At 32.5% G+C, this 72,089-nt stretch overlaps 3 protein-coding genes and 1 pseudogene across 12 annotated transcripts; all 4 read right to left on the reverse strand.

Annotated features, from left to right (window-relative positions):
* Window positions 1-28,536: 28,536 nt before the first annotated feature.
* LOC112706803 (UDP-xylose transporter 1) lies at window positions 28,537-31,699 on the reverse strand. 5 transcript variants are annotated; one of them, XM_025758287.3, is made up of 9 exons: window positions 31,426-31,588; window positions 31,263-31,343; window positions 30,940-31,066; window positions 30,461-30,645; window positions 30,291-30,358; window positions 30,058-30,190; window positions 29,777-29,938; window positions 29,217-29,489; window positions 28,537-28,917 (listed from the first exon to the last, which is right to left on the reverse strand). In XM_025758287.3, exons 3-9 carry the CDS (start codon window positions 31,058-31,060, stop codon window positions 28,807-28,809), a joined length of 1,053 nt encoding a protein of 350 aa, XP_025614072.1. In that variant the 5' UTR covers window positions 31,061-31,066; window positions 31,263-31,343; window positions 31,426-31,588; the 3' UTR covers window positions 28,537-28,806. The 5 variants fall into 5 exon arrangements, with proteins under 5 accessions (XP_025614072.1, XP_025614073.1, XP_072057090.1 ...); XM_025758288.3 differs by having other exon boundaries at window positions 30,940-31,060; window positions 31,426-31,586; XM_072200989.1 differs by having other exon boundaries at window positions 31,175-31,343; window positions 31,426-31,586.
* Window positions 31,700-32,910: 1,211 nt separating this feature from the next.
* On the reverse strand, window positions 32,911-37,325 carry LOC112706804 (uncharacterized). Of its 6 annotated transcripts, none has more exons than XM_025758292.3 (16): window positions 37,209-37,325; window positions 36,998-37,061; window positions 36,486-36,545; window positions 36,294-36,402; window positions 36,069-36,161; window positions 35,842-35,946; window positions 35,266-35,349; window positions 35,061-35,176; window positions 34,765-34,866; window positions 34,569-34,682; window positions 34,399-34,455; window positions 34,228-34,294; window positions 34,015-34,068; window positions 33,562-33,636; window positions 33,438-33,473; window positions 32,911-33,238 (listed from the first exon to the last, which is right to left on the reverse strand). In XM_025758292.3, the coding sequence occupies exons 3-16, from the start codon at window positions 36,503-36,505 to the stop codon at window positions 33,137-33,139; spliced, it is 1,134 nt and encodes a 377-aa protein (XP_025614077.1). In that variant the 5' UTR covers window positions 36,506-36,545; window positions 36,998-37,061; window positions 37,209-37,325; the 3' UTR covers window positions 32,911-33,136. The 6 variants fall into 6 exon arrangements, with proteins under 6 accessions (XP_025614077.1, XP_025614083.1, XP_025614076.1 ...); XM_025758298.2 differs by having other exon boundaries at window positions 36,326-36,402; window positions 36,998-37,047; window positions 37,209-37,319; XM_025758291.2 differs by having other exon boundaries at window positions 36,998-37,047; window positions 37,209-37,319.
* A 1,793-nt stretch (window positions 37,326-39,118) lies between these two features.
* On the reverse strand, window positions 39,119-45,901 carry LOC112706806 (cytokinin riboside 5'-monophosphate phosphoribohydrolase LOG1). Its single transcript, XM_025758300.3, has 7 exons — window positions 45,317-45,901; window positions 44,742-44,839; window positions 44,554-44,584; window positions 42,687-42,786; window positions 39,871-39,941; window positions 39,590-39,733; window positions 39,119-39,511 (listed from the first exon to the last, which is right to left on the reverse strand). The coding sequence occupies exons 1-7, from the start codon at window positions 45,446-45,448 to the stop codon at window positions 39,452-39,454; spliced, it is 636 nt and encodes a 211-aa protein (XP_025614085.1). The 5' UTR covers window positions 45,449-45,901; the 3' UTR covers window positions 39,119-39,451.
* A 10,183-nt stretch (window positions 45,902-56,084) lies between these two features.
* On the reverse strand, window positions 56,085-56,737 carry LOC112705189 (uncharacterized; annotated as a pseudogene).
* Window positions 56,738-72,089: the final 15,352 nt, after the last annotated feature.

Raw genomic sequence — 72,089 nt, forward strand, 5'->3', positions numbered from 1 at the left:
GTACTTCTTGTTCTTTTGTGATAAAAACAGTTTTCATTTAAGAAAGGTGATGGATTCATATAACTTTTTGGCATAGACACTAGGACACTAATGATCACAAGACACAAACATGGATAGCATAAAATTCGAAAAACAGAAGAATAAATAACAAGGAAATCAAGGAACGGGTCCACCTTAGTGATGGCGGCTCTTTCTTGCTCTTGAAGATCCTATGGAGTGCTTGAGCTCCTCAATGTCTCTTCCTTGCCTTTGTTGCTCCTCCCTCATGATTCTTTGATCTTCTCTTATCTCATGAAGGATGATGGAGTGTTCTTGATGCTCCACCCTTAGTTGTCCCATGTTGGAACTTAACTCTCCTAGGGAGGTGTTTAGTTGCTCCCAATAGTTTTGTGGAGGAAAATTCATCCCTTGAGGAATCTCAGGGATCTCATGATGAGTGGGATCTCTTGTGTACTCCATCCTTTTCTTGGTGATGGGTTTGTCCTCATCAATGGGGATGTCTCCCTCTATGTCAACTCCAACTGAATAACAGAGGTGACAAATGAGATGAGGGAAGGCAAACCTTGCCAAGGTGGAGGTCTTGTCCGCCACCTTATAGAGTTCTTGGGCTATAACCTCATGAACCTCTATTTCTTCTCCAATCATGATGCTATGGATCATGATAGCCCGGTCTATGGTAACTTCGGACCGGTTTTCCTCTTGAATCTTGCTTCCATTGTGCGCCCTCTTCACATATGACTGTGAGGACTTGGTCCAACCTTTGATCAAAGTTGACCCTTCTAGTGTAAGGATGTTCATCTCCTTGCATCATAGGCAAGTTGAACGCTACCCTCACACTCTCCGGACTAAAATCCAAGTATTTCCCCCGAACCATAGTGAGATAATTCTTTGGATTCGGGTTCACACTTTGGTCATGGTTCTTGGTGATCCATGCATTGGCATAGAACTCTTGAACCATCAAGATTCCGACTTGTTGAATGGGGTTGGTAAGAACTTCCCAACCTCTTCTTCGGATCTCATGTCGGATCTCCGGATATTCACCCTTTTTGAGTGAAAAAGGGACCTCGGGGATCACCTTCTTCAAGGCCACAACTTCATAGAAGTGGTCTTGATGCACCCTTGAGAGGAATCTATCCATCTCCCATGACTCGGAGGTAGAAGCCTTTGCCTTCCCTTTCCTCTTTCTAGAGGTTTCTCCGGCCTTGGATGCCATAATGGTTATGGAAAAACGAAAAAGCAACGCTTTTACCACACCAAACTTAAAATGTTTGCTCGTCCTCGAGCAAAAGAAGAAAGAGGAGAGTAAAAGAAGAAGAAATGAGGAAGAGGGAGATGGTGGTGTGTTCGGCCAAAGAGGGGGAGAAGAGGTGTTTAGGTTGTGTGAAAATGAAGGGTTGAAGAAGGGTATATATAGGAGAGAGGGGGTAAAGGGTTCGGCCATGATGGGTGGGTTTGGGAGGGAAAGTGGTTTGAATTTGAAGGGTGAGGTTGGTGGGGGTTTATGAAGGATGGATGTGAGTGGTGAAGAGAAAGATGGGATTTGATAGGTGAGGGGTTTTTGGGGAAGAGGTGTTAAGGTGATTGGTGAATGGGGGAAGAAGAGAGAGAGTGATGGTAGGGTCCTGTGGGGTCCACAGATCCTGTAGTGTCAAGGAAAAGGCATCCCTGCACCAAATGACATCAAAATCCACGTTTTGAGCCATTTCTGGCGTTAAACGCCGGGCTGGTGCCCATTCCTGGCGTTTAACGCCAGGTTCTTGCCCTTTACTGGCGTTTAACGCCAGTCTGGTGCCCCTTTCTGGCGTTAAACGCCCAGATGGGTGCCAGACTGGGCGTTAAACGCCCAACTGCTAGGCTGACTGGCGTTTAAACGCCAGCAGCATCTTCCTCCAGGGTGTGCTGTTTTTCTTTCTGTTTTTCATTCTGTTTTTGCTTTTTTCATTATTTTTGTGACTTCTTATGATCATCAACCTACAAAAAAGATAAAATAACAAAAGAAAATAATTAATTATAAAACATTGGGTTGCCTCCCAACAAGCGCTTCTTTAGTGTCACTAGCTTGACAGAGGACTCTCATGGAGCCTCAGAAGTGCTCAGAACCGTGTTGGACCCTCCCAACACCAAACTTAGAGTTTGAATGCGGGGGTTCAACACCAAACTTAGAGTTTGGTTGTGGCCTTCCAACACCAAACTTAGAGTTTGGTTGTGGGGGCTTTGTTTGGCTCTGTTTTGAGAGAAGCTCTTCATGCTTCCTCTCCATGATGACAGAGGGATATCCTTGAGCTTTAAACACCAAGGATTCTTCACTCACTTGAATGATCAACTCACCTCTATCAACATCAATCACAGCCTTTGCTGTGGCTAGGAAGGGTCTGCCAAGGATGATGGATTCATCCATGCATTTCCCAGTCTCTAGGACTATGAAATCAGTAGGAATGTAATGGTCTTCAACTTTAACCAGAACATCCTCTACAAGTCCATAGGCTTGTTTTCTTGAGTTGTCTGCCATCTCTAGTGAGATTTTTGCAGCTTGCACCTCAAAGATCCCTAATTTCTCTATTACAGAGAGGGGTATGAGGTTCACACTTGACCCTAAGTCACACAAGGCCTTCTTGAAGGTCATGGTACCTATGGTACAAGGTACAGAAAACTTCCCAGGATCCTGCCTCTTTTGAGGCAATTGCTGCCTAGACAAGTCATTCAGTTCTTTGGTGAGCAAAGGGGATTCATCCTCCCAAGTCTCATTTCCAAATAACTTGTCATTTAGCTTCATGATTGCTCCAAGGTATTTAGCAACTTGCTCTTCAGTGACATACTCATCCTCTTCAGAGGAAGAATACTCATCAGAGCTCATGAATGGCAGGAGTAAGTCCAATGGAATCTCTATAGTCTCAGTTTGAGCCTCAGATTCCCAAGGTTCCTCATTGGGGAACTCATTGGAGGTCAGTGGACGTTCAGTGAGGTCTTCCTCAGTGGCGTTTACTGCCTCTTCTTCCTCCCAGAATTCGGCCATGTTAATGGCTTTGCACTCTCCTTTTGGATTTTCTTCTGTATTGCTTGGAAGAGTACTTGGAGGGAGTTCAGTAATTTTCTTGCTCAGCTGACCCACTTGTCCTTCCAGATTTCTGATGGAGGACCTAGTTTCAGTCATGAAACTTTGAGTGGTTTTGATCAGATCAGAGACCATAGTTGCTAAGTCAGAGGTATTCTGCTTAGAACTCTCTGTCTGTTGCTGAGAAGATGATGGAAAAGGCTTGCTATTGCTAAACCTGTTCCTTCCACCATTATTATTGTTGAAACCTTGTTGAGGTCTCTGTTGATCCTTCCATGAAAGATTTGGATGATTCCTCCATGAAGGATTGTAGGTGTTTCCATAGGGTTCTCCCATGTAATTCACCTCTTCTATTGAAGGGTTCTCAGGATCATAAGCTTCTTCCTCAGATGAAGCTTCCTTAGTACTGCTTGGTGCATTTTGCATCCCAGACAGACTTTGAGAAATCATATTGACTTGTTGAGTCAATATTTTATTCTGAGCCAATATGGCATTCAGAGTGTCAATCTCAAGAACTCCTTTCTTCTGACTAGTCCCATTGTTCACAGGATTTCTTTCAGAAGTGTACATGAATTGGTTATTTGCAACCATTTCAATCAGTTCTTGAGCTTCAGTAGGCGTCTTCTTCAGATGAAGAGATCCTCTAGAAGAGCTATCCAAAGACATCTTGGACAGTTCAGAGAGACCATCATAGAAAATACCTATGATGCTCCATTCAGAAAGCATATCAGTGGGACACTTTCTGATCAATTGTTTGTATCTTTCCCAAGCTTCATAGAGGGATTCTCCTTCCTTTTGTCTGAAGGTTTGGACTTCCACTCTAAGCTTACTCAATTTTTGAGGTGGAAAGAACTTTTCCAAGAAGGCATTGACTAGCTTTTCCCAAGAGTCCAGGCTTTCTTTAGGTTGAGAATCCAACCATGTTCTAGCTCTGTCTCTTACAGCAAAAGGGAATAGCATCAGTCTGTAGACCTCAGGGTCAACCCCATTAGTCTTGACTGTGTCACAGATTTGCAAGAACTAAGCTAAAAACTGATGAGGATCTTCCATTGGAAGTCCATGGAACTTGCAATTCTGTTGCATTAGAGAAACTAATTGAGGCTTAAGCTCAAAGTTGTTTGCTCCAATGGCAGGGATAGAGATGCTTCTCCCATAGAAGTCGGGAGTAGGTGCAGTAAAGTCACCCAGCACCTTCCTTGCATTGTTGGTATTGTTGTTGTTTTCGGCTGCCATGTGTTCTTCTTCCTTGAAGAGTTCGTTCGGGTGCTCTAAAGAGAGTTGTGCTTTGGCTTCTCTTAGCTTTCTCTTCAAGGTCCTTTCAGGTTCAGGATCAGCCTCAACAAGAATGCCTTTGTCTTTGCTCCTGCTTATAAGAAAGAGAAGGAAACAAGAAAATATGGAATCCTCTATGTCACAGTATAGAGATTCCTTGAAGTGTCAGAGGAAAAGAAGAGTAGAAGACAGAAGTGGAAAATTCGAACTTAACAAAGAAGATAGAGTTCGAATTTTGCCTTAAGGGATAGTGTTAGTCCATAAATTGAAAGATGTGAGAAGGAGGGAAGTAATTTTTGAAAATTAAGTGGAAAATTTAAAAAAATATTTTTGAAAAACATTACTTAATTTTCGAAAATGAAAAGGGAAAAGAAATCAATTGATTTTTGAAAAAGATTTTGAAATTAGAAATCAGAAACATTTGATTGAAAACTATTTTGAAAAAGATGTGGTTAAGAAGATATGATTGGTTTTAAAAAGATGTGATTGAGAAGATATGATTTGAAAACAATTTGAAAAGATATGATTTTAAAAATTAATGACTTGCCTAACAAGAAAAGATATGAATCAAACATAAAACCTTCCTCAACAGAAAAGGCAAAAAATGTTCAATCAAATCATTAATTGTTAGTAAGTATCTTTGAAAAAGGAAAGAAATTGATTTTGAAAAAGATTTGATTGAAAAGATTTGATTTGAAAAAGATTTGATTTTGAAAAACTTTGAAAACTTAAAAAAAATTGATTTTGAAAACAAAATCTTCCCCCTTGTGCCATCCTGGCGTTAAACGCCCAGAATGGTATCCATTCTGGCGTTTAACGCCCAAAATGCTACCCTTTTGGGCGTTAAACGCCCAACCAGGTACCCTGGCTGGCGTTTAAACGCCAGTCTGTCCTTCTTCACTGGGCGTTTTGAACGCCCAGCTTTTTCTGTGCAATTCCTCTGCTGTATGTTCTGAATCTTCAATTCTCTGTATTATTGACTTGAAAAGACACAAATTAAAAATATTTTTGGATTTTTAATAATAAGGACAAACCAAAATGCAACAAGAATCAAATGACAATGCATGCAAGACACCAAACTTAGCAGTTTGTATACTACTGACACTAACAAAACGAAAATGCATATGAGACACACAAAACACTCAAGTCAATAGAATTCAAAGATCAGAACAAGGAAATCATCAAGAACAACTTGAAGATCAATGAGGACACATGCATGAATGCAATAAGAACAGAAACATGCAATTGACACTAAACTTAAGATGAGACTCTAGACTCAAAAAAGAAATATTTTTGGATTTTATGATTTTATAATTTTTTTTGGATTTTTCGAAAATTATGTAGAAAAAGAAAATAAAGGTATCAAAATTCTTAATGAGAATTCCAGGAATCATGCAATGTTAGTCTAAAGCTTTAGTCTAAAGAAATTAGACATGGCCGGCCAAGCTTCAGCAGGACATTGCATTCAAGAGCTAAATTGATGAAGATCAATCAGCTTTGGTGATGATAAGAACATCACCTTGAAACACTAGAATTCATTCTTAAGAACTCTGAAAAAAAATACCTAATCTAAGCAACAAGATGAACCGTCAGTTGTCCAGCCTAAACAATCCCGGGCAATAACACCAAAAACTTGATGTTGTTGCCGGATCTTGGCACTGATGTTACCAAAAGCTTGCTCAAAACTTGAACAATCCCCGGCAACGGCGCCAAAAACTTGGTGCGCGAAATTGTGAACAATACTTTTTCACAACTCTCATAATCCCCGGTCATGAACCCCAAAAACTTGGTAGTTCAATACCATGGCATTACACAACTTCGCACAACTAACCAGCAAGTGCACTGGGTCGTCCAAGTAATAAACCTTACGCGAGTAAGGGTCGATCCCACGGAGATTGTTAGTATTGAAGCAAGCTATGGTCATCTTGTAAATCTTAGTCAGGCAAACTCAAATGTATATGGTGATGAACGAAAATAACATAAAAGATAAAGATAGTGATACTTATGTAATTCATTGGTAGGAACTTCAGATAAGCGTATGAAGATGCCTTCCCTTCCGTCTCTCTGCTTTCCTACAGTCTTCATCCAATTCTTCTTACTCCTTTCCATGGCAAGCTCGTGTAGGGTTTCACTGTTGTCAGCAGCTACCTCCCATCCTCGCAGTGAAAGCTAATGCACACACTCTGTCACAGTGCTGCCAATCACCGGTGTGGTTCCCTCCCCTACCGGAATAGAATCCAGTGATTCTTTTGCGTCTGTCACTAACGCCCGGTAGGTTACAGGTTTGAAGCACGTCACAGTCATTCAGTCATTGAATCCTACTCAGAATACCACAGACAAGGTTAGACCTTCCGGATTCTCTTGAATGCTGCCATCAATTCTCGCCTATACCACGAAGACTCTGATCTCACGGAATGGTTGGCTCGTTTGTCAGGCGAGCACTCGGTTGTCAGGCGATCAACCATGCATCGTGCAATCAGGAATCCAAGAGATATTCACCAAGCCTCAAATGCTTGTAGAACAAGAGTGGTTGTCAGTCACTTTGTTCATGGGTGAGAATGGTGATGGGCGTCAATCATCACCTTCATCAAGTTGAAGAACAAGTGATATCTTGGATAAAGAACAAGCGGAATTGAATGGAAGAACAATAGTAATTGCATTAATACTCGAGGTACAGCAGAGCTCCACACCTTAATCTATGGTGTGTAGAAGCTCCACCGTTGAAAATACATAAGCATAAGGTCTAGGCATGGCCGAATGGCCAGCCTCCCAATGATCTAAGATCTAAAGTGATCAAAAGATATAAAGATCCAAAGATTTCTAATACAATAGTCAAAGGTCCTACTTATAGAAAACTAGTAACCTAAGGTGTACAGAAATGAGTAAATGACATAAAAATCCACTTCCGGGCCCACTTGGTGTGTGCTTGGGCTGAGCAATGAAGCAAATTTCGTGCAGAGACTCTTCTTGGAGTTAAACGCCAGCTTTAGTGCCAGTTTGGGCGTTTAACTCCCATTTGGGTGCCAGTTCCAGCGTTTAACGCTGGGATTTCCTGAGGTGACTTTGAACGCCGGTTTGGGCCATCAAATCTTGGGCAAAGTATGGACTATCATATATTGCTGGAAAGCCCAGGATGTCTACTTTCCAAAGCCGTTGAGAGCGCGCCAATTGGGCTTCTGTAGCTCCAGAAAATCCACTTCGAGTGCAGGGAGGTCAGAATCCAACAGCATCTGCAGTCCTTTTTGGTCTCAAAATCAGATTTTTGCTCAGGTCCCTCAATTTCAGCCAGAAAATACCTGAAATCACAGAAAAACACACAAACTCATAGTAAAGTCCAGAAAAGTGAATTTTAACTAAAAACTAATAAAAATATACCAAAAACTAACTATATCATATCAAAAACATACTAAAAACAATGCCAAAAAGTATACAAATTATCCGCTCATCACAGGAGCTATCCTCATGAGAGGATCGATTAGCTTTGGCCTTGAGATCGGCTTCGAGTTTTAGGAGTTTGTCCTCCAATTCCCGGCGTCGCTTTATCTCCCTTTGTAGGTATTTTCTCAGCCTCTCGTTGATGTTGGGCTTCTTCTTTCAGTTGTTTTAAACGGTCTTGAAGAGCCTCCATTGCAACTATGTTTGGAGAATCCTTTTTGTTGTTAAGTTGAGTAGTATCGTTTGGTGTAGTGTCCGCGTTTTTGTGCGGCGTTCTATCCTCTAGATCTCAATCGTAGTCGTTGTCATGGTCATCCGCCATGGTGATGGGATGACTTCCAGGTTCCCCGGCAACGGCGCCAATGTTTCGAGGGTTACCTGAAACTGGAGGTCGATCTCGGACGAGATCTTCCATACTGGTCGTAGCTGGTGTGTCCGGCAGGTGGATGACAGCTGGAGCTGGTACGTCCGACTTGTTGGACTGATGGTGCTGCTGATCCTCTGTCACCGAAGTGTCGGGGTACCTGCAAGGGACTCCGATGCTTAAGTTAACAAGGGTATTAAGCATGTATTGAGTATAATCAGAGTATGAGTTATACCTGGGTGCTCCAGTGTATTTATAATGGCGTAGAGTGACCTTTTTGGATAAGATAAGTTAGTTATCTTATCTTATCTTATCTTTTGAGTGAGGTCATCTTATCTTCCAGGGAACCGCCCTTCTCTCTGTAGGCTTGGGCTGCCTTAAGATTTGGGGCGTGTTCCTCTACTTGGGCCCTTATTTGGGCTTTCCTGTCGTCTTGGCCGAGCTCTTTGAAAAGAGGTCGGGTTGTCCCGACTAGAAGAAATCGGTCGCTTTATCCGTCGAACATCCCGGGTCGGACAGTTCGACCCAGGATATGAACAGATTCTAAATTATTATTATGTGAATGTTGCAATATTATGGAATAATTATTTTCCAAAATTTAGAGGTTCCAAAAATGTAGAATCTAATTTTTTGTGATGTCGTGATAAAGTTGATCAAGACCCGGGCTTCACCGGGTCTAGACCCGGCTTAAGTGTGGCCCGAAAGTAACACGATTTCATCGGGTCTAGGGTCTCATAAATATACCCGGTCATTATTTAGGGTTGGGTTCGGGTCACGACGAATCCGGCTTCACCCGACCCCATGTGCACCCCTAGCGCCAGCTTTGAGTTTTGGTGCTCGGGGCTGGGCGCGTTTGTCCTACTCGCCGAGACGGGAGTTCGTTGGTGGCGTTTCGTGTTTCTCACGCGTGGTCATCTCGTTCCTCGATGCTGCCTTATTGGCTTCTGCGCCAGGTATTAAATTTGAGTGAAATGGCGAATATGCCCCTGCCTTTTGGCGCTTTTCCTCGGCGGTTACGCTTTTTTTTCCCTTTTTGCTATGTAACCCCCTAATAACTCCATTTTCCTTCTTCTACGTCTTCTTGCTCTTTTGCACTGCTGCTGTTTCTGCTTCCCTCTCTTGTTGCCTCGTCGTGCTTTGTTGGGCTTCTTTCTCGGCTTCAGGGTCTTCGGGAGGGGGAGCGGGTGCGAGTGCGAGATCGGCTAGCGTCGCCGCGGGAATGGCTGACATCTCCGTGAGATTGGCTCCTCGCAGCCAGCTCCCGTTTAAGATTTTGTACCCTGTGTCTAAGTTCATGCATGATGTTGGCGCTATCGGCTCTCGTCCCCCCAAAAGGGCGTCTTTCAGGGGTCTTGGTGTAGATCTGGTTAGGCTGAACGGAGGACCGTGGGTGCTCGGCGGCTCGGCCCGTCAAACTCGCCCTACTCAGGCGGGCCCCTCCTCTTTCGCGAAGCTCCTCCGACGTGGGGAGTCGCTCCATGTCTACTCTAGGGTCCCCACAGACGGCGCCAATGTTCGTTACCTGACGATCTCGGGTGCTTGAAAGGTCGGGCGTTGATGGGAGAGAGCGATCGAGACCCTGAGTCGACCTGGAACTGAAGGAAGTGCGGATGGCAAGTTGGAGACTTCGGAGGTGATGTGATGAGGGGGTGGCCACCTGCAAAGACACTGCGATGGTCTAGTTAGCGTCCGTACGAAGTGATGGCCGAATTAGATAAGAATGTGACATACCTCGGGGGGAGAGCTGAGCTCTCCCTTTATATACTGTGCTGAGCGGGCTCATGGATGACCTAGCCCACTAGTCAAGGAGCTTGTGAGCTGTCCCATTCCACGTGGGAAGGGCAAGTCGTTCTGGACTTTGGGTCGGGACTTAGGGTGCTGCCCCGAGGTTACCGACCCGAATGGTGATATGGGCCGCATGGAGGGTAAGTCGGGCGTGCCCCGGGTCGGATGTTAAGAACCGACCTGGCATGTCCCTGTTGCGGGGGATAGTTTAGGTTTGGGTCAGGGACGATGCTCCGACCTGTCAACTGGTGGGACTGAACTCGACGGTCCGTAATAATTTATTTTTTAAAAAAATTTCACATTTATACAGACCAAATATCCACCAAAATATTGAAATTTACTAACTCCCAAGAATTTCTGTTCAAATAAATCATGTATTCGCCAATTTTGATTCCCAATTAGGGATAATACCTCAGACTTATGGAAGTTTTTATGTATAGTACTACTATTCAAAGAGAAATAATGGTCTAACCTATGCAATTCGGTGAACTATTATTATATTCCCCACTTTCAAACTTTTATTTTTCTTCTTATGGTTTCCTTTGTCTTCTCATAGTGTATGTTCAGAACAAAATGCTTTATAAAATCTATCGTTAATTTTATGTCGTGATGAAATTAATTTATCGGAACTGATTAATTTTAAAGGGGGCTTAGACCAATTCAAGAGCCTTGATCGTTGCAACTTGTTGGAAAGAGGCTAAAAAAGGTTTTAATTATTTCTCTTGGTCTTTTGGTGGCGGATAGAACTACCACACTAATAACACTCAATTTAATTATTATAAAATAATGATAAAATTAAAGAGTACCTGAAAGTAACATTTAATCAAAAAATAAGATTTAGCTATCTTATATTATAAAGACAAGTGTTAAGATTATAAATTAAAAAAATAAAAATTTAAAAATTTAAATTTTTAATATATTTATTTTATATTTATTTTAAAAAATTTAAAAATTTTATTAATAATAATTTTATCGTGTGTTGTTAGAATATATGTTAGCTAAATTTTTAAAAATAATACTAAAATTATATAAATATGGTGTTATTTTTTTTATTAGAGGGTTTAACTCACTCTAAAAATTAAAGATAAAATGGTGAGAGATGACTACTAATGCAAACATATAATAACTAAATACCAATTAAAAAACCAATTAAAAAAATAGACTGGCTGATATTTAATTATATACTAAGAGATTATAACTGCTTGATATTTAATTATAAACCAAGAGATTAATTATATGAGATGCGAAACTTATAATAATACTTCTCCTCTTAGGCTCTTACCAATTATATTGGTGTATTGGTCAAAATGCATTTCATTATATTATATATATTATTAGTACAAAATTAACTGGGTTAGGTTTGGATGGAATTGAAGGATGGAGGATGCTAGTGAAGGTAATAACTCGTGGCGTTAAGTTTGAACAAATGGAGTCAATATTACAATGAAGAACGTAATTTGAACGTCGGAATATTTTTGTAGATGATTGTCTTCGTCGTTTTTCTTAAAGTCGATGTATATATTTTTTATTTCAGATAAAAAAAATTAATTTTAAAACCAGATGAATTATACCTCAAATCTGACTTATTACAACAAAAATATTTGGTGTTTATTGTGGGATTGAGTTTACTTAATCCTACTATCATCTTTTTTTTTTGTCTAATTATCTACTCTCTTTTACCAGTTTTAATCAATGACAGAAAAAGCAAAATAATTAACCTCCTCAACTCTCTACTATAGCCAAACTATTAGTGATCAAGGAATCACTGAAAGCAGAAATTCAAAGGTTAATCAAATTTTTGAACCAAAACAAACAAGATGATGAGGAGGACCAAAAAAACTCTAGTAACAATGACAATGGTTATGACCACACCTCGAGAATAATGACCATAGTAATAGTCACTCTAAATACATCAACAAAGAAAATAAATTTTGCCAAATGCTCTAGTAATATTATCTAATGGGACACAATTCTAACTACATATAAAGCATTTTTGGTTCTCATGTTTTCATTAAAAACTTTGAATTAGTACAATTATGCAAACATTTGATTAAATAAATTAATTTTATTATTTCTGATGTATAACTAAAAGTCAAAGAATTATATATGATTCAAACTATCTAAGCCAATTTACAATGAATTTCTCTCATTGTCATTTACATTGTTATTGCTATAATTACTATTTTGCTTTTCAATCGCCTTTTGATTGCTCGGCGTTAGTCCATTCTATTTTATTCACAATTCTTTGTCTTCATTCTCTCCAATTATTTGTTCTTGGAATAACGGGATTTAGCTTTAGTTTTAACCGACAAATTCAAAACATGTGTTCGCAATTCTCTGTACTAAAAGGAAAATTCGAAATTAATTCAAAAAACAATCAAAAGACGAATAGCCGCAACAAATCAAATAAATAAGGCATTATACTACGGTAATACAATGCGTACGCATAACGTAACTTGCTTATATAATTCTTTTATTTTAATTTTTAATACGACATGACCTCTTATAAGATATACACTACTCTATATACTTGAACTGCTTCACTTTTATATATCTTACTATTTCATATACTAACATCGGACATGCTATATTTTGTTGTAAAATATTTAGTCTGTATTTTATTTTCGATTGACCCTCTTTAAGTATATCTGATACTATTGCTTCTACCATACATTTCTGCACTGAGTTTTATATACAGGATAATACAATCATGCCGACCAAAAAAAAGTCAGACAGTGCTATAGACCATCTCATCAAAACAACTCCAGCAACAGTACTGCCATACGAACTACAACTTGGACAATTTACACCTTCTAACATAGCTCAACTCCAAAATTAATGTATAAGACTAGCCTAAAGATGCATTACAGATAAGCTCATAAGTCGAAATACGGTAATGTTTGCTTCTTTTATTAATAATCTTTATTCTTTTACTTTCAATCTTTTCTATTAAAATTCATTTATCACTATTTCTGATTGATCTATAAGTTATCTCATACACGATCAAAATAAATCACTCTACCACGAATCTTCAAAATCACATACATTCAGCTCACCAGATCTCTAACTGAGATATATTTCCTTATAAAAAAATGCTCATGTTACCAAATTATCTGCAACTAATTTTTTTAGTACCAGAATGGACCTACAATCTAAATGGTAAAATCCTAAAAACAAATTACAAATTAGTCAATACTAAGTCAAACTACTCAAACTTATCAAATAGATACCCTGATCCAATATTCAAGCTCAGTTCTCCTTACCAAATTATGTAACACCCTAATTAGCCTAAGTTTTACCTCACGCCGTAAAGCAAAGGTTAATAAAAGATTACGACATCTCTAAGCTCATACATATATATATATATATATATATATATATATATATATATATAAGAAATAATATATTCTAGAAGCACGATGAAGGATATAGCACAAAAACAGGCTTTGAAAAGCCCAAATTGTAATAACGAAGCTTCTAACTTAAGACACAAGAAACAGGTATAAGATAATAAAAGATAAGTATATAATATCATAAGAAACTAGCCACGGCTCGCGGAGTTTTAGCCGGCTAGCCATATACAGACCATACATGAAACCAGATAGTAAAAACAGCTTATACAAATTTTGTTCTCTCAAATAGAAGCCTCTAGGCAAAACAAAATACAAAAGTGAGAGACATATACAAAATAAATCAAAAGACTAAAAAAGAAGTATCCGGATCCTCCGCTTCTGTCACCAACCAACCAACTCACCGAGGTGGATTGCGACCTGCATCTGAAAAACACAACAGAAATATGGTATGAGAACTGGAGGTTCTTAGTATGGTAACAGTGCCCAGTGATGTAGGATATAAAACCCCGGGACGCTAAAGGCAATCCTAGACTCCATACCCATCACAAGAATTCAAACTCAAGGTATTATAAAACAAATAAGCATAATTATATAAAACCTTAACATAACTTAAAACCCCAACATATGAAATGGGTAATCTAACTTAAAGGATTTCTATTTTAACCAAACACCGCTGTCCCACAACCTTCACCAACCAATCCTCCATGCAATCCCATCGCCACCGCCTTCCGAACCTCCTCAATCTAGTAGAAATCACAAATAATTACAATGCAAGTAAATCACAAGTAAAAGCATATAAGGCAAATAGATCAAGTAAGAAAATAGGCATGTTATTCAATTAGGCATACAATTGCAAGTCGGCAAAGCAAACAAACAGATAGAAAATGCACATGATGAATGCCTGTCCAACTGACTGTGATATCACATTGTCGATTCAACTGCCAACCCGACACATCTCCATGGAGATGTCACCCTTCGGAATCATCATATGGGAACCCCGAGATATAGTGCTCGGATCACTGTCCAGGATTTTGCGCCTGCACGCTCCATTGATCCGAAGGGATGCGAGCGGGATACTCTTGCCACGGACCTCACATCTCAACGCAAGCGGGATGAACCACCGCCCTTACGCCGCTGCTGCTACCTCGACAGGTGGGATCCAACCGCCGTCCCTACCCGGCGCATAGCATCTCATAATCTCAATATAAAACAGTAGTACAGTGGTTTTTCAGAAAACAGTTTAATACATCAGTAATTCCTCATCACACATTCGAGTTCTTGACTCATCTCAACCACTGTCAATTCACATTTTCATTCCGAACTAACAGTTCATCCATTCTCATCTCATACATCAACCATTCATCACATACCATCGAACCATCCTCAGAACGCCAGAAACACACTACAGCACAGGCGGAGGTTAGCGGCGCTTTTTTCCCTTTTAGCGGCGGTTTTAAACTGCCGCAAAATAGTTTTCCGGCGGCTATGGTGACCGCCCTGGTTATGAGCGCGGGGACTGAGTTCAGCGGCGGTTTCCAGCAACCGCTGGTATAACCGCCGCTAAATACGTATTTTGCGGCATCTGTTAAAATAACCGCCGCAAAATTAACGTTCAACGATTCACTACTCTGTTTATCAGCGGTTTAAAAACCGCCGCGAATCAATTCAGTTTCCTCTAATTTGAATGTATTTTGCGGCTATCGTACAACCGCCGCAGTATAGGTCCGGTTTGTCTCCATGTTTATAGGCGGTTGCCAACCGCCGCAATCCACCATACAAGTGCCATATTTTTTTAGTCTTTCTGGCGTTTTAAGAACCGCCGCCAAGTTAAGAAAAAAATAAAAAAAAAACGCAAAATTTGGGTTTTTATTTATGAAATCACGTAAAATTTACTTAAATATTATAATAAATTTGGTTCCCTGGATTTCTAATTATTTTAGGATTGACTGTATTGACGGATATAATCTAAACATGTGACAAAACCAGAAAAATATCCAAAAACCAAAATGTATTTATCAAAATATCAAAAAAATAAATCTCTTGCTAAGAGTTGCGTAGTCTACTTCAAAAAAAGTATGCATCCATCCAAAACAATTTCAATCCTAAACTACTATTTTCTACTGCATCAAAACCACTTAACACATCCCTGCAGCAATCTCTGGTGGCAGCTCCTTACCCTGCCGTTGAAAAAGATAAATCAAAGCACTCTCCATTACCTTTATCCTTTTCTTGTCTGCTGCTGCTTCATCTTCCATCGCCTTCCTTTTCAACTTCTCAGCTTCCAGTTCTGTCTGTAGTTCATTCAGCTTCCTTTGCGTCTCCTCTTCTAGGACTCGGTTTACTGATGGCCGCAAATTTGTACCAAAGAGTTGACTAGGAGTCGGTCCAAGACCCACTCCACGCACTCTACCCGGTTTCTCTCTTCCAAAAACCTGAGCAAGGGAATCATTTTGAGACAAGACTCTAGAAGACTCATCTTCTTGCTCAATCTCCAGAAGTCTTTCCTACAGACATAAAACAACAATATAGATCCGATTCAAGTACATTCAACTTAATTAAAACTTAAAATGAGACAATATATTTGAGGCACACGATAAGCATAAGCATGCATAGGGATATACATCTGAAGTGAGAGCAGGGAATATTTTTGAATGGATTGGATTCCAGTTTTGTTACAAAATCAATTTGAGGAACCACAAGACACCCAAGTACGCTATAGATTTCACTATTCAGATCTCCCTGGATTCCAAGACTTATACTGTTTTTCCTCTATTACTAAACTTAGATTCCAACCTTCTACTGTTCTCTCTCTATTACTAAACTTATGCATATTACACGCTCTCAGAATATCGCTCATTTAAATAAATGTATTAATACATAAATAAATAAAATGGGCAGAGAAATAATTCAATACTAGTTACAGCATGTGTTACATATATATTTTGAAACAAAGAATTAGAGCTGTTACATATATAAATTCTCCTAAACCAAGTTTACTTCATGGTATAAGCGTTGGACCCAAAAACTTATTTGTAAACATTGAATGAAAAGAAACCCACAACCTATTTTCAGCTCAGCACACAAGGAATAGGCAACTAAGAAGCAGCAATGAACTATGGATGCATTATATATCATAAATGTAATGACTAATCATACTAAGTTGTACTTACACCAATTTCTCTCGCCTCATCATTAATATAAGAGCCATCCCTTCTTTTGTGAACCTTGATCCACAGCTCTCCTCTACTGACTATCCTTCCTTCTTGTTCTGACTGAAATAAGAAAGTTTAATCCATCACCGAAGACCACGCAATCAGGGAGAATAAAAAATTAAATGGAGATTATGCAGAGTAGTACAATACTGAAGAGTGAATAAAAAAGTACACTACCTCTTCTTCCCTCTGCCGAGCCAGGCTTTTTGAACCGCCAGTGTTGTATACAGCTGTTTTGATCGATTTAATGCATTTTTCTTGCACTTCTCCTATTGGTCCATAAGAGATAAACGGTTGTTAGAAGCTGTTTTAAAAAAGACACAATGCAAAGGGGATTGTACTATATTATACCAATATAAATACTATTTTTACCTTCGTCTCAGGTTTGGCGCGATAATCAAGGTACCATCGCCAATGATCTCGATCAATTCCTGGCGGACGGTTCTCGATATTTTCTTCAGTAGACAGTGTTGGCTCGTAGTAATCATCATACAACCTTAGCCTTGTATCTTTCCAGGACTTCCCCATACTTTTCAAAATATTTTTTTTATAACTCCGTCACTATCTTCATCAAACTCAAAGATTTGCTGCATAAGTAACCCGATTCGTTAAAATTATTTGCTGTAATACTCGCTGGTCAAGTAGCAGGTAAAAGGTAGCCATCCATTACAAAAACATCTTTTAGCAATAAAGAATAAATCGAAGAAGCTGCACCAACCGACCAGAACCCAAAAAAATGGAGTAAAAGATGTCTATTGACTCAAATATAATATTGATTAAAAAAACGCACAAAGGGATTGAAAATTGTATATTGCTACTAACAGAAATCCAAAGGCCAACAAATTAAAAGAAAAAATGTAAACTCATATATTAAGAGTACACAGAAGTTTGTGAATAAAATCGGTGTATTCATGAACACTTTATATACAAACACTTTGTGTTGTATTTAAGTTACTTTTAATTTAAGAATAAATTACTATTCCTAAAATAATCAATTCTAATCATGAATAAGCAGATGTAACTTAGATCGGATATAAACTCTTACCTTGACACATTCGAAATAAACTTTTTTCTTAGTGGTAACGTGACGCCAACTTTCCTCGCAGATAGGGAATTTACCGTAGCCAGATCCAAGCATGCCAAGAACGCCACTCAACAGGCCAGCTTCGTCTCTAACTGGCTGCTTTTCATTGTTGAACCTAAGCACGATCCTTCTACCATTGGGCCGTTCCATAGCCTCCCTCACACTGATGTTAGCCGCCTTAATTGTGCCATCGGAATCTACAAGGCAATTATAAACCTTTATATATGTCTCCGTTGTAGACCGTTTGCACGAAGAAATCTAAAGTAACACATGCTAAAGAGTAAATTATCGACGGTAAATCTAATAGAAAGTTACCAATGGTCTTAACCGTCTAATACTCTGTGGTCTTCCGTCCTTTGCGACTCTGAGCTCTAGAAGCAACAGAGCGGTCGTCAACTTCTTGGTCAATAGAATCCACTTCATGAGCATTGGTATCCAATTGGTCGGATCCCAGCTCCGAGTTTTGACTGCTATAAGTGCGCGTCTGTGGAGCAGGCCTTGGTTCACTGCGTGGTGGACGGAACGGGCGTACAGTTGTATGGACACCACCATAGCTTGCTTGGGGAATTTCAGATTCATCTTGGTGCAGAGCCGAAGTCGGAGACGGAGCCGGAGCCGGTGCCTTTTGAGACTGCTGGCATGCTGGTCCTGATTTAGCCTTTTTGGTAAACCGGCCTTTCCTAGCCATCTTAAATTCATAGTGACATGATGCAGGAAAAAAATCATGACATTAACTCCAGCAACATATAATGCGGGTAAATTTTGTTTATGTATACTAGAAGCCAAAATATTAACTTGTAAGCAATGCCAGGAGTTACCCAGCACAAGACATGGTTATAAGCTAGAATACTCTACCTGTTCTTTATAAATCAGATTCATCATTACAAAAGCAAACCATGAATCTTTAAGGCCAACAAAAGTTATAACACCAAATGAACAAGAATAACCAAATCAAGTAACGTGTTCACAAGGGGGGGTTACAAATCATAACACGCCTACTGTGCTAACTAAAAAACTATGAGGTTACCATGATATGAATATAGCAACTGCACATGGAAGCATCACAGCCGTTAGTGCCTAGTGAGTGCTCTTAAAACCCTATATCAACTGTACATAGGCCTCTATTTTCTAATTTTTCCCAAATAATCTCATTTAAAACCCTTAAAATCTTTCCCATGTTTTAAATATCCAAAACTAAGCCAAAGAGTCCTAAAATGGTGTTATAGAAGCTTACAATCATGTTGGGAAGGTAGAATAGTTGAAAACAAAGGAAAATTTGAGAAACAGGGCGTGAGCGTGTGCGTACGCATAGGGGTGTGCGCGCGCACGCTCGGGAGAGTTTTAAGACGTGTGCATACATATAGGAGTGTGCGTACGCACAGGTGTCAAAATTCATAATGCATGTTCACTCGCACAACCTGTGCCAACGCCCCCAACAGACTGGCCTTCCTAACGTGTGCATGCGCACAGGGCTGTGCGTATGCACAGGTTGCAATTTTTCATTGGTGTGTGCGCGCACAAGTTGTGCTAGCGCTGCAAGAAGACGGCCTGCATCTGCGTGTGTGGATGCACAGGTTTGTGCGTGCGCACAAATTGAAATTTTCGCAGAGGTGTGCGTGTGCACATGGCTGTGCGTGCGCACACACCAGAAATCACAAAATTCTGCAACTTTGCAGAATTGCAGATTTTCAACACCAACTTTGAATGATCATAACTTCCTCTACAAAATACCAAATTTTGCAAACTTTATATCAATTTAAAGAATTTTCAATGAACTTTAATTCTAAATAAATTTCAACCAATTTTGAAAACCAAGGCAAAAATTATGATCAGACGAAGTTAACCAAAAATCAACTTTTACCCAAAATCATAATTTCCTCAATTCCTTTGTAAAACACAATCAAAACCAAACCAAACCATTCCAAACTCCAATTCTCATCAAAATCAACACTCTATATCATATTACACCATGCTTACCATATTTTCCTTCACCTTTCCTCATCCTCAACCTCAACACCAATATGTCACATTATAATCAAACCTCATTAATATTTTTCCAACTACATTACCAATTCACCAACATCAATATCACATTTATCAATACAATTCACTTCTCAACTTCACAAATTATTCCTCCTCATCATATCATTACCAATCATCAAAATCAAACTCAATAATCATCAATTCATCATAAATCATCATATAACAATATTCAACAACTCATCAACCATTCAAAATCCAAACCTATCCTATGGGTCACTAGCCTAAGTGTCCATGAATATTATATACTACATAGAGAAAACTGAAACCATACCTTGACCGATTCTCAAAATGTCTAAAACTCAAATTGAGCACCAAATGAGCTTTCAACCACAACCCAACCACCAATGCAACTCCAACAAGCACCAACAAGCTCCAAACTCACAATAATCAAGCTATATACATATAAATCACCACAAATCAACCTATGGCTCAACATAAATCAAAATCTCATAAGAGTTCAAAGTCTCTTATCTTGTTCAACAGTTTTGGTAGCCAAAATCCAATGCTAAGCAAGGATTACAGTGAACTTAAACATCCAAAATCACAAAAATTTCACTTAACCAAAATCCTAGAATTTTCGAAAATTTGAGGAGAAGAACTGAGAGGGATTCGAGCTTTCCTTACCAGTTTTTTATATGGGTTTTGTAAAGCTCTCCACAAAGAACGCATAGCCGTAAACGGTGCGGCGATCGGAGATCTGTAGCTCAAGATATGAGCTTGAGAAGGTGATGATGAATAGTGCTCAAGAGTTCTATTCTTCCCCTTCTCTTTTAGCTGGGTGTGTGTGTTTGAGTGTGGTTGGTGTTGATTGGTTCATTAAATGAATCTTATATATGTTGGGCTTGGGCCCGGTCCAACCCGTTAGCATTTTTAGCTCGTTTGACAAAACTTCGGGACAAACCTTTAAAATTAACGCCTGGTTTTCTATTTCTAATATTTTTCTTAGGTTTTTTACTGTCTCCACTATCTCTCGTACAGCACCGGGCAGACTTGAACCGATTTAACCGCCGGTTCACAGTTTTTCACAATTTTTTGCAGAAAACACATTTTCTGACTCAAAAAGACCTACTGAGTCCAAAAATCACCTTTAGATCCTCAAATTCTCTCTCTAACTTTTCAGAATATAATTTGGGCATTATAATAACTTAATTAACCGGTTGATTAGATGCGGTTCTTACAAATTACAATTCGTCTTTTAAGCAAATTGTGACTCTTACTCCTCTATTATCTAATAAACCATTTCAGATTCTATCTACAAACATGCATCCTAACAAATTTAGACAAATATCTAAATACATCTACTGATTCAGTGATGATCGATTATCAACAAATATTCAAACCGCAAAAAAGTGACTTAATTAACTAGTCAAAACCAAGTTATACTTCAGTTTTCAAAGGCATAAGCTACTAATTATCTATCATTTCAAACAAGCTGACATATATAAGTTGGAATCATTTCAAAATAACCTAACACCTATGAGTCAGAATAATTTCAAACAAACCACAAACTCCCATGCATATCGGCATCATCTAGCTACGCCCAATTCCAAACCAACCTATTACATTAGTCTGCCGATTTGCCAAATAACTTGGCAGCAACCAACACTACTTATTTGACTTATTAACAACGACCCTTATCAATTACTAATAGTCATACTTGTCCAATCTTACAAATTCAAAAACAACACATACCACTTAACCTATCTTGTATAATTACTTATAGACATTTGCCAAACAAGGTCAACATTTACCTCTTTTTCTCATCAATATTTCTACTCCTTACTAGTCAAAAATAATTTTTTGATCAAACTATTCCAAAGCATCAACTGGCATATAGAACAATTATCATGCAAATCACGCTACCTCTATCAACCTACAAATCAAAACAACAATCTCACAATACTCAGGCATCATCTGCAGTGAATCTATAGACATATCGAAGCAAAAGCATCACATATATAAAGCAAACGAGTTCACCCGACAATGTTGGGTACCAATTCATCAAAAACACAAACAGTTATCAATAAAACCAAATCCAAACATAAACCTACAAACATTGTTCAAATAAAACATACAATTCCAATCTTTTCAAACTATTAAGGGGTGGCCATATTATCATCCTGACTCTTCTGCTCTATATCATCATCAACCAGTCTCCCATTGCGAATCACCTTACATGGGCCTATCATAGAAAAATCAATTGTTGGTGCAATAAACTTGGCCTATTTAGAGACTCTGTCAAATCCTTCATCCAACATTTCAAAGCAATAGCTATCTTTTCCCTTTTCTGCATTTTTCTTTTCCAAGGTTAGTTTAATAATTCTAACCTCCAATTCGATTCTTTTGGTTTCAAAGAGTTTTTCTTTTCCTTCCAGAAGTCCGACTTTATCCTTCATGCTCTTTAACTCCTCATCTTTCAAGATAAGCTCCTTTCGAGCATTCAGCAATTCTCTTTCATTTTCAATTCTATCTTGAACAAATTTGTTTAACTCCTCTCTATCCACTGCAACACTTCTATATTTCAACTCACAGGTTTGACCTATGCACATAAGTCGAGCCCCTATGACCTACATCACAACAAAAACTAAATTAGCAAATTCACTTTTCAATCACACAAATACGATCAAACTATTTATATACCTGCAAGTACTGATCCAACACCACATCACCAATACCACTTATAAAATCCACATCAGAAGGAGCTTGTGCATACTCCTTAGACAACCTGGCAAATGGATAATGGTAACTCTAAAGAGAGCTCGTATCCTCAACTCCTTTGAAGGTATGCAACTCTTTCTGATTAGCAATAAAGGACTCAACCTCCTTCAACGTGGGCTTTTTCACCAATTGTCCACTCCCTCCACAAGATCTATCATATCTTGCTTACTACCTCCAACACCAATTTTCCTTTTTTAACGCTAATCACTTTTTCCACGATTGCTCCACCTCGGTACCACCTTCAACCCTAATAGTGCTAGCTGACCCTTCTCTTTCTGAATTTCTTGCCTTGAAAAAGGCACACAAACTGTCCGGAGTAATTTTTGGGACTTTCTCACCTACAAATACGAAACACAAACGTTTAACAGAAATATTCATACCATATCAGCACTATACAAATACAAAATTACTTATATAATAAGCTAAAGCCTCTCTATCAAATTCGTATCCCAATAGTTCAACCACCGATAACAATTTATGAGAAGACACTCCCTCAACCAGAAAATCCACAATCATCCCTTCCTCACTATCCATATAACCCATTCCTAAGATCTGTCTTGGTCGTGGATCCCAGTATAACGAAAATCTCTCAATCAACATTTCATCTACATAAAAGGAAAAGTTATCCTTCGGTGACCTAACCTTTAAAAAAATTTTCTTGAATCCTTTAAAAGAGGATTTAAAGGCACAAAACATTGCTCGATCAGGGTTCCCACTAAGAGTTATCCAAACCTATCTTTTCACTCCTATCGAATGAAACAGAACAAAAAACACCTCCAATGAAGGTTCTACTTCCAAAAACTCCATCAAAATCTCAAAATCTCCAAACAAACACCCATGCATTTGGGTGTAGTTGAGACGGGGCACACTTCAACTGAGTAAGCACATCATGTTTAAACTCAAAAAAAAAATTCCGCATTCAATCCAACTAAGACACATGAATACATGAAGAAAAACTCAAAACTCTCTCGTCAATGAAACACACGATCAAACGCTATGCATGGCAAAAATTCAATCTTTATATCCATGCATTTCTTAATCCAACGAGTTGTCCCTAGCTGAACCACACTATCATCATCATCAAACACTAACACACGCTTCTTCACTAGCTTAGACACCCAACCAAACGGATCATTCATATCCCATATGAACTCCTCCTCAACTATGATATCCTCGTTATCTCTTTTTTTTTTCTCTTTATCATTTTCTTTTACCATCCCATTTTTCAATCCAGAGGCTACTACATAAAGCTCACACATGCTATAGAAGAAAACAAGGCAAGAACAATAAAATAGGCTAACTTCTATTCTCCATCCTCAATCACACGACTTAAACAATAACACCAAATCATTTCACATACTATATGTGTCCTTTTACAAAGAAGCCCTAACCCATGTTCTATCCATCCTTTACCACAGTTAAGCGATCAATGATCATGATTACATACTCTTTGCTTTCAGATTCCATCATAATCATTCATTCAAATTCCACTTTCATAAAAACCACAAACCGATCATTATAACCTTGGTAACCGAAAAAATAATTGCAAGTTATAATTACCTCTATCACCTCTTTTAATACCTATATTAAATATTATCTTTTTTTATTTCATTTATTTCTTCCCAATTAATTACTCATTTCATGTACTCAAATCAATCGACAATTATAAGTCGGATTCAATCCAAACAACTCAACACTTATACATCAGCATAATTTCAATCAAATTTGCATCTATAAATCGGAAAAAGCAAACAGATATATACCAACACCTTTTTAAAAAAATATTTTATTCTCATGCCATTAAATTAAATTCGGGGGCTTTTCCTCACCATTTAACCATTATTTCTAATAATTTCTTTTACTTTACTATTCACCTAAAGCTATTCCTAAGCATGACTATTATTTTTCAACATACAACAAGTTTAACTTGGAGACTACTACTATTACAAATACTATTCTAAATTATGAATACAATTACTATTCCAAGCTATATTTACTATCACCATTTCGATTTATAATACTACAAAAACTTATAAGCTCAATCCGTCGTATTGAAAAATACCACAAGTTAAACTTGGGGTTATGATCCGGTGGTTATAACTAGGTCCAACTATGCTTATAAATCGGACCAAACTTGGCTTATCTTCAACTAGAAAGAATTTCGCAGATAACGACCTACTCAGAAACAAACTCAAATGATGGTCGAAAGATCAAGAAATATCTTAATTTTTCTGAAGATGTAACATTCTATAAATACCGAACCCCAACTATGTAAAAAGTACGCTAATCACTCTGAGTAACATTGTACTCATCTTCTATTCTTACTAACTTAAGCGTTATAGTGTCTTTACAAATATCTGCCAACCACCGCTACTGTTTCTCTTAAAATCGACGTATACATCTTCTATTTCAGACAAAAGAGAACTCAGTCCTTAAACAGAACGAACTATACCTTAAGTCCAACTTACCACAACATGAACACCTTGTAATTTATATAATTATATATTATATTATATATGGAGCATATATAACTTAATATTGGAAGGTTAGTTGGTCTACCTACAAAGAAAAAATTAAGCAAATAAAAGAAGATAACTAGCACCAAGACACTATATTTTAATTTGAAAATATGATTTAATTGCGGATCAAAATTTTATGTATTAAATCATAAATGTCAACTTATATTACATTTGAAAATCAATGAAACGTCTTCTGGAATAATACACTTTATTAATTCAAAAATCGTAGAAACGCCTATTTAAAACTTGAATAGCTTTTCTGATAGAGTTTTAAAAAAAGATAAGATAATCTTGACATATTTTAAATGTTTAACTATTCAATAAAACTTGATAGCTAGTTTTTGTTTCAAAATAATCCATGTAAGCTGGAAAATGATAACTTGGTACTCAATTTATTCTCAATCACGCAGAATTAGTGTTGATCACAAATAATTTAGTGACAAATAATCTACTTAATCTAATAGAACAAAAATATTCTGTGAGCATTCATCAATCAAATTATTCTAACTAACCCACACGAATAAAATTCAATAAAGCACCCGTTATTAACTTATTATATTCAACCATTGATAATTGAAATTCTTTTGGAAAGCGGTGGAACTCCGATTGTTATTTATTTATTTATTTGGGGAACAGAGGAACTCCATTATAACCTCCAATACAATTGTTTGTGTGAAAAAAAAATTCGGAGGTCCCAAACACGAGACAACATGTGAATTTTTCCCCTACATTATAATGTCTGGAAAAAACTCCTTTTTTTTCCGGTTATTTGCGATATTCTTTTGTCTAATAAATTACTATATACATCACACAAAATTCAAATTTTCTGACATTTGTTTAAATAAATTAGTAAATTAATTATTAAACCAACCTAACTTAATTTTGAAAATACCTTTTTTCTTTTTGATTTGAGAAATAAGTTTGTTTTGTCACTAATATTCAAATCCAAATATAACATATTAAAAAGCATAAATTTACTACTTGAGTTAGGTCTTAGCTGCAAAAAATAAATCTTTAAAAATCAGGATCAATAATTATTTAGATCTTGGTGGGCTGATCCAGGGGGCCCATTAAAATTCCATTTCTAAGATGGAATTCAAAAAGGATTCTGACCAAAACAAAAAAAAAGTTCTAACGTTAGATAGTTAAGATTGTTGGGCAACCCCAAAAAAAAAAACAGATTTTTATTGTTTAGATTTTAGAATTGTAGAATTAGTTTAGAATTTCGTTTTGTAATGATAAATCCAAGAATGAATGTATGAGGTTAGGCCTTCAACTTTTAATCAATGAAATCAGTTATGTTTCGAAAGATTTTGCAATTGAAAAAAAAACTAGCTAAAAAATATGATTTTTATGGAAAATTTTGTAATCCAATTGATCGACCACTAACATTAATATATAAATATTATTAAAAAAATTCTAAATAAAACAAATTCGGAATCATAGAAAGAAAATTAGTCTATCCATAATAGAAGAGGAGATGAGATCATATGAAAAATGTAACCGATTCTTTCCTTTGTTTGAGTTACTGGCCATCCACCGGAAGTTTCGGGTTTAATACCGATATTTTAGCAACAAATCCAATAAATCTAAGTGTAGTGCTCGGTGTATTGGTTTTTTTTGGAAAGGGAGTGTATGCGAGTTGTTTATTTCAAGAATAGGTTGGATCGAACCAACTGCACTTTTTTCTTTATATATATAAATAGGAAAAAAGTTATCTGAAACTGAATCTGAATCGTATTTGGGCCTGAACTCAAGGTCTAAACTCTCAGTGATATGGTTTCTGACTTAATCGGCGTCAAGCGGCCCGTCGTCTGAGTGTGTGTGACTTAATCGGCGTCAAGCGGACGACAGATTCATGTTGGTCAAACTAGAGTTTGAATGAAAGTGATTTTGTAGAATTGATTTTGGATAGAAGTGAGTTTGTGCCAACATGATTTATGTTTGGTAATTTTTATTAAAATTGATTTTGATAAAATAAATATTGTTTGGATAATATTAGTTAAAATCACTTTTAGATAAATAATTAACTAATTATTAAAAAAATATAATATTAAATTATAATATTATTTTTTAAATATATTTAATTTTTTATTTTTTTAGTATTTTTTATATAGCATTTTTTATAGTACTCTATTTTAGTATATTATAATTTTTTTATTATTATAATAAAATTAATATTTATTTATGAAATAAAAAATAATATATAAAAGTTGACAATTTTTTAAGTATTTTTTATAGTAAAAATTAATATTTATTTATTAAATTAAAAATAATATATAAAATAACATATTTTAGTACTTTTTTTAAATATTTTTAATAATTTTATTTTTATTATTATTTTAAATTCTAATTTTTTACAAGTTATATTTTTATTATTATTTATAATTAATTTTTTATTTAATTTATCATTTCTAATAGGAACAATAATACATATTATAAAAATTAAAATAATAAATAGTGTACAAAAATTAGAATAATTATTTTAATATTTTCAGTATTTTTTATTTAGAAAAAATTATGAAAAAATCAATAATAATTGGCAACAAACCTAAACATAGAAGCTATAATTTCTTGCTTCCAGTAAACGAGCTTTTGGGATACAAAATTACGTTGGCGTCTACAGAAAAAAAGTTGTTAAACATCAAAAAACAACGTTCAAAGCACTTAAACTCACTTTTATCCTCTCCAACGTGTTTCAACACACCCCGAGTTGTTTGTGAAGAGATGGGGTGATATAAGTTGTTTGTGAAGAGACGGGGATGGCACCTGTAAAATACTCCAATGTCTAAATAAACAAAGGTCTTAGCAGATTTTAAGTGTATTGGACTTAAATATACTTAAAGAGTGCCAGTGGTATTGGAAACTTTCTTCTAAAAGTTGAGAGAGATATTAAGTGTTACTTATAACTCCGTTAGGAATAAAGGGTGTTGCTTTGTAGCACTTTGTCCGACATGTGAAGAGGTCGATTGTGGATGACCGTAATTTGGACTTTCTCTACTTTTGAGTTTGGCTTATGCTTTGGGCCAAATATGAATAAGTTAAATAAAAAAAAAAAGAAAATAAGTTGACTAAAATAAGATTTTAAAAAACAAAAAAATGAATGATTATATTTATTACAGCTAAATTACAGTCACCAAAAATTGCTAACAAATTAATAATAAATCTAAATTCTCATTTATTACAATAAAAATAAAAGAAATTCTTCAGCATACCCTTATAAAATTATAACTTTTTTTTTATATTGGACCAATGGAGTGAATTTTTCAAAGTTAACTCAAATAGTGTGTTATATATTGTTGTGTGTTTTTATAAAATATTAATAATATTTTATCTTAACCAAAAAAAGAAATTACAAAATGTCAGTGGTATTTTTTCTTTACATAATTGCATTATTTTTTTTTTTTACAATATGTCAGTAATGAGTTGTGCTATTACTATAGTAGCGTAAAATATTAAAATAATCAAATATTAAAATATTAAAATATTAAAATAATCAAATATTCTTATATTTTACATAAAAATTTCAATATGTAAAAAAAGTTAGCCTATAAAATTAACCTTAAAATTTGTTGAATTATTATTATAGTGTTGGCTTCCAAAGAAAATAGGTGGAGGTGGAGGAGGCAAGGTTGAAAGCAAATGAAGGAACAAACAAACAACCAAAGATAAAAGTGACTAGAAAGCAGAAACCAAAAGTGGTAATTGGTAACATTTTTTGAGTAATATTATTAAAAAGAATGGAAGTTTTATAGAAAAGAAAAAAGGAATACAATTTCAAGTAGGCTATATTTCCTGTAGTTTAACATACACATTGCTGGCAATTGAAGGAAATAATGCACTGACTTAAAGTTACAGAAAACTTATTAAACAAAATTTGATTTACACTGAATATTAAAGAGCCCTATATATTGAAAGAACCCCAAGATACAATAAGAAATCTTAAATGACACAGAGCCAAATTCTTTTTTAAATAGATGACTCTTTGTTTAATTTCTTAGCCTCATGATGATTTTCCTCTTCTTGATGACCAGTATTGTTTTTCCCAACCAAAAGGGGTGTGTTATCTTTGTCCTTAACCTGTGAAAAATAATTAATTAAAAAAAAGAAAAAGAAAAAATAAATTGTCATAAACTTCTAGATATTATACAGTATGACAAGAAGAAAGAGCCAACAAAATTTCATAAACATGCAAAAAGATTTCTAATAGCCCAAGATGCAATTTGTAAAAAAAAAACAAAACTCAAGATAAAATTTATCAAAGTTTTTGTCAATAAAAATAAAAAACGTTATGTTTTTTTTATTATCTCAGTATCTTTGTATTTTGTGGCATAAAACAATTACCAAACGCCGTATCATATGAAGATGATAACAAGTACCTGAGAGGATAATGGAAGATCTCCTGATTGTTTCTTTTTGTTCTCTTCAGTGCAGAAATAAGAGTACAATCCCATACCAAAAATGGCAACAAGTATTCCAATGATGTTCCTTCCAGTGAATGGATCATGGAGCAATGTGTAGCCAAATCCTAAAACAAGACAAGTCTTGAGGTGGCCAAGAACTTGGTACGTTACAGGAGATGTTTTTCCAATAACTAGGAATGTGCTGAAGTTCACAGAAACCGCTATCAAGCATGATAGCACAATGAATGCCTGAAATTTTGTTAACAAAGTAAATTCACCTAAGAATATATAAGTCACACTTTCATATTAAAATTCTAGCTATATTATATCTATCTATCAATAATGTTTGAAAGACAACAAAAAAATCAGCTAAAACAACCTAAATTTACTTTGTTTAGCATTTATTAATTATCGCTACAATTAATAAATGCTAAATAAGAAGTTGATGCTATTTTTTTGTCTCTAGTAAAAAAGTTAACAGATCATTTTAGAATATCGAATTGCACATCTTAAAAACAATTGGATTTAATAATTACCAATACTATAGGAGAATATTTGTATGCAAAGACATTTTGCTTGGTGAGGAGCTGATCCACTACAGGGCCTGAAACAAAAAGAATTGCTGCTTGGAATGGAGCAGATTGGTATAGCAACTGTGTGGAAGATACATTCAGCTTCTTCTGTATTGTGTTTGTAAGCTAAATTAAGCACAAAGTTAAGGGTCCAACTTAAATATCATAGTAATTAATCAATAACAATAATAATTACAATTATGTTCTAGAAAAAAAAAAATAAGAGTGAGAGCATTGAAGGATACAATTTGTCCAACACATGTAGTTATGATTGCTAGAAGGGAAAGAATGGATCCAACAAAATTGAGCTGAAGGTCTGTGATAGAAGCAATGCCAACTCCAACAAGTAATAGGAATAGAGAGAACTTTATTTTCTGGCTGCATAATGTTATCATAAGGTTTTGCAGTAAGTAAATTAAACATTAATTACCCTTTAATTTCCAAATTCAATTATTTTGTTACTATTAATATTTAGTACCTGAACTGTTTCTTTAGGAAAACAGTTTCTAGTAGCACTGTGAATGGTATTATTGCCAGTTTTGTCATCTGCAACACATTATCATCTTTTTAGTGTTTATGAACTTTAATTTAATATTATGATTGACTTATGGTATTAATTAATACATTGAGATAATTAAATTAATTAACCTGGTAGAATCCAATGGAATTGAAGCCAAGGCTCAAATTGAGAAATCCAATGGAGATGCCATTTAGAATGCCAAAGAGCATGACCGTCTTCATGTCAATGGATTTGCTCACAAATAGATTCAAGCGTTGAGCCACATGAAGGGTGCAAAATGTCACCATCAAATGCCAACTAGTAAGTGTTGTGGCTGTCACAAATTGAAAAAATTAATCAAATGAGTAGTTTTAGTATCTCATAAGATGTCTTATAATATTTAGAATTTTGATTTAACTCTTAAAATATTTTGATATTACGATTTTGAATGAGGCATTTCAGTCTATGATATTTCTACTACTACTAGGTCAATTTTTTCTTTTAATTTTACTTAAAATCTCAATTTTTTATCTACTTAGACATTATGTCATTGTACACATTAAATATACACATGATATTTATTAACTATTTATATATTATCAAGACAGAAAAAGATAATGAAAATCACCGAAACGGAAGCCAAGATTGCTCATCAAGGCTTTGTTGCATATGACAATGGAGACAGAGGAAGCCACTGAGAGAAATAGTGCACCAATAACACCCAATTGGAAGCTTGACATCTCTCCCATCTTTTTCTACCAATAAAATTTCCATGATTCTTAGTTCAGGACTTAGTACATAACATAATCTATCCAATATGATGAAAAAGAAATGAAATCCACAAAAGTATTAACTTCAAATACCTATTATATACTATTGGACACTTAAGTCATCAAGAAGAATGTGTCCTTTTACTCTATGGTCAGTAAATCATAGTTCACTAGCACGTACCTTATATAGTATTTGATTAAGAGGATTAAACAATATAGATTGAGATCGACCTAGGAGCTATTATATGTTGTAATATGATCCCTGAAAGTGATCATCACAATAAGAGAAGGAAAAAGAAAATGTTCTTATATATATAGTTATTTTCACAATATACATTACATACCTTAACTTAGGAAATGTAGAAATGATTATAGAATGTGTTCGTAAAGGGCTTCCACAACTCCAATAAGCCACTCAAGTTGTAAGGTTAAGATGAGAGAGCTCTATTATAGATTTATTCTAAGATACAAAGAGAAATTGGAGGGTACAAGCTTGTATGGGAATGCTTATGCACATTTTTTGTGGCTTTATTTAATTTGGATGGTTCGGTTGGTGCCTAATTAACGCCGTTAGCTTCTTGGTGCTGGCGGGAGTTTAACGGCAATTTGAAGCAATATAGTCAACACATTGCATTACAAACATGTTCCCCTTAATAAAGAAAAAAACCACGATTTGTGACATTCATTTATTTTAAATTACTAAAATGCCCTTGGTGTATTCACAAGAATGTTATGTCACGGTTTTTATTCTTTGGTCCAAAGCAGCAAAAAAGAGCACAGAGCGAGAATCGACCGATGAGATGTTAAAATCAAAAGGGCATTTTTGGTCCAATTAGTTGCTACATTGTGTCCCAGTGCCACATATTAAGGGTTTTCATGAAACAAAATACTAAACAACTCTTGACTCACAAGTCAGGAAGGTAAATGAAACCAACGTTTCGTTTTATTAAGTGAGGTGTTTGTCATTTCAAGCAACACTCTCCAACTCCATTCCAACAGACTTCGACCTCACTCCTAATTAGCTAATTACAAAAGAGGATTTAATAAAATAAAATAGAATAAAACAGTGTTTTTCTTATTTCTTCTTCAATTTCCTTGGATGCATGTTTCTAAACTGTCTGGATTTCATCGCATATGAGCATCATATAAATCATTGCATTCAATCTTTCTTTTTTTAAAATTTCCACTATGCGTAACTTTATGAGAATAATAATAATAATAATAATAATAATAATAATAATAATAATAATAATAATAATATAAGGTACCAACTTTTAACTGCAATCTCCACCTACTTTTGGTAAGGCAACACGATTCCCTCTCTCTCCCTCGACAATGGCAGGCAGAAAATCATTGTTTGGAAAAGGAAAAAAGTCTTTTCCTCAGTTTTTCACGATCTCTTGTCTTTCGATTCAAACGTCTTTCATGATTTCTCATTCGTCGTCTATCTATGATTTATAGTTGTCCTTTTACCATCTTTTTTAGGTGCGTATCATTTTCCTCAGAATAAATAAGTTTAAGAATATCTTATTAAAGAATCATGCCATGCTCATAATCATTCATATTCACAGCTCATATCTTTGACGACTCCTATCGTTGGATAAGATTCAAAATCTGTCTCTCCAAACACTAGTTAGTAACAACTGAAAATTTCCGACAATTGTTTTCTGTTCGTCAAAGACCGTTCACCATTCCAATTCCCATCAAAATCACAGAACAACGAGTGCCTCAAACCTAAGCTATCAGTGAAAAGAGGATACCCTCTCTTGTCGCAACTACTTTAGCCCTTTACCATTACTAGAACCTACAATTTGTATACTCGGGGAAAATGCTGAATCGTGCTTACCTTTCTTTTACTTTTTGTAACTAGAGTAGAGATGCGTGTCAAAAATGCAAGGATATTATCATATTAAAGAACACAAGCTCAGAAAATACACCTAGCACGTGGGGACTGGGAAAACAAACCAATAATACACAAGAAAATCCTACGTGTACGTAATAGTAAAACATGTACAGTGGGAAGGCAGAGGAGGGGCTGCGGCATAGGTTCATTCGTTAACCTTTTCGATAGTTGTTGAGTCCTTCAATATACGACTTATCAGCATCATTCATGCGAGCTTGAAACTCAGCCCATTCATTTCTACATCTCGTTCTCACCTGAAAAGGTCATCACACCAAAAGAATCAAACTATGGCTCGTAATGTTCATATCATCTGTTTGGCAAACAGCAAAATATACATATGCATCTGGTTGTTGCTCTAATAAGACCTAAAAGATAAGGTAACATGAAATGGAAGATGTGAATGCAAACGACTGTTTGATTAGAGTGAACGCGTGAAATTCACACATCACATACCGCATCCCATGGTTCTTGTCCATTGTCAGCCTCTCCCTGAAAAGTTATTCATTCACATCTCAGAAAAATTATTTCTTGAAAATTCTCTTTCTCAGAAAAATTAAGCTACTGGATGATGACTAACCTGTAGTCCGAGAGAAGGAATTACTTGATGAACAATCCATTGTGAATCAACTACACCAATTTTTTCATGCGCAGGCTACAGAAACCGTACAAACTAGGTTCGATTAGAGCATACCATACTGGAGTAATTTCATTCTAGCCATGAGATGTAACCTCATATTTAGCACAAGATATACAGGTCTCCACATAATATAAACCCTTCAAATATTATATTGGTTAACACGAAAGAAATCAAAAGCTCTTTTAAGAAGCAAAAAAACTGTAGGCTAAGAAGGCTCGCTGACTTGCTCACTCACTCTATATCATTCCTAATTCAATACTACTCTCAATAATTAGGTCAAGTACTGGAGTCAAAGCCCAAGCTCAAACCCACTAACAATATGTAAATACGCATGGTTTCAAAGTCCTAGCATTAGGAACGCGTAAAAATAAATAGATAATGGAATCTGCTTACCTCTACACATCTTCTGAGAGAAAAATCCAATCCCCATCCGTGCACTAGGTCATTCTACAAGTAAACATAGTTGGGAAGTTCATCAGGGTAATATTGGTTTGCATGCATGGGAAAAACAAAAAATCACCTATTCGTTAGCTATAACCAACATATTTTATGCAAAAGAAATTACCAAAAGTAAAATATGTGATAAGAAATAAAATAAATAAATACCTGAATCATATGCCAAACACATCGCCATGCTTCCCGAGAAAAGACAGGAGCCATAATTTCCACAAATCTAAAAGAACAAAATAAATGATAACGTCTAAGTAGAAAAAGAACATGACAATGCAATTACAATATAAGAATTAACTTTCAACCAAGGAGAAAGAGAGAACATACGCAGCACAAGGAGGCAAATGTGGATCGCTACACCAACCTGGTTTCTCTTCAGTAACCCTATTCACCAATACATAATTAAACGTGTTAAGAACATAATTGAAAGTCACAATGAAGCACCTCATTACATAAGTGGTTAAAGGTAGAAAACAGAAAGGATAAAGGAATAATACATGTGAACTTCACTATCCCCTCTCCTTTTTGTCATCTCCCATGTCAATCCGTTATTGGGCTCAAGACCAGGTTGAGAGATCTCCAAACCATGTTTTTTAATTATGTTGATAAACCTAGGTGAATAGATGCATCTAATTAACAAGAGGGAAAATTGCATATAATGTCAAATTTGAGCAGATTGAAAAGATGGAATACTCGTCTGGGTTGAAGTGTTCCACTCCAAGATCTTCATCCCAGATAAAAATATATTCAAAAGCTGATACTATATCAGGATGCAAAAACCTTTTAGCATACCACCTACAATACATCAAGAAAGAAGCAACTAATATGAACTCAAGGAGTCAATGAATAATAATCTCTCTCTCTCTCTCTCTCTCTCTCTCTCTCTCTATATATATATATATATATATATCTGTGTGTCTTTGTGTGTGTTATAAAAGGCTTACAGATTAATTTAAATAAAAACAATAGGAAAAATGGAAAGTATATACCATTTTGTTTGTTTCATTACACTAACATGGATTGCATTCTTTGACCACTCATACTGATCCCATTCACTAGTCCGACCATCATAATGAAAGAGCAAAATTGCAAAATCATCAGAAAACTACAAAACAATTTGATGGTAAGTACATTTGAATAAAGTATAAAAGGGTAAATAAATTCACATAAATAAGCACAGTCCATCTCTGTAACCTTATTGACTGCAGCATTGATATTATGCCTCTGATCATAACCAACAGTAAATGTCACCAAATACTTTGGTTTTTTCTCCAGATCCTGCAGAATTTGGTGTTTCATTGCAAGCTTAGTGAATAGGATACTAGGGAAACAGATGTATTAATATGTAAGCACTATCTGTATAAGCTAACCAACATATTCAAGCAAACCTCCTCATACACTCACACGTAATAATCTCATTCATATGATTCATAGGAGTTACTTCTTGACAGAATTGAGATAAGTCTACATCTACACCACCCATATGGGCATTCTAAGCATGCACCAGGGGGAAATAATTTTGATTTTGTTTTCCTATATCATTTGCAACATAGATTAAGTGAAGGAAAAATTGCTAAACAAGTCGGCATGGCTCTCTGTTCACCACCCATAGACAACAAATGCACATGTGTGTGTGTAAGAGGGAGACAGAGAAAGAGAGAGAGAGAGGGGAGGGGGGAGGGGATTGAATTCTGACATTTATAATACTAAGAGAATCAATAACTACCACAGATAATTTCATGCATAGCAAATAACTGCTTCATATCATACCTCACTTGGATCGCCCCATAGTCTGCGCAAATACAAATCAGATTCTGATACAATAATTCCTGGGGGTAGTAATTCTGCTCCGCGAGGGTTTGATGGAACATATATCTGTAGAAGTAGCATTTGTGAAAAAATAAAATTAAGTAATAGACAAACTTGCAGCCATTTATGTTTCAGATAATATAAGTGCATTCCTATACAAGTATCTAAAGAATAAGCATAGAACTTACCTTAAATAAACTAACTGACCCTAAGGCTTCAGGATTTACATTTCCAGAAGATCCTACTTCAAAAGAATTCTCCACATTTGAAAGTAAGCTAATCTGCATAATATAACAGGAGAAAAACAAGAAAGAAAAAAAGGGGAAAAAAAAGAGAAGATGGAAAAAAGGAAAATAAAAAAGGATTACACATGTCTGATGCAAAGAAAAAATAATAACAGTTACAAATATTACCTTAGTCAAATGCAAGGATGAAAGTGAAATACCAATAAAAAATCCAACAGCAACTCCCATAGTTGCTGTGGCAATAATCCTGGAACCCTCATTTGATCTTTTAACTACACTGCAGCAGAAATAATAAACTAATTTCAGCATTTTTGGCTTAGTGAACACCGAAAAACGAGTACGAAAAAAACGTGTTCTTACTTGCGATGCATGATTCTCATCCACTTATTGTCTCTGTTAATCAATTCAAGATATTTTCACCTGAGAGAGGTAATTATACAGACTATGAAGCAAACATATGATCCTTCAAAAACAAAAAGAGTGATCCCCGCATGAGCCACAAACAGCATAGTCGCCGGAATCAGTGCGCATTTTAGTTATATGCATGCATACAACTATCTATCCTTCCATCTGAGTGAAGACAACAGTGGATGCATATCATGCGACTTATACACAATAAAAATGTAATAAAAATTTGCATATTAGTGATAACATGTTAGAGATACAGAGAGCCAGAGAGTAACTACTTCCGAAGTTAAAAAACTTAACAGCGATAAAAAAAAGTTAGTAGCATGTTGTTTATTGCATTAACGAGTAACAGATTAACCATTTCTTGCTCCGATACTCCAACAACACAAAAAACTGCCACTATTATCGTGAACTTCTAAACGACGCAAAAAACGAAACTAACGCTGCGTTTTAAGTAAAATTACCACGTCGAGAAGCAAACTGTGCGATTTCACAGCCACATTGCATCACTGATCTGCATTTCAAAACCTAAACGGTAAAACGAATACAACACAACACCGAAAATTTTCAGAGCTTCCACAAAACGCAAGCTAAACGCGAGCACCAGAATTGATTTGGTGGGGAAAAAAAATAAAGTTATAGCTACGACGAGAGAACGCATAAGCAGAGACTTACAGAATCGATTTCAGGTGAAAATCGTGTTTGCATTCTTCTTCTTCTTCGATTCTCGATCGTGTTTAAGAGAAGAACTAGCGGAAGCTTTTATATGAATAGCACCGTTCTTGCCACGGCGAGACTCAAATTTTCCATTGTACGAATTTATAATATGACTAAACTACCCCTGCTTTGATTTTTCAACTTTTTTTACTTTTCTTTTGAAAAGGAATAATGACCTATGGCATCGTGCCATGTCGTAGAAAACTGACACGTGTGAAAGTTATTGCATGAATTTGATTCTGACCGGTCAACTCATATTATAATAAACCACTAATACATATTTGTCAATATTATTCATTTTCATTACTATATGAATTCATAGTTTCTTACTTTAATAATGATATCACGACCCAAGTGACACGTCTTTTATTAACATTGAATAATTGAATGAAAAAATTACGATAATTTCCGGTCTTAAACAGCGACTCCTGGGATATTAAAAGAATGTAAATTTATTAGCATTGAATAATGGTTCATCTTAGTCACTTTATCATTAATTAGTCTATTAGAGTTAGAGTTTAATTAATATATGTCCATATAATAAACATTATTAATAAAAAATTTAATTTTATAATTTTAACCTGCCCTAAAAGTACAAAATAGATACACTCTTAAAGTTAACCTAGGAAATATAGGTAATGAGTTATATACATAAGGCCAAAGTAAGTGATTATTAAATTTCTCTCCCCTGCATCATAGAGATGGCAACTCTAAATCTTTTAATTACTAAAACCGTTTTTTTTTTTAAATAACGCTCAACAATTTTAGTTGATGGGGGGGCCTTCATGATTGATAATATATATGTCATGCAATATTTGTTTAATTTTGGCTCCTTCATGCAGTTTTGATGTGTGACATAACATTTGATATGCCAACCTATTCACTATTATCGCTTTGTGAGCAGATGGGAAGTACCGAAGCTGTGGAGGTTTTGAGCAACAACACTTTGTCACACTTATGGATGAATTTGGCAATCAATCACATTTTACCCAAGCCCCAATAATAATCTTTATGTTATTAGTTTGGTTATTTATGAACAGTATTTTTATTAAAATTTGGTTAATATTTAATTAATAAAAAAATAAATAATTCAATACTATTAATATAATTTTATAGTATTAAAAATATTAATAATAACTAATTAATAATTATAAATCACAAAATTTATTAATTCTTAGTACTCCTCTTATAAAATAGCGCTTGCACCTTTCTTTTAATATTTAATGGTATACTTTTTTATTTTAGTTGTTCATGAATAAAAAATTAGTTAATAAATTACTGTATATATAAAATAAAATTTAAATTTTAATGCTTATTTAAATAAATAAGTGAGTTTATCATTAATTTAAACTCCCCATTTAGGCTTATTATTTATTGACACTTGAGTTTGATGTTGACAATAAGTGCTGTTTATTAGGTACTTAAGAATTCGGTAGTGATGTTGACATTCCTTTTGTTTTTTGGTCTGAGTGGTGATATTGATTGTTGGCATTACTGCATTAGGTTTTCTTTTTTTTTTTTACTTACATTAAATGTAAATTAATTTTTTGTCAGAATTAGATTTAAATTCCTATCAATCAACCATGTCGCTCTTTTTTTTTGGAGTAATGAATTGTCTTTTCTTCCTTGATTTGTTAAGCCCATTTAGTTTCTTCTTAGATGCTGTATAATGTTTGGGCTTTGTCCGATTTACCCACAAGATCAACAATGTTAATTATAATTCTTCCTTATTATCTTCTGAATTAACTCCAATTTGGCTTGAATATTATGTGTAAGTTTTACTTGTAATCCAACCATAGCTATGATCTATTGAAACTAAAAAATTGAAGAAATAGGAGAAAGAGAAAACAGAGATATTACAAAGCTAATTCCTACACAAATTCTCTGAGCTCTATCTGCTCAATGCCTCTATTTTTGTAATAAAAACATTGATTGGGGTCTGAAAAATACCCAACTTTCTTCACAATTGAACAGAGAGTAGTACTAGTACTGGTTAATTAACCTTAATTGTTAGAATTAAGTCAATTAACCCTGTACTTTTACACTAAACAAAACAAAACAAAATACTATATTATATAAGAGCACAAAGAATCCTCTGGCTTTCAGGAAACTCTGGTCATCTACCATAATAATATATAGTCTTTTTTTTAATATTATAACTATGTGACTAAACTGTCCTCTACACCAATTTTCCATCCTCATCAGATCCCACTTTCCCAGCTTAGCTTAGAGGCAACTCTTTCATGTTGTGGGAAATATTCCTATAAGAATGTAACACCAAATGTCATTATTAACAATATAATTATTAATTAGGAGTTAGTAATTATTTAATTAAGTACCTCCATGTTTTTGACAAGGTCTTTTGGTGTTGGGGCAGACACAATTATATGGCGAGCTTTGGGGCTGATGAACCCTTCCTCCACAGCTTTGTCAATGAATGATAAGAATGAATTGTAGTATCCATCAACATTCAGCAACCCCACCTTCCAAACACAAAACATTTCCATCATTATCATTTCACTCAATTTCTATGCATAATTAATTAACATGGAATACTTTTAAGTAAAAAATATATATAGTTGTTTATAAACGCATGAATTTTGATAGAATATATGTTTACCGGTTTATCATGGATGCCAAGTTGAGCCCAGGTTATGACCTCAAGAAGCTCCTCAAGTGTGCCATAGCCACCTTCATGCACATAACATAACACGACATACATAACATAATTACATAACATCATTATTAAAAAACATCAAAAAGGGACAACAATGACAAGTGGAATTTTTTTTTATTGATCACGGTATTTTTCTATTGACCAATGGATTACTGCATACACAAAGTACGATTTGAAATCCTCGGTATTTACTTAAAAGACAAAGTGGGTTTGGACTTTGGATCCTGTTAGAGGGGGACAGATCATGGGCCACTTGTTTCTTTGGGCCTATTGAGGGTAAGCTACCAACTAGGTTCGTAAAACATTAAAACATTAAAACCACACACATCAAAAAAGGAAAAAAAAAGGACAGAGATATATCAACGAATATCTAGTGAATTTGTGATATGACCGACAGTGATGTGGTAAGGATTAAACTTCATAACTGGCTAAGGACGAAGCAAAGTGTTTTTTAGCACATTGGAGGGTCAAGTGCCCAAAGCATATGCTATTGGACTATTGCTATGTGGAATAGAAAAATAATATGTGGATTGAAATAAAATATCTTCTTTATCAATGCGATGTTTTTGTTTGTTTGTTTTTTTTTTTATTTGTCGGTCGAAAATCAACAATCAATTTTTAATTTCGTTGGAGTTCACCTTTTGATGAGAAAAATTAGTTATAAAATCTATACATATATGTCGTTCCTTATGTTCAAATCCGACACATGACGTTTAAGTAACTCAAGATTCATTACATTACATATATTATTAAGAATTTAGTTTGGTACTTGCTTTATGAAGTTTGACCTCATCTCAGAATTTTTGTCATGTAGTAATGTAGAAATTGATAAGGTGCATCACGTAAGTTCAAAATTCTAGTAAGAGACAACGTACGTGGTTTTGTCCCAGACATGTCTGGACTCCACCCGTGGAAGAAATTGTATTATTATTATATTATCAATTTAATTATTTTCAGACACTTAATAAGTTTCTAATAGCACAGCTAAATGTTTTGCAAACTGAAACGTCACATGTGCAAAAAACTTGTGGCGTGTATCACTTTGAGGAAACAGTAATGTTATACAAAACCCTATTATTCATAGCCATAAATGGACGTAGCTACTAGCTAGGGCTTAGGGCTATAGAAAATGTTCTTAATGTATAGTTGTGCTCTTTTAACCTTTTAGAGCAACTCTACCCAATTATAATAAGAAAAGAAAGCAACATCACTAAACTCTTTTAAAGATGATGGAATCTTTTGAGTTTTGATAGGTGTTTATATTGTTTCTTGTTTCGTATATTAGCATGTGTTATCTCATATTGTAATGGTCCATGTTCATTAATAATAGGAAAAGTATATAGAACCAACTAATAATCAGTCAAGAATGGAACAACATAATTAATTATAATTAGTTTTGTTAATTTATAATTTAATTTGTTTTTTAAATTATTGTTGACCGCGTTCAAAACATGAGGAAAGATACGCTAGTGATAGGAGAGAATCACGGAACAGATGCTTTAATCATTCATTAGTTTGTTCCATATAATTAATTATGTTTTATTAATGCGTAACACATGAAACATAAAAATCATATCCAAAACCATCCAATTTACAAGAAAAAGAAACATCTGTGTGCCTATCAGTAGCAACATCCGGTTAAAGTCACCAGTGCCTTTGGTTTACTAGTTGGCTGATTCTTGGCTTATATAGAGTTGGTTCTCTAGCATTGTTGTTAATAATATTGCAAAATTTACATAATCGCATTGTCATAGTGAAATTCATTTTTATTTTTTATTTTTTTAAGAATTTTCGTGTATTATCAATGTATAAAGCAAAGTTCTAATTTATGAAAATGGAACTCGCAAATGATTCAATAGAGTTACAAGTTTAAAATTTAAAAGTTCAACTAAATTTTAATTAGAGTGAAATTTGAATATAATAAAATAATATATTTATGTATAAAAATATTTTTTAAATAATTTTTTGTATTTTATTATTTTGCTAAAATATCATACTAATTCGACTAATTAATAATCGATTATTTGATCAATTTTTTTAATTTTTTAAACAGTTTGTTGGCAGCTTATTTTTTATCTGAATTGGATTAATCTCATGTCCAATTTTTGGTTAATTCAGTTAAACCACGCAATTGATCCAGTCTGATTCTCAAAATCATCGTATAAAAGTTTATACAAACAACTAATTATATTTAGTATATCAATCAAAATAACTAACTTTTAATTACAGTACTTAAAAATAATCTATAGATACAAACTTAATTAGATGATTATAATTAAAACTCTTTATATGAGTAAAGTAAATTTTTTATTTCTTAAGTTTATAAAAAATTTAAAAAATATTTCTAAGTGTTATTTTGTTTTAATTTTGTCTCTAAAATTTTTTATTTACATTAAATATATTCTTAACAGTTAAATTTTTTAAAAATTTAAAACCAATTCAGCAATAATGCATGACAACTAAATTTGATTTGCTTATATTAAAAGTTGTTCTTGTAAAATTATTGAATTAGTCCTAAATTTTTTTAAAAAATAATATTTGATTAAAAAAATTATAATAAAATAAAATTTAGAGATATTTTTAAAATTTTTAATCAAATTTAAAGATAAAAAATATATTTGATCTCTTTTTATACTTTTTCTATGTTGAAATTAAACTATTTTAAAAAAATGTGGAATTGAATTTGACTAAATAGAAAAGTATGTTAGAGAAGAAATGAAGATTAGTGGAAGCATGAGGTTAACATAATTTGTACGAACCAGGTAATGCAATAAAGGCATCAGAATGCTTAGCCATCTCTGCTTTCCTTTGATGCATGTCTGCTACTGCCTTCACTTCCCCCACTGTTTCTCCAGTAAGCTGCACCCCAAATCAATAATAATCCAAATTAGAAAAAACCATGTCATAATAATATATCAACAGCTTTTGAGCATGTAATGCATGGTCAATGGAGTAGTAGTAGTAGTAGCATTAGGTAGGGGAATAGTAGAGGTGTTAAATAAATGCAATGATGATTGTTGCAGCATTGTGGGCTCAATTTGTAATCATTTTACCGCTTCTTACTCCTTGGGACAACCATATCTTCCTTACATTTCACCTACTTTTAAAATTTACGGTCCATAATATTTATAACCAATGCAATCAAGTAAATAATTTAATTTTGATACCATTTTTAATATAAAATTGTTTTATACGTATATTTAATCACATAATATTATATTAACAAAAATAATTACTTTTTATTAATTATATAAATAATTTTATATGATTATGTAAAATATTTTATACTGTTAATACATCAAAATTATTAAACTCATAAAATAATATCATCAAAAATGGTATAAATTATCTAAGGAATTATTTACTTTAAATAATTTAGTCCAACTCAGTATACACTCTTGCTTGCTTATAAAATTTAGCATAATAATAATAATCCCTTTTTTGGGATTAATTTGTGGGAGTGAATATATATGTATATAAAAGAAGAAATGATGGGATATAAGAATGTAAAGGGATATATGGAATTTGAGGGAAGGACAAAAATGGTGCAGAAGGGAAAGACCCCAGATTGCCAGGTGTATTGATGGATAAGTTTGAAGACAGCACCAAATTGTGAGCTAAATACAATACACATGAATACAATGTGATGAAACAAAATACTCCTAACTTTATATGAAACGTACATGAATAAAAAAAGGACAAATGTGTTATGACTCAGATAAAATTGGGATAACAAAAGTATGGCTGCAATTCACTTTAAATGTTGAAAAATTTTCAAAGTATTTTAAAAATGTGAATATTTCAATAATTTTAGTTATTAGTCTTAAGGTATATATATTTTAGGATAAATTATAAAAAATATATTTAAATTATTTTGTTGTTGACAAAAATAGACTTAAATTTTATCATCGAAAAAAAACACTTACAAATTATTTAAAATTATGATAAAAATATAAACTCGTGAACTAAAACGTTTTACGTTAGTAGAAAAAAAGATGTGACAAATAAATTTTTTTATGTGGTAAATGAGATTCTGATGTTAACAAATAAATCACGTTATAATTTTTTTTAATGAAATAGGTTTCTAATCACGATTAAACATTTTGATACGTTTTTAAATTATTTAAATATATTTGAATATGTGAGAAGAAAATCGATAGAACATTTAGTTAGGAGAGTGAATGAAATAGAAGATGGACAATGGGTGAAAGGAGAAAGATTTAAGAATACTATCCATGAGGTGGTCAAACAAGATCTACATATAAATAGTCTCTCTATAAATATAATATATGACAATACTCAATAATATTTTTTGATTCATGTAGCCAATTCCATCTAATGGGATAAGATTTTGTTGTTGTTACTGCTGTTTGTATTTTTGTTGATAATAAAATTTAAAAATATTTTATTAATATTAAGATATTTTAAGTAGATTTTTAGTGATTTATTGATTGAGAACAATGATCAAAATTAGGATATCTGAAATGCTTAAAATATTACTTAGATATTAGGCTACTAATATAGTACTATTAAGTCCAAGACATTGGAACTTAGATAAAATTAGTGTAAGATAATTCTGTGTGTTTGCAATTATGAATATGCTTCCATAACAGTCCTTAACATTACCTCTCTTGGCATAAGTGTCTTGGGAATAACTCTGCAGAGAAAAAACAAGTTACTGAGATGAACAATTATATATAGAGAGAGAAATGTCATATCATATATCATATCATATCATATGATCATATCACATATTAAATTAGCTTAGCTAGCACCAATGGGAATGAATAATAATCATGATGATGCTCTCTCACCCAATTACATGGCGACCACCATCATAAACAGCCTGAGAAATCAATCCCATCAAACCAATGCTGCCTCCTCCATAAACCAGATCAATATCTCTTGACACCTATTAATTCATTAACAAACCAAATATTACAGAACTAATTAATGCTCTGTATGTATGTGTTCATGAGAATTAGAAACCAAACTAGAAATGATGGGACATAATGCATCAAGGAACAGAGAGAACCCCAAAACAGAGGATCCAATTTGACTATGGTAAAAACTCAAGTATAGTTAATTGAGAACGATTAGATAATAATTTAATCAAACCTATTAAATCATCTAATAATTTTTACCTATCAACTTCATATGAAGTTAATTACACTTTACTGTACAATTACAAATCCTAGCAAGCACAACAGTAAAAAGGAATAAACTTGGAGGATCAAATCAAAACAAACATTAGAAAACAAATTAAAACAGGACAAAGATTAAATCAAAGTAAAGACAAGTAGTGTTCCAGAGAAACAGCAGAATTAAACTCCTTAAAAGAGAAAAAGGATTAGAAATGGAAGATGCATTTTATTATTATGATTATTACCAATTCTCTTCCAAGTTCAATGGCAGCATCCTTGTAACTAGCTTTGTTACCAGGGCTGCTACCACAAAACACACAAATCCTCTTGAATTTTGATTGCTTCTTCTTCATATCTTCTGTTCCTTGTCTCTCCATCTCTCTCTCTCTCTCTCTATATATATAGAGATATCTTGTGTCTCTGCACGGTTTCAAAATGAATGAAGACGAAGAGAGGTTAGTGTTGATGGTGTATGAGCTTTTGGGTTTATGCTATCTTATATATAGAGAGAAATAGATTCAGAGGGAGTAGACTATTTTTTAACCCTTAAAAAGTTTAATTTTTCATAAAATAACTCTCTAAAGAGAGAAATTATATTTTGGTCTTCCGAAGATAAATTCAATTTGATAAAAAGTAATTTTTTATAGCAATAAATGACTCATAATTTTCTCTGATTTTTTTTATAGAACAATTAAAAAATTATTCAAACAGTAAATACACAAAACTGAGAAAATTTGATTTTAATTTTTTTTCCAGTTCCTTTTACTTTTTGCATTCACTTAAAAAATTGTCAAAACTTTTATTTAATATAAAATCACTAAATTTAGTAGATAGAAACAATTTATTTTTCTGAACTGACTATAAAAAATCATATTTGAATCTAATTTTTAAATTTTTTTAGTGTCTTTTTATATTTAGTATATTTTATTAAACTAAAATTATTTGTAAAGAGAAAAGTAATTTTTCTAAACAAATTATTTTATTAAAATTTATTTTTTTTAAATAATAATTTATTTTTGGACAATAGCATAGAGCATAAAAACATAAATAAATAATACTTAATTCACCGTGAATTCTACACATTTTAAATATTTTTATCCAAATTTTTATACTATTAAAATTATGATTTAAAATTTTACTTTAAAGTGTTGAATAATTTGCTAGTATACTATCTTATCTTGTATAAGATGTTAAAAATAATTATAGAAAAGTTAATTGTATTGCATAAAAGATTCTTATTCAATAAAAAAGGATGGTAAAAAATAGGAAATAGTATAAGTTCCAAAAAAATTAGATGGATTGGGAATTAGAGATGTAGTGATTCGAAATATAATGTTTTTGTTTAAATGGTGGTAGTATTTTTCAAATGAAAATTGTCCATTATAAAAAAAAGAATATATACTTTTGCAATAATTTAAAGTCTAATGTGATGTTATTTAATTAAATACTATCTATAAGAAGAAATTTATAAAAAAATATCTGTCAATTACAAAATGATTAATGACTTGTCTATAGAAATATATAAAAGATGAAAAAAATTCGATTATAAAAAAATAATTGGCTGCAATGTGATTTGTTAAAAGATAATTTTTAAAGATTTTTCTCAGTTTCGTCAAACTAAAGATGGTCTATCATACAAAATTGTAGATTTTAAAATGAGTTATGGTGGATATAGAATTTTTAATAAACAAAAAAAAGTATATCACTAACAGTTGGAACTAATGAATTAGTTTTATGATATCTTAAGACTAGTTAAATTAACAATAGACAAAGAAGATATAGTTATATACAAGTTTGATAAAGTAAGTATATTTTTTACTAACTCAACTCCTTTGTACTGGTTTTACTAGCAAAAAATCTTTCTAATAATATAACAAGTTACAATTTTACAATAATTATTTGGAGAGGTTTGATTTCATCAAAAATTTAATTATTTATTTGGTTTGTTTTAATTAGTAAGGTAAATATTAAGGAGAGGTTGAATAGATTCGGATTTATTGATCAAAAAAATAATATGTGTCTTATATAAAAAAATATTGAATATATTCATCACTTGTATTTTAAACTGTAAATTATTTAATAAATATGGTGCGTTTAGTTATTCCAGATGAGTAGATTATGATCTATTCTAATAAACACATTAAATAACGTTTTAAAAATTAGATAGGAATAATAATTCTTTGAGGTCATTTAGAATATTTAATTGGAAAGAGACAGAAAAATATTTTAGAAGGAAGAATGAATTGTTAATAGATTTTTTGTGAGTTATAAGGAGTGAAATAGTGTAATTTTTTTATGGTTGATGACAATTTTAAAAATAACAATGTGATGGACTTTTTTTAGTTCTATTTTTTTATTTATTCTGTTCTCTTTATATTCTACTTACTGTATTGAACTTTATTGTTAAAAAAATAAATATTAGCTAAGTATTAACAAAAAATAATCAATTTTATTAGTCATATAATATTGTTATATATATTTATATATACAAAAATTAATTAAATATTTAACTAAATTTCATTATTTAATTAAACACCAAGTAATATTTTAAAGGTTTAATTACTCTGTTGGTTCTTATAGTTTCGTAAAATTTTTAATTAGGTCTTTATATTTTTTTTTCTTTTTAATTTAGTCTTTACACCAATTTTTTTTTTCAATTAGGCCGTCCTTCTTTATAATAATTAGCTTAATTGTATAGGGACTCAACTAAAAAAAAATAGTGTAAGAACTCAAATAAAAAGAAAAAAATTGTAAGGACTCAATTGAAAAAAAAATTTGGTGCATGACCCAACTAAAAAGAAAAAAAGTATAGAGACTTAATTGAAAATTTTATGAAACTATAGAAACTAACAGAATAATTAAATCTATTTTAAATAAAAAAAATAAATCTTAACGTCATACATACTATATTATGAATCTATTCATCTAAAAATTTAAACAATTATATAAAAATACATAAAATTAAATAGTAAGTGTTGATGTATTATACTTATTATGCATAATTTTTCTGAATATTTAATAAACATGTAATAATAATTTCTCGTATATGTATACCTAGAGATGAAGGGAAACTTGGCTACTCGTGGGTGTGCATTACTACTTTATTACTATATGGTCCCCCTCCTATGCATAAAAGTATAACATAATGATAGTAAAACCATATATATATACCCACAACCACAACACAGACATTACACAATCGGTGGTCCTATATCAAGATTATTATGTTTTTTTGCCTCTTTTATCCATAGAGGAATAATTCTTGGGAGTTTATCTTCAGGTTATTATTGGATAACTTTTTGAGTTGCAATAAGAAAATTAAAATATAGGTCGAATTGTTGAAGAGAACAATAGGTGACGGGTCCATGAAAAATGTGAAACTACTTAACAATTTGAATTATTGTAAAAATTAAATGACATCATTAATCAAAGCAAGTTATATCATAATCATTATATGGTCTAATTAAAAATTAGAGAGTACATATATAAAGAATATATAATTTAGATAGCTTTTGGAAGGGAGATAGAAACTGAGAGATTGAGATTGAAAAATAAAAATTAAGAAACAGAAATTAAAATAAATTTTAGTATTATGTTTGATATAAAATAAAAACTAAAGACTAAATAAAAATAAAACTCTAATTTAATTTGTACAAAAAAAAATTAAAATTAATTAATTAAAATAAGTTATAATCTATCTTTTAATACCTCAAAACAAACACTAAGTGTGTTTACTTCAATTCTATGGGCCGTCCGATTATTATCTAATTGTTCAATACCTAATATTAGCTTTATTGGGTCTTATTGGTTATTAGTCCAATTAGGTATAGGTCAATTCCAATAGATAAAATGCATGAGAAACAATAATAATTTATTTTGAAGATGAGAATGTTAAATTATAAATAGGATTTATCTATCAAGTCACTCATTAAGCTTTTCAATAATATAACTAAAAATAGTATTACAGATTTTTAATATATTTAACATCTTAATTACAATATTTAAAAAAAAAAAGCTCTTCACTATAAAATTTCTAATACTTTACTTAAAGATTTCAACCCATGTATGTCCTAGACAAATTAATTAAACCTAAATAAATAAAACACAATATACCTTTTCCTTAATCCGATTGAAATGAACAATTATATTCGTCTCATTAATTTGATTGTCCCCCCGTGATGCGAAATTTCATTATAACTAATAATAATAAGACCAAAAAAATAAAAAAAACTTTGAATGACTCTAGCAAGTACCACCGAATCGGCTAATGACCATGATTTCAATGACTAATGACACCACCAAGGCGCTAATTAATATATAAGGATAACCTAGAATTCAAAAAATGAAAATTCCTTGGCATTTGATTTGAATTTGTGATGGAATTGCCCTTGCCGGCCCGGCTAGTAAGATTAGAGATGCAACTTGGTGTACGTAAGGCAGAGAAAAGTTGACCATGCATTTCGTAATCATTCTTCCAATTTCGGAAAAACCCTTGTGAGCAATAATTTATCTTCTTAAATCATCATCTCCATGTAATCATGTTGCTTTTTTTTTTTAATAATATATTGTTCTAATTTGGTTCAAGTGAGAGTTAATACTCTTTGGAATTGAATGAACGGAAATTTTCTGTTGACAACGACTTATGCCACATGAAATAAGTTACTTTAATGATTAAGTCAGACGAACTTCAAGAAGTATCAAGAATAAGGAGTCAAAAATGCTATGTATATATAAAAAAATAACTACTAAATCAATCACATTGTATTTAAATATATATATATATATATTATTTAATTTATTTTTAAAAATATATTTTATATTTTAATATATATTTTATACATATAACGAATTTAATAATTATTTTTTATGTAAATATAACATAATTAATAAAAACTAAAAAACTAGCATTACGTAGTTTAAAGAATCAAAGTAAATATATAAGAAAATTTTTATTCGTTGACGAACTATATAATTCAAATGGTATAATTTTTTTTATTTAAAAATTTTAGATTTAAATCTCATTCTTAATTTTGGATATGGTAATTTTGTTTACAAAAAGTGAAATAAAAAGATTGATGAGTTATTTTTTATATTTAAATATTTTTTTAATATTAAAAATGAGAAAAAAAATTAAAACAAATTTTTAGGAGAGCATGTAATGTAATAGATTTAGAATCTTTTAATCCTTAACACAGAGTTTGGGACAGACTGTTTGTAATGATCTCGTGAAGGCCTTTAATTCCCGTTCCACCGTCCTTACTTGTTTGAAAAATTTAATTTGTCAATTATTCTATTTAAACCACATAGGTATCTTCATCTGGGGTTGACTTGTAAAATCTTTTTTATCACATTCGCTTCGTTTTTGGCATCCAACTAATCTTGTCACCCACCAACTCTTGTAATTTATCTTTTTCTTTTAGGATCGAATTGTAGATATCTATCGGACAATTAAAAAAACTCAAATATTATATTATAAAATATTTTTAAAAAAAAATTAAATTGATAAAAAAAAATACATGAAGATTATATCTCTAACAATATTATCTTTTCAAACACTTCTTTATCTTTTGAACGTAAATTTCGTCTTGCCACTTGGGTGTAAATAACAGTAGTGTGATATATATATATAATTTTCCACCAATATATACATCTGTGTGCATCATGTGATATCTCATACCATAGGTTAAAATGATGCGTATTGTTTAAGGTATAAAATATCTTCATTCTTATTATTATAACTAGACAAAGTTTAATTTTGGGCTAGGATCGGATACATCATACATGCATGCACATGGTGTTCCAAAGAAAATCGAATGCATTCTTATCGAAACCTAATTAACTATTCTAAGGTTTAAACCGATAAGGTTCTGAATGAAATTCTATTGGCCATATCAATATATACAATCGTGTTCCAATCCGATTATTTCTTGTTGTATATTATAATGAGAAATATTAAGGAAACAATATTTTTTTTATCAATATATATTGGTCAATATTTTATTTTTATTCTATTAAAATTTAAAATTTAAAATGTAGTACTTAATTAATATTTAAAATAAAACTATTAATTAAAAATAATAAATTTTGTTGGTAATGTAGCCTTACTTAAATATAATTTATATATGTAGATATGTAGATAGATTATATAGTGTTTCATTGATGGGGTTTAGGTATCCTTTTAAGGTATATAAATGATAAGTTGATGATAATTATATCATTTTAATTCAACTAAGTCATGTAATCATTGGCATACTTAAAAAGGTACAAAAACCCTTCAAAATATTTATTTATTTATTTTCGTGGATTGTCTCTATGTGTTGTACCTCCTATATATATATTGCCTTTCCAGTTTCACTGCTTTAATTTGCTGCCAGTACTTAATTGTTTGCATGCGGTGAATATTTAAATTAAAATTGATTATTATGTGACTTAGCCCTAAATAGACGATAATATATAGTAAATTTCCAAAGATTAATTTGTTTTAATTTTGTTTGTTACCATCACTTGATGCTTGCCAAAAGGAAACTTTTCACATGCATGCCATAGCTAGTAGGGTTAATAAAATCAAAATATAATATAGAACGAAGAATGTTACTAAGAAGACAATAAGATCTTTTTACAATAGTTATAATGGGCTGTTTATTTGGTCTAATATAAATTAAAAAGACAAATTAACCCTTATTTACTCTAATTTCAAATGGTCTGTTCAGTTTCAATTTATCCTATACCACCAATTTACCCATAATTCCAATTTTTTCCATTAACTCTTTTGCTCTTACAATTACCCTTCCTCCCAAAATCCCTCCCGTTCGCTTCGCAGAATCCGCACGCCCCCGCCGTGTGCACTGAAACCTGCATCCGCACCTGACAGACCCGCATTGCCCACCCTTCTTCGCAAGTATCCTCCCTCACTGGCCGCAACTCCTTCGCACTGTCACCGCTGCACATCCCACCATGACTGCAGCCTAGCCTCTGCGCGCAACTCCTCCGACCCGAACTGCAGCTCAGTTTCCGCGTGCAATTCCTCCGACCAGAACTGGACTCCTACCTCTCGCAGAAAGGAACTGTTTTGCACCAAACGCGACTGAACATCCGACCGTGACCTGGTTGAATCATTGTGGCGGACACGAACGGAAGCCCGAACTTTCTCGCACCCAAAACCAACCATCCACGCGTACAGTAATTGTGAACATCCAATTATATGTAGACAATAACATCTGACATTTGTGTGTAAAGATAATCATATAATCAATAAGTGGTATCATATACGCAGAATGACTATCCATTTTGTTTAATAAATTAACCATCTAGATACATACTGAAATGAATATCTAGTTGCTGAAAAGGAAGAGAGAGAGTAAGACCGTAGAGAGAGAGAGAGTTTGTGTGTTGGTGTAACTGATTACAATTCTAATTTGTTTCAACTTTAAAATTAGAAACTATTCAAAATTAATTAATTAATTATAATTTAATTTTAATTACAATTTAACCTTCGTTGTATATATTATATAATACATACATTAACTCCTCATACTTTCTCAATATAAAATTATAGATAGACGGAATGAATACACATATATTGCTTCCAGCTGACTAGGCCTTAAGCTCTAAAAATTAAAAGAAAAACTAGCTTTTGACTAAATAATAATAATAAAGTTTAATTATTTTGTTGGTTCGTATAGTTTTGTGAAAATTTTAATTAGGTCTCTATACTTTTTTTTCTTTTAATTGGGTCCCTGCACTAATTCTTTTTTTCAATTAGGTTCTTCTTAGTAGTAATTGTCTTAATTTTATAGGGGCTCAACTAAAAAAAAAAGTTTGGTGCAGGGACCCAAATAAAAGAAAAGAAAAGTGTAGGGACTCAATTAAAAAAAATTTGGTGTAAGAACTCAATTTGAAATAAAAAAGTATAGGACCTAATTAAAAATTTTGCGAAACTATAAAGACCAACAGAATAATTAAACCTAATAATAATAATAATAATAAGTATTGAAAACTAGTTAATTTTTAATTAGTTAACACTAGCTAACTAACTTTTTATTCTTAAATTATTCTTGTAACTCTCATTTTTTGAAAAGTTTAGGATATATAATTTAAAATTTAAAATTTAGTGTTTAAATAAGATTTAAAATAAAAAATAAATTTTAAAATAACTGATATACATATAAATTAGTTGAAAAAAAGCTTTAACTCCCTAATTAAACTCAATTCTATATTAAATTTTTAGTGAATAGAAAAAAGTTATTGCTATACATTAACAAAGACTTTAAAATACAAAAATATTATTCGTATATCAAAATCATTCACTAAAATCAATTACCAATATATTTATATATAAATATATATAAATTAATTTATTTTTAATATGTATTTATATTTTAACATGTATTTTATATTGGTGACTGATTTTGGTGGATAATTATAGTATACACGTAATATAATTGTTTCAAATATGTGGGATCAAAATTTTGACACATTTTTCTTGTTGTAAGTACTTTACTCAATTAATTCTCACAAATATATATATTATATCCACACAAAAAATAAGTTTATACCTATTTCTTTTCCCTCTTTAGCATTACACTCGTGCTAGAAAACCTTTTCCACAAAATCTAAAAGTTTCAGAGATGGGTATTTAATATTAATTTTAACCTATTGGTGGGTAAGAATGGTTAATTATTAAAACCTAAAAATAATTTTGATGGTTTTAGTGAATTGATCCGTGCAATAATAGATGTTCCGCACTCCACAGAAGCATATAAAAAAACGACAAAATAGTGAACTAAAACGCACTAAACTACACTGACACCGATGTTGCTTTGATCTAGAACCAAAACTATAGGTACATATGAATAAGCATGTGCCAATATTCTCTCCCATTATGAAGAAAAATGAAAGGACTTTAGGGGTTAGGACCCTTTAATTTGGGCACATATTATGTAAATATAATTAATAAGGATTTAATTAAATAAGCAATATACTCCAAGACCAATAAGAAATCGACAACAAGAAGTCCGTATGATATCATTGGTCTCACCAAATTTAGAAAGCGTTTAATCTGTAAGAAGCTTTTAGGGTTTGAGACTTGCCCTTTATGTCTCCCTCATATCTAACAATCAACCAAATTCTTTTATTATTATTGACTATGGTAATCAATTAGCTAAGAGGAATGAGGGGTTGTGTTGTGTTTTGCCTCTTTTTCTTCTTAAGATTAGATGTGTGTGACAGATGTTGGCAAACAATCTCATTAGCTTTTTTGTTTCCTTTATCCTTTAATTTGTTGTGGGAAAGCATTACACTAGGAATTGATGAAAATTTGTCATTCATCAATAATGTCACCATTTTGTTTCATATAATTAGTAGACTTGGCAGTGTTGGTCAAAATAATGATACTGATTGTGTTGTATAAAAAAAATTCTGAGAATGATTACTATTTATTTTTGGGTTATGATTTTATTTGACAAATATGGTGTCTTTGATTGTTTGTTTATAAAAAATTATGGTTTGTTTCAGAAATAATTAAATAATACTTTCGGAGTTAGACAGAAATTCTTACTAAAAAAGATAAACACAATAGGTGGTTGATTAGTTTTTATACTATCATCTGAAATACTTGACTGAAAAAGGAATAACAGGATATTCATGAATCAAGAAGTAGCTGTTGTAAAAGTTATCAACAAGCTGATTAAGACTTACAAAGAGTGAATTGATTTTGATCTTTTTAGTTGTTGATGGTAATGTTGGAGATGACTACAATTTAATTTTCTGTTTTATTATCTAATAACTTTGTATTTTCTAACTGCTCCACTTTGTTGTGTTTAATTTTTTGTTAAAAAATATAATTAGTAGACTTTTCATTTAGATTAGAATTAAAACAAGTTGTTGTCGTTTAATTTGTTGTTGTATGTCGTTTAACTAATGTACACAGCACAACCCCTCATTCCTTTTAGCTAATTTATTACCGTGGTCAATAATAAAAAAATTTGGTTGATTGTTAGATATGATCGAGGGAGACATAAGGGTATAGTCACGACTCCAAAAAGCTTCTTGCAGATTAAACGCTTTCTAAATTTGGTGAGACCAATGATATCATGTGACTTTTTTGTTGTCTATTTCTTATTGGTCTTGGAGTATATTGGTTATTTAATTAAATGTTAATTTTATTTACAATTATGTGGCGAAATGATAGGGTCCTAACTCCTAAGGTCCTTTCATTTTTCTTAAATTCGGTGTTTTTTGTATTTTAAATGTAAAGATAATCATTTACTTTAAGTTAGTGTGATGAGTGGCCGATTGCTTTAAGATAATCATTTTCTTATTTATTTCAAAGTATATATATAACAATGGTAATTAGAAAATAGCTTACGTATAGGGCAAGTATTATTACACTTGATTATTATAGACTGAAATTACTGGTAAATATGATTGGAGAGGAAATTCAAGTTCTCATTGTGTATTGTGTCAATGTATTTGTCCAAAATCTTTCATGATATTGTTACAATTAAGTAGGTTGTAGCCAATCCATGCACATTGCTAAACCCTGTTTGCAGCACTTAGTGAGAAAATGGAGTCACTTCGTCTCCTCCCTTAGTCAATAATTTTGAGGAATATCGTTGTTGCCCTTTGATGCAAAAGTGAATGGACAAAAATAATAATTAAAACCATTACATTATTAGCCTATAGAGTTAATACTCAAATTAATCTCTAAAATTTGAGTTTCGACTCAATTTAACTCTCTAATTTTCAATTGGTCCAAATTGTATCATAAAATTTTAAGACGTGACTCAAATTGGCCCCTCCATCTTTTTTCATCACCGAAAAAATGATGTGACACGATTAAATGATGTCGTTTTACTATATTTATACCTAATTAATAAACAATGTCGTTTTATCCTCCTCTTTTTCTTTCTCCTCTTCTTCAATGTCTGAATCTCCCACCATCCCGTTGCCACTACCCTCAATCATACCTTCTCAATCTCACCACCCTCACCACCATCACTACCACCCTCCTCCTCAACTCTCGAAAGTATAACTAAATTGCTCAACAATCCTCTCTAACCCAATCTTGTTTGTTGTCAAATACGACATCTTCAATCCTAAAATTCTTCGGAAAGTTCACTCCCCAACGCATATTCAACAGAAGTCCCTTCGTCACAGGAATTATTATCCTAGTCATAACTGCAATACCAAATAAAATGCTACGTCGTTCACTATTTCTATTGTTCCTCTTCTCACGCTCAAGAACAAACACAATTCCAGAGGTATTATTAACATGATTGTTGTTGTTTTTGTTGTTATTGTCTCTGAAACAAAAAAGTTTCAATTTCATCTCTTGCTAACCGAAAAAAAAACTATTTTGTTAAGGGAGAAATGATCGAATTGGAGTTTGAAGTGGAAGAAAAAAGAGAAAAAAGGGCATAAAAAGAAAAAAGGTTGAAGCTGACAGAAAACACCAGAGGAGAGTTGCGAGGACCCCATCAGCCCTAACCCAAATTTCAAGGAAAGAGAGAATGGAGGGAAGTTGTGGCGGTCGACGTGGCAGTGGGGGAATAAGTGAGTTTAAGAGACGGGCCTGACAAAAAGTTAGTGGAGAGAGAAAAACAAAAGTCAAAATCCGAGGCGGTTGTGAAGGAGGAGACAGTGATAATAATAGTAGAGAGATGCATGGTTGAAGATGGTATTGGATAACTTGGCCATTATGTGATAGTGATTTTCATCGTGACTCTGAAATTTGAAAAACAGCTTTATAGTTGAGTGAGTGATAGTGTCTCAACTGAGAACAAGAAGGGGAAAATGTGAGGAGGAAGAGGGTGGTGATTAGGGTGGTGGGTTGGAAAAATATGATTGAAGATGGTGATAATATAGGGTGGTGGAAGGTTTAGACATTAAGAAAAAAAAATGAGAAGGAATAAAACGACATCATTTGGATTACAAATAATAAAATAAAATTGTTCAATCGTGTCACGTCATCTCTTCGATGACGGAAATGAATAGAGTGACCAACTCGAATCATGCCTTAAATTTTTAGAGGATAATTTAAGTCAATTAAAAATTAAAAAATTTAATTAAATCGAAATTAAAATCAAATAACAAAGATTATTTTAAATATGAACTCTTAGTTGATACCTAACTTATTAAAACATTTTCATTTCGTAGTTAAGAAACTTCACATTTTTCTTGCTCTCATAATCTAGGTGCCAATAAATGTGGTGTAAACTTGGACAAGTGTTGAATATGGTCATATACATACATTCCTACCTCCCTAGAGCTTCCTAGCTTAATTAGACACTCATGGATATGCATGATATATATAGCTAGCTATAGCCAACAACCTTGGTTTATGCTTTGGAAGTTAAAATATATATGTGAAACCTACATCTTTAATTTGTTATGACAACTGAAACGAAAAATATTTAATAATTTTTTGTTGAAAAATATAGTATCACTGTGCTTTGTGTTTAATTTGCATCTAATTCATGAAATTATTTCTTTTAAAAACTTAAGTTAATAAGAGAATAAACATACATGATTATATCTCGATTACAACTCTTTATACGCAAGAATTTTTTTGGGGTTTGCGTGAATTTATTGCATATATCTTTTTACCTTATACTATTTTTTCCTTTGAAAAATAACAAGAATCGAACTCTAAATTTTTTATCCGTAATTCTAATATTATATCATAAAATCATATTTTTTAAAAGTTTAAAATAATAAAAAGAGACATATCAATACTTATATCTCCATCAAATATAAAAATCTCATTTGGAATTATTCTATGTTTTATATGGGCTGCGCTTCATTCTTTTTTTATTTTAGATGATTTTATTTTCTCATCACTTGCGTACTTTTAGTGGCATATATAGTTGAATAAATTAAGATACATTATTGTTAAGATCAACATGAACTTAGTAATTTGATCAACATTATAAGGTTAGGAGGTGCATGGCATGAGTGGCATAGCACACTAAGCTACTTTAATAATAATAATGGATGAATTGGAATGACAATCGACCACACTAGAATCCCTCTGAAATTTTATTGGAATCCATGTGAAGAAGTCAAGAAAGCAATGAGATTGATTCCATCAATCTGGACATGGTTGCGAAAAAGAAAAGAAGAGGCCTAGCCTTTTCATTAAAAATATTTCGAGAATTTGCGTAAAACTCTTAAACGGAACTCAATACCGCGACGGATTAGTCTTTGACCTGTCGGATTAGGGAATATCGTAGAAAATAAAAAAAATATTTTGAGAATTTGATTCGATGTGTTAATGGTGTAAAAAAATGCAAATGTTAATACGTTTTGAAAAAAATAAAAGAGTGTAGTGTTTTTATAAATTTTAAATTTTAAATTTTGAATTATAAATTATAAATTATAAATTTTAAATTTAAATTATTAATATAAAATATAATAAATAAATATTAAAATTTGTTTAATTAATAAGAAGTCAAGAAGTGCAATAGTTTTTATTTACTAAGGAGTATTTAAAAATGAGTTGTGAAAAAAGTTATGTTGTCATGTGATATAAGTAAATTGATTTTTAGATGAGAGATCATTTAAAAAAATGTGATTATAGGGAGGTAGGAATATCAGATTACTTTATTCAATTAATCTCCAAGTTCACACCATGACTAGTATTTGCTATAAGTACATGAGAAAGGGGTAGAAGAGGAAAACAAAACAATAATAATATAGTATTCAAAAAATTGAAACTCTTGCGAAATGAAAAATAAACAGGTACAGATTCCTCCAAGGGCATATTTAAGCACACACAGGGGAGGAAGAAATAATGAAGGCATGATTGAAAAGGAGAGTTATATATATATATATATATATATATATATATATATATAATTTAAAGAAAAATAATAGTATATTTTTAAAATGTTAGTATTATAAAATTACTCATTCTAAAAGTTTAAGTTAATAAGAAAAAATAACATTAAGTTATATTTATAATATTTTTTTTAAACAAGGATTTTTTTATTTGTTTTATGCTTTTTTTATTTTTGGAGAATTCTAAATTTTTTAGACACAGAATTTTGATATTATGTCATGAAAAAATTTAAGAGGTAGAAAAAAGTAATATTAATGATTATACTTCTAACGGTTAAAAAATTATTTTTGATCTAATATTACTTTAAATTAGTCAATTTTAAATAATAATCAATACTGGTGTCGAAAAATAATATATCAAATTTTTAAAATGGTATATTTAGATAGAATATTCTGTAAAGAGGTTATTCCCTTGAATGATAGGTGGTATTATTGTTTACGTTTTTCTCTAGCTAGCTAGGTATAGTTTTTTTTTTCTTTTTTTTTTTTATGACTAGCTAGGTATAATTTGAGTATGCCTATTCTGTACTTTGTTTTGCGTTATATATGTGCTCACTTTCCTACTTTGTGGGATCTGGGTGAGATTCTTCAAGGGAGCAAAAATTATTGTTATTATACGAAGGAAAAATATAGGTAGACAATGAAAATATTAAATAATGTGAATAATAAATATATTAGATGTTCAATTCTGCGGATGATTATTCTAATATTAAGATTTAGGTGAATAATTTGAAATGTAGTATGTTTTATTTGAATTAGATTAATTTTAAAGTCTATTATTCATATTGTTCAAAAGAGTCATTGTTACTTAGCATAATCCATATATAATATATTTAGTTATTAATTTAATTTTTTTTAATTTAATAATTTAATAACATATTTTTAGTTGACGTTTTTAAATATTTTTGACAAAAAATAATAAATTTTATTTATTTTTTAACATTTTTCGTGTATTATTATTGGTTGCTATATAACAATATTATTTTAGTAATTAAGTTAACTAAATTAATTTAATAACTTAAAAATTAATAATAAAAAAATTAATTAAAAAAATTTAATCACATTTAATTATAAAAATAATTCATTCACTTAGCTTCTCTTGTAATATAACGTACGCATCACACACACAGTTTTCTTGGAGGGGCCATCTTATTCAATTTCAACATCAAAACAATGCTTCTAACGCTCAATAAGCTAATACTACATACTGATGAACATGGTGGGAGAAGAAAAGTTGCCTACGCAATTTGTAGTGTTTTAACTTATTTTCTTATTTCTCATTGTGTCTTTATTTGTAAAGACTAAAGACAATATATACTTTTGCCTTTAATATATATAATTTCCTTACTCTTCTCTTTATCTGCACTTTTCAAGTAAGTGAAATGTTAGCTTTAAAACAAAAATTAAAGGAAAAAAAATACATCAATTTGGCGGAAAATAATTTTCAACGTGATTTTGGTTATTGTGATGGCTTTATTTTTAAAAGGTTAAATTATATAATTAATTTTTATATTTTTATTGAAATTATAAATTAGTCTTTATACTTTTAGAATTTATAATTAGGTTTCTGTATAAAATATAATTTTGTAACTAAATCTTCAATGACGTTTACCCTAAAAAAAAAAAAAACACATTTACTATAATATTCTCTTCTCCCCTTTTCTTCTTCCTCCTTTCTTCATCATTTCTGTTCTTCTTCTTCTATTACCACCCTGAGCCACCATCGCCAAAGTCCAGCTGCAGCGCCGCTGCAACCTCCTCTTCTTCCCAGACCTTGGAGCTTTGCTCGAGAAGCACGACAAGACGCCAACTTTGCCGGCTGCGGGGACAAGAACTTCACCAACTACGTAACGAGTCGACCCGGTGGTTCCGACATGTTCAAGAAGTACTCCGACGATGCCAACATCCCTATCAATGACTTCCGCCGCTACGGTTGCGACTTCACCGGCCATTCCGAGAGTTTCAGCAGTTATGCCATCGACGGTAATGTTGTTGACCAATCCTTCCACACCTACAACTCCAGTGCCGCAGGACTGGTGTCAACATTCCTAACCTTGGGTTCACATCCTACTCTGACCAATGCCAGCAATGCCACGTTCAAAGGATACAGTGTGGACATGAACAACCTGTAACACCCTAATATTTAAATCCTTATACTCGAGTCATAAGTTATTGATAATAAGGTGGTACGACTCTCAAAGTGGATTTTTAGTACATAGTTTATAAGTATAATTGAAAGGAGTATTAATAGAGAAGTCTGAAAAGGAGTAAAAATAAAATCGCAAACTCGTAACACTCTTGTATCGACAAAAGAAGGTAAAGCGTGAACTGAGACGATATAAAGATAATTTCGTCGAGAAGAATAAGATAAAACAAAATATAGATATATGACATAAATAATTAGCCACTAGTCGTGACCCGCGAAGTTTAGGCCGTCTAAGGTATAGTATAAAAGCAGTTTGACAACCATATCTCCTAATCTCTCCCAAATGATACACAAGGGCCTCTATGGACAAGTTTTCAAAAGGATTAAATACATAGCATGAATTCTTTAAAAACAAAAGTGGAGAGAATCTAAGCAAAAGTAAATAAGAGATCTTAGAGGTCCTCACCGTCTTTCAGACAAACCACAGCTCACTACAGAGCACTTGGACTGCATCTGAAAAATAAGAGATATATACGGAATGAGAATCCCCGATCCATAGGTTCTCAGTATGGTAAAAGTGCCAAATAAATACAATGCATTGTAATAAAACTCACTAAGCATCCTAAACTTCCTTTCACCAAATATTCATCTTATGTTCTCGCTAACCCATAAATAGGCAACTGTCATAAGGGAATGCTAAATCTAATTCCTATTTCTCATGCTTCCCAACTTTCTAACTCTCCAACAAATCAAAATCAGAATCATAAACAAAACGATCGCTAGCTATTCTATCTCAACAGTTCTATATCAATACTTCATGTCCTCACCTGGAGCAAGTGAAATCACTTCACTGCGTCTATCCAGGGAGCTCAAATTATCTCATTTTCTACTTGGAGCAGTGAAATTACTTCATTACGTCTACCAAGGGAACTCAAGTTACCTCATTCAATAATCATCATTTTAAATTAATCATATCATTGCTCCATTTCAACAAGAATAGCCCTCAGCGTCAACCGACACCAGCATGAGGGACCTTTCAATTGTGCAAACACAAGCAATACAAACAAGTAATACACAATTAAGGTACAAGTAGAGTAAGTAGCATTTAATCAAGTAGCATAGCATATATGTACAATTTAGCAATTCAAAACAAATAGGCAAACCAAAATAAGTCAAACATATGCAAATGATGAATGCCTGCCCTATGGCTAATGATATCATATGTCGGTTACAAAACCAACCCGACATGTCCTGGTAGCTAACCACTGGACAGTCCCTGCAAGCACACATACCCAAGCTCAAAAATCAAAATAAAACATCCAAGTGTATAAGTGTCCGACAACATTTAACGACATAGGGTCAACAAAATCTCGGATCTCAACCTGGAGCAAGTGGAGCCGACCCACTGCATCTACCCAAGGAAATCCGAAAATCAGATAATTTCAAAAATCTCAAATCAACCTCGACTGGGAGCAAGTGGGGGTTAACCACTGCATCTACCCCAGGAGTTGCAAACCAAACTCGGAGCAAGTGGAATCAATGCTACTGCATCTACCCAGGCAGATATATCTCACCACATTTCGAAGTAAGTGGATCAATGCCACTGCATCTATCCAGATAGGTGTATCACAGTCAGGTTCATAGTTAATATCAATCACTTAATCGTTATCATTCTCATCAACAATCTCATAGTTATCATCATTCTCTTTATCAGTCTCATAATCCTCATCATTCTCATTCAACAATCTCAACAACATCATCACTCTCGCTAACAATCCCATAATCATCATCATTTTCAAGATTCATCATTAATTCTCTTATTATTTCATCCACAGAACTTACCAAGCTTAAGTCATCGTCCTCTAAACTCATAACCACAATTACCCCTTTTATTCTTTTACTATTCTCACCCTTGATTCAATATCCTAAAACTGGTAAAAAGGTTTTAAGTAAGTGTTATGGAAGGCTGCAAGCTTGTCGAGAAGGTAAAAGAGTTACAAACAAAGTTTTTTTTTTTGAAAAACAGGCAGTGTGCGTGCGCACGGGGTTGTGCGTATGCACGCCCATAAGAATTTTCAGAAAGTGTGCGTGCGCACAAGGCTGTGCAAACGCACAGAAAGTAAAATTTTCATTGTTGAGTATACTCACAGAATGTGTGAACGCTCCCAACAGAACACACTTCCCAGAATGTACGTGCGCACAGCTAGCTTGCGAAACTTTGTTGGTTGTGTGTGTGCACAGGGCGTGCTAGCGCTCCCAACAGTAGCCATATTTTTGTGTGTGTGTGTGCATTCAAGGGTGTGCGAACGCACGCTTTAAAAAATATACACAACATGTGCGTGTGCACAAGGCTGTGCGTGCACACTCAAACCAGAAATCATAAAATTCTGCAACATCACAGAATTCAGATTTTGACACCAAATTTTAAACGGTCATAACTTCCTCTACAAAAATCTATTTTCTACAAACTTTATATCAATTTAAAGCTCTCAAAGTCATCTTTAATTTAAAATAAATTTCATTCAATTTTAAGCTTTGAGACTCAAGATATAATCCGTCCAAGTTGGCCGAAAACTCATTTTTATCAAAACTTTGACAAACCTCAATTTTCAAAACATGCTCTTTTCAAACCTCTTCTAATCCAACCAAAACTTTACCAATTCAACCTGAACCATGTTCCAACTTCCTTATTCAATCCACCACACATCAATTTTCTATTTTTATCAATCTTAACTAAATAATTCAATTCAAGCAACATCCAAGCTTTCAAGTTCAATAATCAACAAAACCTCGTACTCAAATACTTATATATCAATATCATTCATTCAATCTTTAATCATCAACCATATACTTATCGTCCTTACCTCTTTTGGCCTCCGGCCCAAATTCACAATTCAATACATATTCCACAAACCAATAATCATTATCCAATATATCAAGTTTCTCAACACACCAAATATGCAAATTCACACAATTCTCAACTCAATCGTTAATTTACATAACACATCAACTATGCATATTCATACCAACCATTTACATAATCCAAACTTAATCCTAGGGGCATCTAGCCTATGAATTCTCATCACACCACATGGTACTTAAATGAAACTTATACCGTATCTCTTGTAGTCATAATAATTGAGCTTCTTCTTGGAAGTCTCTACCAATCTTTAGCTCCAAACATCACTAAAACCTCACAAGCAATATCAATCTTTCAATTGTGCACCAAAATCACCCAATACTCTAACATAGTTAATTTTTACACTTATAATCAACCTAGGGTTCATAAAATTGATAAATCACAAGGGTTAGAGGATTCTTTACCTTAACCCACAAAATTGGTTGATGGAACTCACCAATGGCTAATACTAGAGCACTCCTAAACAATCAAAATCATAAAATCACTCAACACCCATAGCCAATCACGTTTTCAGAGTGAAAAATCAAAACTGGGCAGCAAAGAACGAAATACTCACCACAATACCAAAATAGAATTGAAGAGGAGGAGAAGAGCGATGCATGGCCGTAAACAGCTCGTCGTTTGGAGTTCCGGAGAGAAAGTTATGCTGGTTTGAAGTTTCAAGGAGGCTAGGGTTTTCTCTTCTTCCCTCTCCTCTCTAATTTCGGATCTCTCTCACAAATGGGGGAGTTGTGGCTGCTGAATGGCCTTAATAAGACTATACTATATATATGTTGGGTCTTGGACCCGCTTCACTTAGTTTAATCCGTTGGCTCAATTTTGGGCCAAAACTTTTGAAATTAGCGTTTTAAATCGTATTTTAAATATTTCTATCTTTCCTAATTATAAATTTTAATTTCTTAACCTTATTTACTTAAAAATCAATTTTTTCAGCTGCAGTACCAGACAGATCTCAGCCGGTACTGTGATTAAATTTTTAGTACGCATTTTTACGCAGAAAACTATGTTTTCTGACTCAGAAAAATTCACTGAGTCCAAATATCATATTTAAATTATCAAATTTTAATTGCTAAATTTTCTAACCATATTCGCTTCTATTTAATTTATTATTTAATTAATTACGGTTTGATTGGGTTTTACATCCTACCTACCTAACAGAAATTTTCTTCCTCAAAAATTCGCTATCAAATCTTCATATAAGCTCTCTCATATTCAACTGACCTCTTACCATTCATTTTGTCATTCTCCAACATCAATTCTTGACACCCTATGCCCAATTCCAACTTAAGTTATATTTATCCGTTTCAATTTAAGCACAAACCCAATTACGCCTCTAGTCATTTACATAGCTATTTCAGAATCAATCTAATCTCATAGCCATAATTAAACTTAATTACCTACGAATCACTATTGGTATTAACTCGCTAAATCTTTTAGTTATTCAAACCTAACGTATTTTTAATCATCTTCTATAGCTCCCATTCACAACTATCCTATTTTAATGCTTTCGCTGCGTCACTCTGATTTTCATCCACTAAAAATCCAACCATAGCTTAGGTCCTTTGAGCATCTCTATGTTTAAATCAAAATTTTTCTCAAAATTCTCGATTTTCATGAACAAACTACCTGGGACCTCAATCAACAAATTTCAAAATCTCTCACTCCACTTATTCTTTCTTAAGTGTAATGACACAACCTTACATACTAAGCATCTGATGATCCCATTTATCATAACTACCATCACATGCCAACCAATATCAAACTCAGCCAAGTCCAACAAGCCCAATTCATACTCTACCTACCTCAACACTTAACAATTCACCATCTACATAATGTTATCCCAATTCACATTCTAATCATTCAAAATCTATAATATCAGTTGTCTAACAACTAGTCATTCTACGATTTCTACACAAGTGCTCAATTTCACAAACTTTCATTCCAATTTAAATCCAGCTATACCAATGTCAATTACAAACCCCATCTACTCTAAATAGTCAGGTCACAATCAATTCAAGCCTAATTAAACGAATCATCCAATCAACTATTCACCTCCAAGCATCTCACTCAACAATCTAAAACCAATGCACTAATCTAATGTATATCACTGCCAAGATTCCTATCTCACGTTCCCTCATCGGTTCATCCTAGGGAATTCTTTCCCGAGTACCTCGCTCATGTCTGTGAGACACCATTCGGGTCTCGTCCATACCAGACAAGCGATATCGAGGTGATCAGACTCAACATCTCAAGTTAAGTGATTTAAATTATCAAAGGTACACTCATGAACTTCATACTAGATGTATCGGTTGGATACCCTAACTAGCACAGGCATAGATTCAAAATATGCATTGAAGCATAAGCAGTTCCATCCCTCAGGCTCACGAGGACGAACTGCCCAGATACCATAATGTAATACCCTAATATCCAAATCCATATGCTCGAGTCATAAGTCATTGATAATAAGGCGGTACGACTCTCAAGGTGGATTTTTAGTGCATAGTTTATAAGTATAATTGAAATGAGTATCAATAGAGAAGCCTAAAAAGGAGTAAAAATAAAATCGCAAACTCGTAACACTCTTGTATCGACAAAAGAAGGTAAAGCGTCAACTGAGACGATATAAGGATAATTTTGTCGAGAAGAATAAGATAAAATAAAATATAGATATATGACATAAATAATTAGCCACTAGTTGCGACTCGCGAAATTTAGGCCGGCTAGGGTATAGTATAAAAGTAATTTGACAACCATATCTCCTAATCTCTCCCAAATGACACATAAGGGCCTTTATAGGCAAGTTTTCAAAAGGATTAAATACATAGCATGAGTTCTTTAAAAACAAAAGTAGAGAGAATCTAAGCAAAAGTAAATAAGAGATCTTAGAGGTCCTTGCATCTTTCAGACAAACCACAGCTCACTGCTGAGAACCTGGACCTGCATATGAAAAATAAGAGATATATACGAAATAAAAACTCCCAACCCATGGGTTTCCAGTACGGTAAAAGTGCCAAATAAATACAATGCATTGTAATAAAAACTCACTAAGCATCCTAAACTTCCTTTCACCAAATATTCACCCTATGTTCTCGCTAACCCATAAATAGGCAACTGTCATAAGGGAATGCTAATCTAATTCCTATTCCTCATGCTTCCCAACTTTCTAACTCTCCAACAAATCAAAATCAGAATCATAAATGAAATCATCGCTAGCTATTCTGTCTCAACAATTCTATATCAATACTTCATGTCCTCACATGGAGCAAGTGAAATCACTTCACTGCGTCTATCCAGGGAGCTCAAATTATCTCATTTTCTACCTGGAGCAGTGAAATCACTTCACTACGTCTACTCAGGAAACTCAAGTTACCTCATTCAATAATCATCATATTAAATTAATCATATCCATACTCCATCTCAATAAGAATAGTCTTCAGCGTCAACCGACACTAGCAATACCTAGATAGAATTGAAGAGAAGAAGAAAAGCGACGCATGGCTACAAACGGCTCGTCGATTGAAGCTTCGGAGAGAAAATTATGATAGTTTGAAGTTTCAAGGAGGCTAGTGTTTTTTCTTCTTTCCTCTCCTCTCTAATTTCGGATCTCTCTCACAAATGGGGGAGTTGTGGCTGCTATATATGTTGGGTCTTGGACCCACTTGAATCTGATTTACTTAGTTTAGCTCGTTAGCCTAATTTTAGGTGAAAATCTTTATATGGCAAAGGAGAAAAAATTAATAATATTATTGATGATGCTTATTAGTACGGAAGAAGGGCTAGTTTGTTAATTATAGGGGTATATACATTTTTCTTTCTTTTTTTGTTTCTTTAGTTTTTGGCTAAGTTATTGAAAGTACAAAGATTAATGAGGATGAAAATTGAAAACTAAAAACAACAAGAAATTAAATAATTAGACAAACAAAAATTTGATTAGACCACGTATAGTTCTTTTATGATTCATATTTAAACACTTCTTTAGTAAAGTGTCTTAGTCTTGTACTGTATATGTTAATTAAATATATTTTAATTTTTTACTTGGTATTATATTTTATACAAATTATTCAACTTTAAAAAATATATTGATAATCAAATTATTAACTACATTTTTAATAAAAGTCTAAAATCTACTCAATTGTTTGTTCTAATAGCATATCAATTAATAAGGCTATATATATGTTGGTTCTTGTGCCTACTTGGGCTCGATTCACTTAATTTAGTCTGTTGGTCTAATTTTGGGTAAAAACTTTTAAGATTAGCGTTTTAAATCGTATTTTAAATATTTCTATCTTCCCTAATTATAAATTTTAATTTCTTAACCTTATTTACTTAAAAATCAATTTTCTCAACTGCAATACCAGACAGATCTTAGTCGGTACTGCCGGTCAAATTTTCAGTGCGCGTTTTTACGCAAAAAATTATGTTTTCTGACTCAGAAAAATTCACTGAGTTCAACTATCATATTTAAATTATCAAATTCCGATTGCTAAATTTTCTAACCATATTCCCTCTTATTTAATTTATTATTTAATTAATTACAGTTTGACCGGGTTTTACACAACCCAACCAACACTTTCTCGAACTACACCAGCGGCTAAAACGACGCCGTCGAGAGCTTCACCGCCTACAGAGAGCAATCCAATGTGGGTGCGGATTCTTTTGCCTCTAACGCTAAAGGCACGAACGCCGCCAAAGTGGAGTTCAGCAACAATTGGCGGGGGAGTAGCAGTTGGGTGGGGTGCTGTTTTGGAAAGTGAAAAAGTGAGAGTGAGAGAGCTGGGAAGGGGAGGGATGGGTTCAAATAGCTTAGGGAATTTTTGATCATTTTCAAATGGTTAAATTATACAGTTGGTTTCTATACTTTTACTAAAATTGCAAATTAGTTCTTATTATCGAACACATGCAAGTCACATGTTTAAAATAGTGAATATGCTGACAAATATTCTATTAAATCAAATGTTATTTGAACAGTGGGGACTAAATTACAAAATTTAATTTTGTTTAGGGACCCAATTACAAACGTTTAAAGTGTAGGAACTAATTTACAATTTTAATAAAAGTATAAAGACCAACTGTATAATTTAACTTTTTGAAAATAATAAAAGTGCAGTGTTTGTATAGTTTTTTTTAGTGTATATTTTTTTTGTTATTTTATTCTCCTATTTGAGATGTGCATATTTGTTTTGTAATATTTGTAAGCATTGTATGCTGTTTGTCTCTTTTTTTAAGGTAGTGTTTAGTTAGTGGGTGTGTCAACATAAGATAGAGACACGTTGACTGCTGACACATGTTTTTTTATTTAGTTGTTGAGATACAAAATTTTGAAGAACACGTTAATATATAGATTGAGACAAATTACATGTATTCAGTGTACTTCTAATAAGTTGAGACATAAAAATTAATATTCAGACACGGATTATTTTGATAGTTTTACTCTTGTTCTATTTTTATATTTTATTTTTGTCCTCCCCTCTGATCTCATCCATCTCCAGATCTTTTCATTTCTTCTTTCCTTCTTTCTTCTTCCCGTTTCAACTTTTGTCTCTTCTCTTTCCGTCACCAATCAACCTTCTCTGCTGCTGGAGACACTGAAGTGCCTCGGTCACTGTATCACCTTCTCGCCTTCTGGCTTTGACGTTGACATGTCCCATCTTCATATTCACCTCCATTTGATCTCCATCGTCATCTTCTTTTTCTTCTTTCTCCTCAACCTTTCTTTAATTTTTTTTGCCGCTTCCTCTTCGTAATCTCCTTCTCTGCCTTCTTCTAAATTTTTACATATGCAACTTGTGTCTCTACTATGTTATAGTCGAGCTTCTGTCATCGATCTATCGTGCTTCGCTCTATCATCATTTTTGTTTATCCTTCTGTTTACTTCTTTTAGAATTTTTAAAAAAAAAATAAAGTTCTATTTTTTAATTTTTTATTATTAATCTGTACTTTTTAAAAAAAATTATAATCTGAATGTTATAGACAATTTCTTTCCGTTGGCTTCTATACTGTACGTTGGGAATCATGTCAATTAATTAATTACTTGTTATTTAACTAAAAATATATGTCTTACATCTGTTATTGAAATTATTGACTTTTTTGTTATTTGAATAATTTTTTGTTATAAATGAAGATATAAATAGATAGTAGTGATGGTGAATATTATTGACTTTTTAAAATTTTATGTGTTTTACTGTGTTCTTTACTAAATATAAAATATGTATATATGTATATTGTGTTGATGTCTATATAATTTATGTCTTATGCTATATACTAAATAAATAAAGCCTAAGGGTTGAAATCAATCTTTTAAGAGTAACACTCTCTACAATTGTTTTCTTTTTTTATCAAAAATAGAAAGACTCGAACTCACAATTTATTAGATGAGTATAAGAAAGATTATGCCATTTGAACTATAATTTATTAGCAACAGCCTTTATAATTGTTAGTCAATACTCTAAACTAATATTTTATTTTTATATTATTAAAATTTAAAATTTAAAACAAAAATTTAATATGTAAAATTTAAAATTAATAAAATTTATTAGTTATATAATAGAAAATTTTCGCTCTCCTTTTTTGAGAGATGCTAAAATGATATTCTTTTTCTCTCTATTTATAAAATATACATTTTTTATAACTTTTAAAATTTTTTTAATTTATTTTAAATTTTTTGTGTTAACTAATGTTAATTTTATCATTTTTGTGGTAACCTTACATTATATTGTATTTACATGTTGATGATGCAAATGACAAGTAGTAATAATAGTACACCCAATTTGTGACTATAGTGGCTATATATAATGCCTATACAACTTTAATAACATGTAAAAAATATTACTAAATTAAAGTAATGATATTTTATTATTTAATAATATTTGTTAAATATTACTAAAATTATGTAACCATCATAGCTATCCTATTATAAACAATATAGACTTCACTTGTATATATATATTAAAAGTGCAAATTAAACTTTCTAGTGTGGCCGGAAGCTGCTTGGTGATATAGAAATATAGAATGAACATGTATCTGCAGAAGATGAGGATGAGACATTCTTGTTGCACACTCAATTGAGTTGTTTGAACTTTGAAAGCAGTAGCCATTAATTTCATTGCACTTTAAATGTTTTGTCTTTTGTCGCTGTAAAGTCTTAATATTAAAACCAACACCAACAAGTATATATCATAGCCATACTCATTTTTCTTTTAAAAATATTATTTATATATTAAAATTAATTATTAAAATCAGTTATTATATATTTATATGTTATTTAATTTATTTTTAATATAATCTAATATAATTGTGATTATTTTTATGTGTTTGTCGTTTAATTATTGTTGATATTCGCAGACAGATAAAAAGAGAAAAAAGTCAATATATATTAATAAATAAATAAATTTTGATAGTTTAAATTGAATTATGTAAAAATAAAAATACAAGATTACGAGTACTGCTTTGTTGAATATTTATATTATGTGATTAGGTATTTGATAAGATAGTAACAATCAGGAGCGAAGCTTAGTTCAGACAAGGGGGTTATGACTCCCCTAAACTTTTATTAAAAAAGTTAGTAATACTTTTTTAAAAAATAAAAAATAGTTAAGTTAGCTCAATTTACTATAACTTAAAATACCAAAGTTCAATTTTCATATCTTGCTTTTATTGCACAATAGTTTTTAGTTTTAAACATTCAAAACATGTTGGATTTAGACTAAATTGAGTGTATTCGCATTTCGCAATTCTCTATTCAATAAGCAACAGTTCCTCTACCTTTGAGTTCAAATATAAAAAATTAGGTTATTTTTATTTATATAATTTAATATTATTTTGTATTTGACTGTTTATTTAATTTAATTTTTTATATGATAAAAAATATTAAAATATTTAATAAATATTGATACTATCGTATTTATATAAATTGATAAAAAAATTCAATAAATATTATAAATTTTAATATTTGTCTTTCTAACTTCTTTTTTACATATTTTACAGGATATATATTCAAATTTTTATATAAAATAATCATAAAAAATCAAAGAATTGATGCATTTTTTAAGAGGAAGGTTAATATTTAAGAATGAGAACATATAACTTTTACAATATCAACACCTATAAATAGTTC

Source organism: Arachis hypogaea, chromosome 8, assembly GCF_003086295.3.
Source record: "Arachis hypogaea cultivar Tifrunner chromosome 8, arahy.Tifrunner.gnm2.J5K5, whole genome shotgun sequence".
Taxonomy (NCBI): Eukaryota; Viridiplantae; Streptophyta; class Magnoliopsida; order Fabales; family Fabaceae; genus Arachis; species Arachis hypogaea.

Bases quoted from the DNA above. Each gene is read 5' to 3' on its own strand.
- LOC112706803 (XM_072200990.1), bottom strand. From the start codon at position 31,060: ATGGGAGAGATGTCAAGCTTCCAATTGGGTGTTATTGGTGCACTATTT. The intron at 30,646-30,939 runs GTGATTTTCATT...AATTTGTGACAG, and splicing joins CAATCTTGGCTTCCGTTTCG to CCACAACACTTACTAGTTGG. The intron at 30,191-30,290 runs GTACTAAATATT...AACATTATGCAG, and splicing joins TTCCTAAAGAAACAGTTCAG to CCAGAAAATAAAGTTCTCTC.
- LOC112706804 (XM_025758292.3), bottom strand. From the start codon at position 36,505: ATGAGAATCATGCATCGCAA. The intron at 35,177-35,265 runs GTTACAGAGATG...ATTGTTTTGTAG, and splicing joins TCAATGCTGCAGTCAATAAG to TTTTCTGATGATTTTGCAAT. The intron at 34,295-34,398 runs GTATGTTCTCTC...TTGTTCTTTTAG, and splicing joins CATTTGCCTCCTTGTGCTGC to ATTTGTGGAAATTATGGCTC.
- LOC112706806 (XM_025758300.3), bottom strand. From the start codon at position 45,448: ATGGAGAGACAAGGAACAGAAGATATGAAGAAGAAGCAATCAAAATTC. The intron at 44,840-45,316 runs GTAATAATCATA...ATGAATTAATAG, and splicing joins TTGAACTTGGAAGAGAATTG to GTGTCAAGAGATATTGATCT. The intron at 39,512-39,589 runs GTACTTAATTAA...ACATTCTTATAG, and splicing joins ACCTTGTCAAAAACATGGAG to GAATATTTCCCACAACATGA.